Source organism: Dama dama, chromosome 2 (assembly GCF_033118175.1).
Source record: "Dama dama isolate Ldn47 chromosome 2, ASM3311817v1, whole genome shotgun sequence".
Lineage (NCBI taxonomy): Eukaryota > Metazoa > Chordata > Mammalia > Artiodactyla > Cervidae > Dama > Dama dama.
This window is the reverse complement of record NC_083682.1, coordinates 7,405,525-7,476,232: the sequence shown is the minus strand read 5'-3', so window position 1 is coordinate 7,476,232 and position 70,708 is coordinate 7,405,525. Positions and strand designations below refer to the sequence as shown.

The following is a 70,708-nucleotide window of genomic DNA, read 5'->3' as shown; positions in this document are numbered from 1 at the left end:
TCGCGGGATCACCAAAACCAGAAACATCCCATCTCTACCCTGAGCTGTGGACAAAGTCTGGACTCACATAAATGAAGGATGTAGACGGTGGCAAGTCCTGTCCATTCTACCTCCAAAATATATTTTGAATCTGTCCATGTCTCTCCACTTTCCTGGCCACCATCATCTTTTGTCTGGACAATCACAAAAACTTCAGATCCTCCCCTGCCCCTCTCCTCTTTCCTCTCTACACAGGCGCTGGTGTGAAGGACTTATCCTGTAAGTAGAATCACAGCATTTCTCTCCTCAGAACCCTTCCTTGGCTCTTTTTTGCATTGAGGATAAAAACTGAAACCTTACAAAACTCTCAGGACCTGGTTCCAGCCCACCCTCCCATGGTTGACCCCTGCCCACCACCAGGGGTCCCTAGGTGGAATGCTCTTCCTTTTGTTCTTAGCCCCTACTCATCCCACAGAACAGATGTAGGTCCAGGGATCCCAGGGGCTGGTAAGTATTTGTTAATGAGCCAGTCCGGAGTCTGTTCGCACGTGCTCTGAGATGTTGCCTGAGAGCCCCAGGTACTTGGAAGAGAAACTGGAGAGAAGTGTCCTTCCCTGGAGTTTCAGACATTTAGATGATAAGAATTCAGAACTTCTCAGCCCCTCTCATTTTTCTGTTTCTAATCTCATCAGATACTTATGAATGTCTGTCATAGGCCTAGGATGTTAAAGATTAAGATGAAAAGAAAATGCCTGTTTCTAAGGTTCAAGTTGCTCATCCTCAAGATCCTTCATTCATCACGAGACCAGATACTGTTTCTGAGAGTATCTGAATGCCTGGTGTGGTCCAGGGCTCAGCCCAAGCTGGGTCTATGCCCTAGTTTGTTGGAGCAACATAGCAAAGGAGCAGTTGACTAATCCTGTTCAAAAAAAAAAAAAAGGCCCTTTTATGTAAGAATAGAACATTCACAAAGAAGGAAATGCCAGTAGGAAGTAAACAGAGAAAAAATATCCACATCAGTCATAATCAGAGAAATGCAATTAAAACCATATGATGTCCTGTTTTAAAAATCCACTAAGGAAATATTTTCAATGCAGGAGATGTACAGGTAGCAAGGAGGAAACTCCTGCAACCTTTCTGGAAGGTTCTTTGGCATTACTACCATGAGTTGGAAAATTTTTCACAAGCTTCTAGGCAGCAATGACATTTCCAAGACTCTGCCCTAAAAAAATTAGCTGAAATGTGGACAAAGTTTATTTACAAGGCTATTCATCATCATGCTTAATGTATCAGAAAAAAATGTCAACTCTCCAAATATCCAGCAATTTAAATAAACTATGATACACTGTGCATTAGTTAAATGTTATGTTGATGAGGAGTTTTTAATGGCATGGGGAATGTTTACAATATGCTGTTAAACAGTGTGTTACAATTAGGGTATTTTCCTAGTTATGTCAAGAAATAGAGACTCGAAAGAGAAAAGAAAAGTATATTAAAATGGTGACAGTGGTTGTCTCAAAGTATAAGTGATATTTTATTTTTTTCCTGGCTGCTTTATATGTAGAATTTTTTTCTCCAAATTATCTGCATTGAGCAGGTTTTCTTTGGTAATCAAAAAGATGAGTCACACGATGAAAAAATTGTAAGAATTCAGTTAGGCCATTTCCCAGACACAGGGCAGTCCCTCTTGGGGCCTAGAAGTAAGCTGAAGCTCCCCTAAGCTTGTGAGGTGTCAGGAAAACTGGAAGAGAGGTAGCCTGGCCTGAGAAAGTGCCAAAGGTCCAACCAGTGACCTTCCATGGAGCTCTTCCCACTGGTGAGGGGCATGGAGAGGTGAGGGGTGGAGAGAAAGGTTCAGCCTTTCAGCAGAGGCCTGGTTTCCACCAAGGCCAAGGGCCAGGCTCTTGGTCAGCTAGGACCTCCTGCTGCCCTCCCACCCATGGTGAACACCAGCTGAATGGCTGACCCAAGCGTGGTTTTAATGCTTACCTTGAGAGCGTGGAGTCCTAATCACTGTGTGTGTGTATATATATTATATTTCAGATACTTATATATATATTTTATACTATATTGCAGATACTTAAAAAAAGAAAAAAAAAAAAAAAGAAGACCATGCATAATTCCCAGGTGGTCCAGTGGTTAGTACTCCACGCTTTCACTGTTGTGCTCTGGGTTCAATCCCTGGTCAGGGAACTAAGATTCTGCAAGCTGCCAGGCACAGCCAAAAAAAGAAGACTATGGATTACATGAAGAGGCTGCCTCTGGTCGTCTTTGCTCATTTTATGAGTTTAAAAAATAACACTGAGCAAGCCTACCCATTGCAGCAGTTGAATGTGGAGAATGTCTGCCTCTGGGTTTTTAGGAATCATCTTTGAAAGGGAAGAGGATGCTATTGGACAGAACTGGAGAGAACCACCGCTCAGTCCCCACCACAGGCACTTAGCAGACAAAACCAACAAGCTTCTGTCCCTCAATGACCCTAAGGGACAGAAGTCAGAAAAATGAGGCTTAAAGGGCAGAAAAGAGAGATGCAGAACAGTAAAACGAGAAGAAAAATGTTCCTTTGTGATTATGTTAGGACATGATCACACACACACATAAAGACTTACACCATTGAACTAAAAGATCAGAAATAGAATAGGTAAGGATTAAAAATAAAACACTGATGAAATGTTTTGAACGTGGAAGAAGTTCTAAAAATGGAACCAGCTAAAACTGGACAGGAGAATCTGGCAAGCTATGTGAGTGATTAAGACAAGAAGATAAGAAAAACTAAGTAGAAAAACAAACAGTTCTTAGTCTGTGCCAGAGGAGGATGAAATAAACACAAGGAGGTCAGAGCACAATCATATCAAAGACTAGAGGGTCAAATAGGAAACAGCAGAGCTGGATGTGGTCAGGGACAGGCAGCCCTGGGGGCAGCCCTCGGGCTACTGGAAGGCTATTGCAGTGACCTCCCTCCCCTCATCCTCCCCTGATTCCTCCCTCCCTGCCTCCTGAGTGACTGACCTCTACCTGGACCAGGGCCCAGTTCCGGGGTCTCACTGGCGCCCCTGGTCCACAGGCAAGCCCAGCCCAGCAGCAGAAAGTGGGCTGAGCCTGGCGCCCTGTTCACCAGCTGTGTGACCTGGGGTGTGCGTCTGGCCTCAGGGCCTCATCCCAAGACTCTTTGACTTTGCATCCTTTCCAAGTCTGGCTGATACCAGCCAGGCCAGCCCCTGGCAGCTGTGGACCTCAGGAGAGAGTGAGGGAGTGGACAGGACGGTGGGAGGGCACCCGCTGAGGTTCCTCACAGGGATGAGAGGACAGGTCACCTTCTTTGGGGACTTTGGGACAGCGGGGATAACACCTCCTGTACGTGGAACAAATATACCCTTGACCACAACGCTCACGACGCCTGCCCCTCATCACCTCCTTCTTATGTCCTTTGTCTTTTCTTTTCAACAGAGTCACAGAACGCCTGTCCAGGAAGGATGCAGAAGAGAAGGGTGAAGAAGTTTCTCTTCAGCAGCTGGGAGCCTCGCCCCTCAAGGAAACCATCTAAGCTGCCAGCAGCCTGGCACTTGCTGGCAGCGCCCCAGCCAGTGTCCAGTTTCCTCCCGTTTCTCCGGGCGCTGATGGGGGCAAGACTGGCTGAGGACAAAGGCGACTCTGCAGACCCATGAGAGAGCTGCCCTGACTGCAAGGCTGGGGCTGCTGGAGAAAACCGGTCAGCAGCAGCCCGGTGGCTTTGTGAATGTGGAGAAAAGAGAAACGGTGCCCAGGGATCAAAGAAGGCACGGTCTTCCTTTCCAGTCCCTGAATCTGCCCCTTAAAAACCTCTCTGTTCATCCTTGTCCCACGTGGAAATGCCATGTCTTTGTAGGTTAAGGTGATATTTCTGCCCCCCGGTTGTCCCTGGAGCAGCCCCTGCCTGCTGGGTTCCAGGAACTTCAGGACTCATTTGGCATTAACTCTTTGCCTTATATGATTAAAGTGCTTCCCCGGTGTGTGACTTGTATCTTCCCCTGGCAAATGTCCCCCTAGCAATGGGCCTCGGAGACAGTACAGTCTCAACACACAATTGATGAGTAAATGATGCAGCCAGACTCGGGCAATGGATAGAGACCTCCACCCATCACTGGCATTCCTAGCAACTCCACTTTGCAGAAATGGGATGTGATTTGGTTCCCCAGGAGTCAGGCAGAAGATCGAGTTCCTGGTATGACACAGCACCCCTCGGAGCTCAGATCCAATATTAAATATATTTTGAAAGATTAGAGACAAGTTGGAGAAGGCAATGTCAGCCCACTCCAGTGTTCTAGCCTGGAGAATCACGTGGACAGAGGAGCCTGGCAGGCTGCAGTCCATAGCGTCAGAAAGAGTTGGACATGACTGAAGTGACTTAGCAGCAGAAACAAGTACAACACAAATTCAAATGCCTTTCCTGATACATTGCATTATTTTTATTATCTTAGTAAAAAAAAAAGTAAATACTAAGACATTGTAATGTTTTCAAGGGGTATTTCCATGGAGTATTGCAACAAATATAGAGGTATAGAAATAACCTGTTTCTCTCTCTTCTTTTAAATGATTTTTGCCACTGTTTTTTGAAGTTATAGCAAACTTCAGTTATAGCAAACTGTAGGTGGTATTCTGGGGGGCTCTGAAGAGCTCTGGTCCTTTATGTCTCAGCACAGAAAGAATTCAGTGAGAGGCAAAGTGATAGATAAGAAGTGATTTGTTAGAACAGGATGATTTTGAGGTTTATGAGCAGGCGGGGGGTGGGGGTGCGGGAGGGGGAGGGTGCCGCCCTGAGAACTTAGAGGGCTACAGTTTTATAATCAAAAGAAGAGTGGGGAGGGGGAGAAGACCGTCTTTGTCTTTCTTGAGTAGACGTCATGCTTCCAACATCAGCTTCTCCTCCAGGTTGAGCAGGAGAGTTTTTTGTTGTTGTTTCTACATGGTCAAGTCAGGACTGTAGAAATTATTTCAGGTCTCTGTACAGTGAGTACTTTTCTGTAAATTATCATTCTTTATGTGTACAGAGAGTATGTCCTGGGGATCATTAACTTACTGAGTTCACTGGGCAGGACGTGGGTCTCACACTACCATTGTTTTAGTGTTTTGGAGTATATCTCTTGTTTCTGCTACATCGTTTTGTTGCTAAGAAAGCCTGCTTGGTTTTGTGGTTAAGCAAACTTGCTTTCTTGTGTAATCATTAACTAAGAGGGGCCTCCCATGTTTTTTTTTTAATTACAATCCCCTAGTGGGATTAACTATTTCATCACCTACCTTGTCCCTTACTCTCTCCTTAGGAATATGACAGTATGGCAAGTTTGAAAAACAGAGTGAAACAATCAACCGTGATCTCCACCCCACTCCACTCACCCTCATAATCAGTCATCTGTTGCTGCTTTGCAAATCGTCACAAAACCTGGTGGCTTAAACAAATGATAAATGTTTATTATTCCTGATGGTTTCTGTGGGTCAGGAATTCAAGAAGGATTCAGCTGGGTGGCTCTAACTCAGGAATTTCATGAGGTTTAGTTTAGTTCAGTTGCTCAGTCGTGTCTGACTCTTTGCAACCCCATGAATCGCAGCATGCCAGGCCTCCCTGTCCATCTCCAACTCCCGGAGTTTACTCAAACTCATGTCCATTGAGTCGGTGATGCCATCCAGCCATTTCATACTCTGTCGTCCCCTTCTCCTCCTGCCCCCAATCCCTCCCAGCATCAGGGTCTTTTCCAATGAGTCAACTCTTCACATCAGGTGGCCAAAGTACTGGAGTTTCAGCTTCAGCATCAGTCCTTCCAATGAACACCCAGGACTGATCTCCTTTAGGATGGACTGGTTGGATCTCCTTGCAGTCCAAGGGACTCTCAAGAGTCTTCTCCAACACCACAGTTCAAAAGCATCAATTCTTCGGTGCTCAGCTTTCTTCACAGTCCAACTCTCACATCCATACATGACCACTGGAAAAACCGTAGCCTTGACCAGATGGACCTTTGTTGGCAAAGTAATGTCCCTGCTTTTTAATATGCTATTTAGGTTGGTCATAACTTTCCTTCCAAGGAGTAAGCGTCTTTTAATTTCATGGCTGCAATCACCATCTGCAGTGATTTTGGAGCCCAAAAAAATAAAGTCTGACACTGTTTCACTGTTTCCCCATCTATTTGCCATGAAATGATGGGACCAGATGCCATGATCTTAGTTTTCTGAATGTTGAGCTTTACACCAACTTTTTCACTCTCCTCTTTCACTTTCATCAGGAGGCTTTTTAGTTCCTCTTCATTTTCTGCCATAAGGGTGGTGTTACCTGCATATCTGAGGTTATTGATATTTCTCCCGGCAATCTTGATTCCAGCCTGTGCTTCCTCCAGCCCAGCGTTTCTCATGATGTACTCTGCATGTGAGTTAAATAAGCAGGGTGACAATATAACTGGCATTGGAGGATCCATTTCCAAGGTCGTTCACCCACATAGCTGGCGAGTTGGAGCGGGCTGTTGGCGGGGGGCTTCAGTTCCTCTCCCTGAAGGCCGCCACTGGACTGTTGAAGTATTCCCATAATATGGCAACTGGCTTCCTCCATAAGAATTGATCCAGAGCTCAAGGTAGAATCCAGAATGAATGCCCTTTGTCACCTTAGCCTCAGAAAGCACACCCTTCTGCTACATTCTGCTAATCACTCAAGTAAGCCTTGACTCATGCCAAATGAATCTACTTGTGGCCTTGGATATCAGGAGGTGAAGATTTTTGGGAGGAGGTTTTGGAGGTTGGCTGCCACACTCTCCTCCAACACTCTGACTGTGGTTTTGGCAAGGTATTTCCTCCCCAGACTTCACCTACCAACTTAAAGCCTTCATACAGTGATAATAATATTATTCAGACATTTTTATCTTTTTATCTATGTGTATGAACTAAGTCGCTTCAGTCATGTCTGACTATTTACAACCCCATGGACTATAGCCCACCAGGCTCCTCTGTCCTTGGGATTCTCCAGGCAAGAATACTGGAGTGGGTTGCTGAGCCCTCCTCCAGGGGATCTTCCCCACCCAGGAATCAAATCCACATTTCTCAAGTCTCCTGCCTTGGCAATCAGGTTCTTTACTGCTAGTGCCACCTGGGGAGCAATTCACATGTTTATAAAAATTCAAACTTGAGAGGAAAGTGTCTGGAAAAAACATGAAATTTTCTTCCCTGTACTCTGTCGGTCCCCACGCTCTCTTCACAGTTAGAGGTAAATTCTTTCAGAATGTTTTTTTTCTTGTGATCTTGGGCAAGTCACTTGACTACTCTGATTCTCAGTTTCCTCAACTGTAAATTGAGGGGAAATAAGGCCTACCCAACAGAGCTGTCTTAAGGATTAAATGACATGATATACACAAATAACCTTACCTGGCACCTATCAAATGTTCAGTTAATACCTCTCCTGGCTAAAAGTCAAGGAGTCAGTAACTTGACTGACTGACTGACTGACTGGTGGCAGAACTGTAATTTGAACCCAGGTCTGCATTTCCATTATTTTGGTCATCTGATGTGAACAGCCGACTCTCTGGAAAAGTCCCTGATGCCGGGAAAGATTGAGGACAGAAGGAGAAGAGGGCATCAGAGAATGCTGGCTGGATGGCATCACCAATGCAATGGCCATGAACTTGGGCAAACTTCGGGAGATGGTGATGGACAGGGAGGACTGGTGTACTGTGGTCCACGGGTCTCAAAGATTCAGACACGATCGAGCAATGGAACAACAACTGCATTTCCTTAAAACCATTCATTTCCCATTATTTCAAGTACCTATCTGTCCCAGTGCTATCAGTTACTAAGTGTGTAAACTTGAGCAAGGCATTTAACATCTTAAAGCTTAGCTTCCTTCATCTGTAAGATGGGGACAATATTCTGTATAAAGGGAAACTGGTTTAGTGAGCAAATAACTCAGCTCTGCAGATGTATGACAGGTGTGCACAGGTATGACCAGGGCTAGAAGCACTTATCTACTAAGATTCTTCTAGTCTTTAGCAACAGAAACTGACTGTGGCTAAACTGAATCCTGGGGGAGGTTTTTCTGGACAGCTGTTGGGTGAGTTGACAGACCGGAAGAAAAAGTGAAAGGATCCAAACAGCCCCATGGCTGCTCAACAAGAGTGCCCCAGCCTTAGTAGACAACCAGGGCCCTGGGGGTGATGGTGCAGCTCTGAGCACCTTCTGTCTCTGATTCCTCACTTACATTTTCAAATCTTTGGACGGCATCTGACTTGCTTTGCTTGGTTCTGGTGCATCCTGTACACAAGGATCAGAAAGCTTCAACCAGAATAGGGTATAGGCCACTCAGAGCCATAGGAGAACTGTGGGTCTGACAGCCTGCTGAGTTATAAACTATTTCCTGCGGGAAATGAATGAGAGACCTGAATCTTGATGGAGAAGTTGGCATTGGCCTGGTGGGGAGTGGCGGGGGTGGGGGATGGTGGAAGGGAGTGGGGAAGAGTCCCAGGAAGAAGGACATAAGCAGAGACAAAGAAGTAAAGATAGTATGAGGCATATTGGAAGATGCAAGGTGGAATCCTGTGGCTAGATGAGCTCAGAGCAAAGGTAACAAAGCCCCCCACTTTCAGGTGGGAAAAACCAGTCCTTGCAGTTCAAAAGAGGCTGGCTCGGTGGCCAGCCTGACCAATCAGAACATGCCATTTCCTTAGCACCAAGGTTTGGTGCAGGGAGGCCATGTGACCCAAGGAGGGCCAATAAGATTCACTTTATGAAATCCCGACTAGGGTTTGGAGGAAGATATCCGCTGGATCCTGACCCAGGGGGTCTTCAACAAGAGATCCATGTCCCGGGTGGCAGGCTCTGGAGGCAATCTGTCTGGTTCCAGCTCCCTTACTAACTGTGAAACGTTGGGGGAGCTGCCTAGCCTCTCTCGTCTTGGTTTTCTTCTCTATGAAATGAGAGAAATAAGCATTGCCTACCCAATAGGACAGTCAAATAGAAAATAGACACGGAACAGGTAGGGCAGTGCTCCCCAGCCCATGACAATTGCACACAAAAAAAGTCAGGGTGAGAATGAAACCAACCAGAACAAAGCAAAGCCAAGAGCATAAATTATTTTGAGCCATGATTCTGTCATTTCTCATTCATAGGTCCTGACTGAAATACTGGGGCATCAGCTGGGATTGAAAAGAAAAATGGGAGAGGTGAGGGAAGGTCGCATTTGCTAAACAACTGGCTGCTTCTCCAGATGGCAGCAGAAAGTCAGAGAAGAGTGTGAAGAAAAATATAATCTCCTAAGGAAGTATCAAGGGAAAATATCAAGGAAATGACCTCTGTTGACATTTTAAAAGCAGAAGTTGTACATGTAGAAAATATAAACACAGAAAAGCACAAAATGAAAAAAAAAAAATTTCCTCTGTCTCTCTCCCCAAAGGTAAGTATCGTTCATAGTTCTTTATGGTTTTTTTCAGTCAAGGGTTTCAAGTAAGTGACGAGCACAAATGTGAATTTTAGGAAAACCTCTCTGGCAGCAGTGGGGAGGGTCAGATGTGTCAGGGTTGGAAGAAAGGGCAGCAAGAGAAGGGGATGAACTGACGGCTGGCCCTCCTTTCTCCCCCGCCTCTACCCTGGCTAATGCCTTCTCACGTGGCAGGTCCCGGGTGGATATCATTCCCTCAGGAAGCACCCCCACCCTTTGCCAGGATCCCCTCCAAACTGGACCGCATGCTCTTAGAATAGAACCATAGCCCCTTGCACATTTTATCATCTCATTTGTCCTTCTTGTTTAGTGTGAACTCTGTGAGGGCAAGCCCCATGACTGCCTTCCCCTAACACCTGGCGATCACTAATCTGCTTTCCTTTTATTAAATTTATTTATTTTTAATTGAAGGATAATTGTGTTACAGTATTGTGTTGATTTCTTCCTAACACCAACATGAATCAGCCACAGGTTTACCCATGTCCCCTCCCACTGGAACATGCCTCCCACCTCCCTCCCATCCCACCCTTCTAGGTACTGATCTACTTTTCTATCTCTATAGATTTGCCTTAAGTACCAATCATAAGGAACCATGAATGGTACTTACCTTTTGAGAGAGAGACGGACAAGGGAATCATATAAAACCTGTCACTGTGTCTGATTTCTTTCACTTAGTATAATGCTTCCAAGGGTTATCCCTATAGTAGCATGTATCCGTGCATCATTCCTCTTTATGATCAAATAATATACCATTGCATGGATAAACCATACTTTGTTTTGCCATTCATCAACTAATGGTCATTTGAGTTGTTTCCACTTTGGCAATACTGTGAATAGTGTTGCTTCAGATATTCATATATAAGTATTTGTTTGAATACCTGTGTTCAATTCATTTGGTTAAATACCCAGGAGAGGAATTTGTGGGTAATCAGGTAATTTTTTGAGGACCTGCACAGTGGCTGTGCCGTTTTCCATTTGCCCCAAAAAGCAGAGCATTCCAGTTTCTTCACACCCTTGCCAGTACTTCTTTTCCATGTTTTATTACAGTTATCCTAGTAGGTGTCAAGTGGTATCTCAGTGCAGTTTTGATTTGCATTTTCTTAATGACTGATCTGTTGAGCATCTGTTGCAAGCCTTTGACTAATTAATTTTCAGAGTTCTGAAAAAGTTGATTTCAACATCTTTTGCCAGTGTTCACATGTTTTTATGGGGGAGAAGACTTCGGAGGTACTTGCTCCACTGGAAGGACCACTGTCCTTGCTGACTCTTGGTGGATGACATTGACAAAACATAACCATCATCATCATGTTGCATGGTTGTTTCTACAACAGGGTCTACCAGCACAATTGGAAAAGGACTTTAAAAAGCTTTAGATCTCATCAGCTCACAAATTCTGCAATTCTTACATCTTAGTCAATGTTCCATATCTGTCTCCTTGTCAATACAAGGCTCTTCTATCTGGTTCCCCATTCTGTGCTTTGTCTGCCTAAAACTTTAATAGAACCACTTTTTGACATTATTTGAGTCTTTGCAAATATTTTAAAGTTGTTTGGGGTTACATTGTTCTGAATCCAGACTCCAGATTTAGTCTGCATTGTCCAATGCAGTTGCTATTGGGTCCCTGTGGCTACTGAGATTGAAATTGATTAAAATTAAATAAAATTTAAATGTAGTTCCTGGGTTTCACTAGCCACATTCCAAGTGTTCAGTAGCCACATGTGGCTAGTGGCTACTGTACCAGGAGGCACAGATCTAGAAATTTTTCACCATGGCTCTGCTCTAGATACTTCCTCTCCAGCTGTCTCAGGATCATCACTGTTGGGATATTGAAGGGGTGCTGGGCATAGAGGCTCCTTCATTTACAAGAAGCCAGCTCTTTTAATGAGTCCTGATTACCTTTAATGATAAGGTGATGGATACACATGACTTTCCTGGGTGATTTCCGACTATTTCTAAACAAGTTTCCAGAGTAGTTCTGTGCAAGACAGGATGACTGTGCAAAACACCAAAAAAACACCCAAACTTAAATAATGCTACCATTGTTATCTCTTTCAGGCAGCTTTTCATCAGCTCCCAGGTGCCAAGACCACTTCTCGCTTTAGCAAACACTCACCCAAGGGCAACCCAAGGTCAGCTGTCATATAAGCCTAGCCCCAACCCAGCCCTTTCTGGAGAGAGAACCCAGCCAGGTCTCCTGGTTCCTTGGCCATGTCTGCTCCCAGGACAACCCTCCCCTCTCACAGAGCAGCTTCAGGTCTCAGAAGGACTTAATTAAGATTATAAAATAGACCCATCAGGCAGAGGGGAAGCAGCTGAAGAACCCAAGTCAGGAGAAGGGCAGCCAGCCCACGGGGGCCTAGTCCAGTGCTGGCTTCAAGCAAAGGAAGGCTCTGGCATTAGCAAGGACTGTGAACATGGCCGACTTAATGGGTGTGCAACCTTGCAGTTGCTCGGAGCGCCACACTCAGAAGGGTCCCACGTTTGGGTATAAAGCTTGGCTTCAACTATCTTGAAATGCTCAGTCATTTCTGAACAAGGAGCCCCGCATTCTCACTTTGCACTAGGTCTCACAAATTACGTAGCTGGTCTTGCCTGAGCTTTTCCATGGAAGGCGTTAATCTATGAGCAAGTGGGGAGCCTGGCAAGGAGATGGGGGTAGTGAAGAGCTGGGCAGCAGCCATGGAGCACCCAGTGGGGGGTCAGCGAGCCACAGAGCCACCCCAGGGGCCCCTGGGGTCCAGACACTCGAGGGGTAAATGCTTGCTTGCTGCAGAAACATAACTATTCACAGAAATTCTGATGACACATAGCAAGGGTTTACATATTGTAAATTGGTTTTACCATGATGCTCACAGTTTATTCTCTTCCCACACTTTTGCCTGATTTCATGTTAACGGGTAAAAGCTAAGAAGTATTTGAAAGTAAATTCAACCAACAAACTTGTAATGATACTTTTTCATTCAAGGGACTTCCCTGGTGGTCCAGTGGTTAAGAATTCACCTTGCAATGCAGGGCATGCAGGTTTGACCCCTGGCCAGGGAGCTAAGATCCCACCTGCTGTGGAGCAACTAAGCCCATTGGCCACAACTAGAGAACTGTGGACCAGCTCTGCCAAAAATAAAACATCAGTTCATTCAACATGCCAAACAAGACATTGTTATTTATCAGAAAGCCACACTACATGCAATACAGTTTTGAAGGTTTAAAAAACAGCAATGTGACTTTAGAACATAAAAGATTACTTAAATATTACACGTAGGGGTATGTGTGTGTGTGACTGCTCTCAGTCGGGTCTGTTTGAGACCCCATGGACCGCTGCCCGCCAGGCTCCTCTGTCCATGGAATTTTCCAGGCAAGAATAGTGGAGTAGATTGTCTTTCCTTACTCCACGGAATCTTCCCGACCCAGGGATCGAACCCACGTCTCTTGAATATACTACATTAGCAGGTGGATTCTTTACCACTACGCCTCTTGGGAAGCCCCATATATTACACAAAGAATAAGAAATAACTAAATGTCCTCTTGTATCTGAAAAAGACTCATAATGTTCTAGATTTGTTTTTTGGCCTGATTAGGAAAGAAAAAATAATAAACTATGAAAATACATTAGTTAAAAGAAAACAAGATAAAGAAACAGAAAATAAATCAACTATACTTCACTTAAAAAAAAAAAAGATAAAACTTTTTTATGCCTACAAAAAAAGAGAAAGAACAGAACAGAATGTCAGAATCAGCCTGATCATCTTGAGGAAGAAGCTCATTGTACCTACTAACACGAATTGAAAGTCTGCTATTTACTAAAGTAGGAGAATGTGTAACAACTGTAGGTTTAATTCTGTGTAAATGGAGCTTAAAATGCACTTCAGCTTTGTGGCCACTTGCTAGCTACCTCACGTATTCCAGGTATTTATTTTGCTTTGTTCATTAATAATAATAATAATAAAATTAGCTAATTAAAAAAAAAAACAAAAAACTTGCCTTCTTGATAGCTCCATCTTCCAGGCCTAGCTCACACACACCTCCTTGTCTTCCGGAACACTTGCACTGTGCCCACAACCAGTCAGAAAGACATCTGGACTCATTAAACTTGCCCTTTCCTCCAGCCCAAGAACCTGGAGCAGTTGGGACAGCGGCTCCAGGCTGACTGGACCTCAGCGTGAAACACTCAGAAGGGAAATGGCACCCCTCTTTAGCTGCTTTCTCCACCCCTCCCCAGCCCTGGGGGAGAGGGGTCGGGGAGGAACAGCTTTTTTTTTTGGCCATGCCCAATCCCTTGTGGCTCAGCTGGTAAAGAATCCGCCTGCAATGCAGGAGACCTGGGTTTGATCCCTGGGTTGGGAAGATCCCCTGGAGAAGGGAAAGGCCACCCACTCCAGTATTCTGGTGTAGAGAATTCCATGGACTATACAATCACAAAGAGTTGGACACGACTGAGCGACTTTCACTTTCACTAATGGCATGTGGGTTCTTAGTTTTCCCACCACGGATCAAATCCATGTTCCCTGCGGTGGAAGCGTGGGGTGTTAACCACTGGACCACCAGGGAAGTCCCAGAACAGCCTTTATTTGATAAATGGGGGTGGGGGTGGGGGAGGCCGGGTGACCGCAGTGGCAAGGAGTCGCCTGGGTTGGCCCTCAGGGAGTGTTTACTAAAGGGAGAAGCAGAGCTTGTCTTGTACCCTGGCGTGATCCTTGGGAGCACAACTCATCTCCCACAGTGTCACCTTTAAGGACAAGGTAAACAGCCCATACTGGGGTCCAGTCAGTCCAACCTGGTTCCAGTTCACATCATGTGCTAAAGAAGAAGGTCTAGATGCCAAGCATCCTGTAGCTAGAGGGCACAGCTGGGAAAGTGAGGGGAAGAAAGACAGATATCATTGCCATATTCTCCCATTTATACACAGCACTCCCGGGACAGAGGAGGCTGGGAGGCTACAGTCCATAGGGTCACAAAGAGTCAGACACAGCTGAAGTGACCTAGCACGCAGCAGGCACCCCAAATAAACAGGTTGTCTTTTCATCATAATTTCTTACAATAGAATGCTTGATTCAATTAAAACATACTATTGGGCTGACCATAAATGCAGGGCCACCTAGCCCATACACCACCCATGGGTGAATTTAGAAAAGATACCCTCTCCAGGCAGATGCAGCATGTTCAGCACCCAACTTGGTGAGTGGGTGGTGCCCACTCCACCCCCAGGGAGATCTGCAGCTTGGCTAGCAAAACATGAGCTCGATATCAACAGCCTGCTCCCACCCATCTGGCCAGGCCTCCTTGCTCAGTGAACAGCCTGCACAATTGCACTCAGAGGTTCTGCTTACTCAGTAAACATTAAGCTGTTCTACCGTAGGAGGAGGGCAGTTTGCCTGGCCTAATTCCTATCGTGTACAGTTTACTGATAATTCTCAAAACCTCACAGCAGGGCTTCTCTGGTGGCTGAGTGGTAAAGAATCCGCCTGCAAATGCAGGAGACACGGGTTGGATCCCTGATCCGGGAAGATCCCACACGCTGTGGGGCAACAAAGCCCATACATCACAACTATTGAGCCTGAGCTCTAGTTGAGCACACGTGCCACAGCCACCAAAGCCTGAGCACCCGAGAGCCTGTGCTCAGCAACAAGAGAAGCCACCATAATGAGAAGCTCTCACACTGCAAGTGGAGAGTAGCCCCCGCTCCCTGCAACTTAGAGAAAAGCCGTACAGTAACAAAGACCCAGCACAGCCAAAAATAAATAAATAAAAATAAAATAATTTTTAAAAAACCTCACAGCAATAGCTACTTTCTTTCTTGTTAAATTTTTATTTTATTGTATTGATTTCTTTATTTTTTGTTGCACTGGGTTTCTGATACTGTGCACGGGCTTTCTGTAGTTGCGGCGAGCAGGCTTCATTGCGGTGGCTTCTCCTGTTTCGGGGCACAGGCTGTCGGCACCCAGGCTTCAGTAGTTGCAGCACGCGGGCTCGGTAGTTATGGCTCTTGGGCGCTAGAGTATGGGTTCTGCAGTTTCAGTACACAGGCTTAGTTGCTTGGTATTATGTGAAAGCTTCCTGGGTCAGGGATGGAACCTATGTCCTTTGTATTGGCAGGCAAGCTCCAATCCACTGCACCACTGGGAACGTTCTTTTTTTGTTTTTTAAAGAGGAGGCTGCTGGGACTTCACTGGTGGTCCAGTGGCTAAGGCCCTGCAGCTCTCAATGCAGGGGGCCTGGGTTCAATCCCTGGTCAGGGAACTTGATCCCACAAGCCCCAATTAAGAGTTCACATGCCGCCTGGAGGGGGGTAACTGGGGCCAGTCTGGGCAGAGGCTTAAGGCTTCAACAGGATGTGGTTCTTCATCTTATAAACAAAGGGAAATGAAGGATTGGTCTTACGTAAGACGGGGCAAGACGCAAGAGGTGACAGGTGTGACAGGATTACATTGCTTTTTGAAAAGAATGCTCTGGCTATGGAGTATTAATAGAAAATAGATTGGAAGGGAGCCAGAGTGGTGTGGGGACCAATCCAGCCATCCTGGTGAGACAGGATGGTAGAAAGATAATGCAGGTCACATGTGCAATTTAAAATTTTCTAGTGGCCACATTTAAAAAAGTAAAAAGAGGGACTTCCCTGGTGGTCCAGTGGTTAAGAATCCATCTTGCAATGCAGGGGACACAGATTCAATTCCTGGTCCTGGGAGATTCCACATGCAGAGGAGCAGCTAAGCCTGTGTGCCACGGCTGCTGAGGCCAAGCCACTGCAAGGAGAAGCATGTGAGCCGCAACTGGAGAATAGCCCCCACTCACCGCAACTAGAGAAAGCCCACACGCAGCAACAAAGACCCAGCACGGCCAGAAAAAGTAAAAAGAAATTAATTTATAATATACATTACAATAAAATATGACATTTTACTTGACTCAATATATTCAAAATATTATCATTTCAACCTGCAATCAATATAAAGCAGTATTAACGAGATATTTTACATTCTTTCATTGGTCTCTAGCCAGCACTCCAATGCCTATATCTTTCCTCCACATGTGTCAACTCATTTCGTTTCATAGCCATCCTGGAGTCCCACAGTCCTTCCACCTGGTTTTATACCCATTTGACAAATGAGGAAACTGAAGTGCAGAGGTCAGCTCACCAGCTCGCAGTCACAAAGGGCTCAACTTGAGTGGACAGAGCGGAAACCTGCTCCCAATCTCGGCTGGCACCTCCACGGCTGCAGGAGCCTAAGCAAGGCCCTCCAACCGCCAGCTTCTTTCCTTTGTTTAGTCAGTAAGCACCTCCTGAGAGCCTCTACCTGCCAAGGGTCAGCACCGAGATGTCAGCGCAGACATGTGATCTGCCTTAGGGAGCTTGCAGGAGAATGAGCTGGAGAGATATGAATCCAAGACAAATAAATGACAAATGTGAAAATAAAGCTGTGATAAGGGTCATGAAGGAGAGATTCTGGAGGTCAAGGAAGAGGCCTTGAGAAAGAGGAGTTGGAGTCAATCCGTGAAGAGGGGACGCAAAAACATCCCAGGTGCAGAGCAGAGCGGGAACAAAAGCTCTGCGGAGGATGGACCAGTGTGGCCTGAGAAAGGAGAACAAAAGCCGGGCCTGGGGGTGGGGGTCCAGAGATAAGAGGAATCCACTGAAAGGGCTCTACCCAAGGGGGAGGGCTGACGTGACTACATTTGAATTTCACAGATCACAGAGGCCAAAATAAGGAAGCGACTAACTGACTGGGTAGACTTCGCTGGTGGCTCAGACCCTAAAGAACCTGCCTGCAGTGCAGGAGACCAGGGTTCGATCCCTGGGTCGGGAAGATCCCCTGGAGAAGGGAATGGCAACCCACTCCAGTATTCTTGCCTGGAGAAGCCCATAGACAGAGGAGCCTGGCTACAGTCCATGGACTCACAAAGAGTCAGACACATTTGAGCAACTAACACACACACACACACACACACACACACACACACACACGGGGGGGAGTAGAGGCTGGTTGCAGTAACACCACACAGGTTGCCTTAGGAGTAAGGAAAACTCAGGACAGGCACCCAGCAGAGTGAGTGCAAAGTAGATACCCACTGCGGTTATTATGACCCCAGCCTTCAGCCCACCCAGGATGTATCGTCTTTGTAACAATCCCTCCCCCCACCCCCATCTCTGCACCTCAGACTTGATAGTAACTCAATAAACTGTAGTTAATTAGCTCAAGGTTCATAGCTTTCTTTTTTAAAATCTTGCCTCCTTCTATTCAGAATGTTTTAGTTCCCCATAGCAACAGCCTGGGGAGTCTGGGAAGGACAGAGAGAACAGTCTTGCAGTTCTATCCCTGGGACCGTGCCTCACTGCCGCCTCCTGGTGGCAACATGTCTACACTGCAGGGCCATACCTCCAGGCAATACTAGTGTCAGAAGGTAATATTAATGAAGCATACAAATAAAAGTGGTTAAGATGGTAAATTTTAGGGTTATGTTTTTACCACAATAAAAATAAATGAAATAATAAAAATTAGAAGTGTGAAATAAATCCTTTCTCACTTGATTTAGAATATAGCATTGCCTAATATGGGGATTATGCTGTAGTCTCAAGATTTACTTATTATTACAAACTGTATTATTACATGACAGTTCTGTCCTATCTCTACATTTCCCTCAAGCCCTTTATATTTCTGTTGGGCATCCTTGGGGGTGTATATCAGTTCAGTTCAGTTCAGTCACTCAGTCGTGTCCGACTCTTTGCGACCCCATGAATCGCTGCACGCCAGGCCTCCCTGTCCATCACCAACTCCCGGAGTTTACTCAAACTAGTGTCCATCGAGTCGGTGATGCCATCCAGCCATCTCATCCTCTGTCATCCCCTTCTCCTCCTGCCCCCAATCCCCCCCAGCATTAAGGTCTTTTCCAATGAGTCAACTCTTCGCATGAGGTGGCCAAAGTATTGGAGTTTCAGCTTCAGCATCAGTCCTTCCAATAACACCCAGAACTGATCTCCTTTAGGACGGACTGGTTGTATCCCCTTGCAGTCCAAGGGACTCTCAAGAGGGGGTGTATATAATTATATACTATTAAACATGTATCATGAGTTTGAGCAAACTCCAGGAGATAGTGAAGGACAGGGAAGCCTGGCATGCTGCAATCCATGGGGTTGGGAAGAGTCGGACATGACCAAGCGATTGAACGGCAATAATATATTATATGCTATGTTTATATATACCGCTGCTCTTTGGCTCAAAAGCCACCCTTTATGAAGTTTGCAAGCATAAACTCTCAGCATCATGTTCCATCTGATTTCCACTGCATCAGCTCCTTCTGCGGTACAGAATACTTATGACCTAGCCATGGCATGAGCCAACAGCAGTGTGCCATTGGCCCTGACCTTAACTCCTTAAATCATTTCTAACAAATGTGAGGTACAGGAGGTCCTGATTTGCAATCAAAGTCCAGGATCTCTGACAGGAACTGGTTTTAAATCTCACCTCATTGTTCCCTGGGAGTTCCCCACACTAGTTTCTCTACACTTACTCACAGCTGCAGTATGAAAGAACTGGTCCACAGTTTAGCTTGTTCCTTACCAGCAATGTGACCCACCCAGCAAATTATCTAAACTCTCCAAGTTTATAGAATCCCTATCAGTAAAATGGGGTTAACAACCAATGTGCCAAAAATCAAATGACAAAGTATAGTAAAAGCATTATAAGCTGGAAAGCACTATGAAAGTATTGTATTCCTATATTGAGATGGGATTCCCTGTTTTTCTTTTCTTTTTTTTTTTTTCATCTTGGGGAGTTTTGTTTGTTAAGGGCTGCATCTGAAGCATGAACTTGAGGTTGAGATCTGGGCTGGACTGGATCTGCCTCTGCCCAGAGAGAACTCTCTCCAGGCCTTTCACTTCCCTCTCTGAATTTCCTTATTTGCATGTGGGAAATAGAGGTAACAATACCGATGACTCAGGGATTGCATCATCCTTGCATGACAAAGCGAAGGTCAAAGAGCTATCTGAGAGCAGGTTCACAATATCTGGTGGCCAAGGTCTCTGTTAGAAAACACAGGCTGGTCTGGGAACCTCCCCAGAGAGTGGTTGTTCCCTGAATGGCCACTTGGACCAGGAGCTGCTCCTGCCTCCGCCATAGATAGCCTGGGCTTTCCACCCACAGGCAGACTTTATATGGGGAGGACAGCATTTCACAGCATGGGATATCGCATGTAATTTATTCCCTGACCAAACTGTTCCTTTGAGATGACAAGTCATTCAAAATAATAATGATGATGATGATAAACCCTCTCTGCCCCAGCCTTTCATGATATTAAGGGTTTTTCACAGCCTAACAGTGATAGGGACAGAGTAAAGGGACAAAATAGGTTCTTAAATACTTAATCCCACTAGGTAATTGTAAGTAGAAAAAAAATGGGAGACCCCTGTTAATATTTACTCAAGAAAGCAGGTTTGCTTAGCAACAGAAGCATGAAACATGCCCCCAAACAACGAAACAATGGTGGGGGCTTCCCTGGTGGTTCAGTGGTTAAGAATCTACCTGCCAATGCAAGAGACATGGGTTCAATCCCTGATCCAGGAAGATCCCACATGTTGTGGAGCAACTAGGCCCTTGGGTTACAACCACTGAGCCCAGGCTCTGGAGCCCAGGAGCTGGAAGTACTGAAGCCCATACGCCCTAGAGCCTGTGCTCCACAAAGAGAGAAGCCGCGGCCACAAGAAGCCCATGCACCGCAGCTAGAGAGTAGCCCCTGCTCAGCATAAGTAGAGAAAAAAGACCCAGCGCAACCAAAAAAACAACAATGGGCGGCATGAGACCCATATCCTGCCCAGTGAACTCAGCAAGTTAGGACACGCTCTCTGCACACATAAAAAATTACAGCAATTTGTAGACCTAGCTTGACCATGTAGGGACAAGAAAACTCCCTGCCCAACTTGGAGGAGAAGCTGATGATTTCTTCCTTTGATTGTAAAAATGTAACCCACTAAGTTCTCAGGCAGCATCTTCTAGCCTGCCTGCTTATAAGTCTCACAACGTCCTATTCTAATAAATCACTTATCTATCACTTTGTTTCTTGATGAATTCCTTCGAGCTAGGACATAAAGGGCCAGAGCTCTTCGGAGCCCCCCAAAACACCACCTAACGGTTTCAACAGAAATTGTTTTTCTTTAATGTGAGATACTACATAATGAGCATTTACATTGGTCGATATTATTACAAAACACAGCCACATGACCATTTTTAAAAGCTTTATTGAGATACTTCACCTTTTCAAAGTGTACAATTTGATGTTCAGAGAAGGAAATGGCAAACCACTCAAATATTCTTGCCTAGAGAATCCCGTGGACAGAGGAGCCTGGTGGGCTGCTGTCCATAGGGTCACACAGTCGGATACAACTGAAGCCACTTAGCATGCATGCATGCATTGGAGAAGGAAATGGCAACCCACTCCAGTATTCTTGCCTGGAGAATCCCAGGGACAGAGGAGCCTGGCGGGCTGCCATCTGTGGGGTCGCACAGAGTCGGACACAACTGAAGCGACTTAGCAGCGGCAGCAGCAGTACATTCACAATGCTGTATACCCACACTGTTGTGTAACCATCACCACTATCAGATGCTAGTACATTTTCATCACCCCAAAAAAGAAAGCCTTTACCAATTAGCAGTCACTCCCCACTCTCCCTCCCTAGCCCCTGAAACCACAAATCTATTCTTTGTCTCTATAGATGTATCTATTCTGAACATCTCATATATATTTTTTGTTTCTTTTTTGTTTTTTTTGTTTCTTTTATTTCTGTCTTCTCTCACTTAACATAATGCTTTCAAGATTCATCCATGTTGTAGCATGAATTAGTAACTTTATTCCCTTTTATTCACTGACTAATATCCCATTGTATGGATATGTCATATTTTATTATCCACTCATCTGTCGATGGACATTTGGGTTGTTTCCATTCTTTGGGTATTATAAATAGTGCCATTATGAATATTCTTGCAGAAGTATTTGTATAAGCATATACCTTCAATTCTCTTGGGTATATACCTAGGCGTGGAATTGCTGGATCATATGGTAATTCCCAGGGCCTTCCCAAGTTCACTGAGTTCTTTCTGCACTGAGACATAAAGAACTAGAGCCTCTTGGACCACCCCAAAATGCGACCTAATGATTTCTCTAGGTGTGTGATGTACAACATGATAAATATAACTAACACTGCTGTACACTATATATGCAAGTTGTTAAAGAGTAAACCCTTGGAGTTCTCATCATGAGGAAAAAATTTTTTGTCCTATTTCTTTAATGTTGTATCTCTAGGAAATGATGGATGTTCACTAAGCTTATTGTGGTCATCATTTCATGATGTAAGTCAGTCAAATCATTGTGCCATACACCTTAAACTTATACAGTGCTGTATGTCAATTATATCTCAATACACCTGGAAGAAAATAAGATAAAAATACCTTTGCTAAAAAAAAAAAAAAAAAGCTGGAAAAAATATACATGCAACACATTTGATGGACAGTGACTATTGTCTATGGCAAGCATCTGCAAACATTTTCTGTAAAGAGCCAAACAGTAAATATTTGAGGCTTCAGGGCCTCAATCATAACCCTTCAAGTTTTTCCCTGTAGCACGAATGCAACCATAAACCATTCATAAACAAATAAGCATGGCTGTGTTCTAAAAAAGCTATATGGATACTGAAGTTTGCATTTCATATAATTTCCACAAATCATTTTTTTTCAATCGTTTAAAAAATGTAAAAACTGAGGGACTTCTTTGGTGGTCTAATGGTTAGGAATCCACCTGCCAATGCTAGGACACAGTTTTGACCCCTGGTCCCAGAAGATTCAACACACCTCAGAGCAACTAAGCCCACACACCACAAGTACTGAAGCCCACACACTCTAGAGACTGTGCTCCACAATGAGAAGCCACTGCAAAGAGAAGTCTGCTCACCACAGCGAAGACTGGCCCCCACGAGCCTCAACTAGAGAAAGCCTGTGCCCAGCAACAAAGACCCAGGGCAGCCAAAAAAACTAATAAATAAAATTATTTTTTAAATTATGACATCATAATAAAATTGATAATCATTGTTGATAATAATGCAAAGTAAAGAAATATCCCTTTAAAAAAATAAAAATGCAAAAATTGGGAATTCCCTGACAGTCCAGTGGTTAGGACTCCACACTTTCATTGCTGTGAACCCAGGTTCGATCTCTGGTCAGGGAACTAAGATCCTACAAGTCATGCTGCTGCTGCTGCTAAGTCGCTTTAGTTGTGACTGACTCTGTGCGACCCCATGGACTGAAGCCTACCAGGCTTCTCCGTCCATGGAATTTTCCAGGCAAGACTACTAGAGTGGGTTGCCATTGCCTTCTCCGACAAGTCATGCAGCATGGTCAAAATAAATAAATTAAATAAATAAACAAATAATTTTAAATATAAAAACCATTCTTGACTTGCAAGCCTCATAAAAAAGATAACTGGTCAAATTTGGCCTAAGGGCCATAGTTTTTGACCCCTGTCTTAGATGTACCAAAAGTTCCTGTTGCTTGGTAAGGAAAAGCAAAGGATAACGGATGTAAACCTGCAGGAAAAAAAACAATCCAAACGGTCACTAAGCATTTGTTACAGGATGTAGAATGAGATTTTTTCCCTTTCATCTGAATACAATATATGATGAATAATCCCACATTTTAAAGAGAAAGTCTTGACATGCTCTCGAAAACTTTCTAGAAGAGACCAGAACCAGTCCTTTGACTATCAACCCTCATCACTCATCTCCAGATAAAAATAGCTAATAAAAAAAACTGAGGGACTTCCCTGGTGGCTCAAATGGTAAAGAATTGGCCTGTAATCCAGGAGACACTGGTTCGATCTCTGGGTCAGAAAGATCCCCTGGAGAAGGGAATGGATACTCACCCCAGTGTTCTTGCCAGGAGAATCCCATGGACAGAGGAGCCTGGCAGGCTACAGTCCATGGGGTCACAAAGAGCTGGACACGACTGAGCAAATAAGCATGATAATTCAGAAAAGGAAAGAGAGGAGGGATCAAAGTCATTCTTAGCCTATTTAACACTCAGAACAGATGATGTTTTAACTCTCTCACCATTATACGACACTATTTTGGTAATTACCATGTAATGAAACCATATCCAATATTGAAGGCATTATATATTTCAAAATAGATCATGTCATTTTCTAACAACTTCTGCTTTTTTTCTTTGTTGTGCTCTACTGGGTCAATATTAAAAAAAAAACAGAGACATTACTTTGCCGACAAAGGTCCATCTAGTTAAGGCAATGGTTTTTCCAGTAGTCACGTATGGATGTGAGAGTTGGACTATAAAGAAAGCTGAGTGCCAAAGAATTGATGCTTTTGAACTGTGGTGTTGGAGAAGACTCTTGAGAGTCTGTTGGACTCCAAGGAGATCCAACCAGTTCATCCTAAAGGAGATCAGTCCTGAGTGAACATCAGTGAAGGACTGACGTTGAAGCTGAAACTCCAATACTTTGGCCACCTGATGCGAAGAGCTGACTCATTTGAAAAGACCCTGATGCCAAGAAAGATTGAAGGCAAGAGAAGAAGGGAATGAAAGAGGATGAGATGGTTGGATGGCATCACCGACTCGATGGACATGAGTTTGGGTAAACTCTGGGAGTTAGTGATGGACAGGGAGGCACAGTGTGCTACAGTCCATGGGGTCGCAAAGAATTGGACACAACTGAGCAACTGAACTGAACTGATTGGGTCAATGTCTTTTCCTGTTGGAGCAATACCCTCCTCACACTGCTATCAAGGGATTTGCAGATGTAATTATGTCCCCAAATCAGTTGACCTTAAGAAAGTGACATTATCTAGGTGGTCCTAACCAAATAACATGAGCCAACTAAAAGCACTGTCCCTAGCTGGTGGTAGAAACTTTTAGAAAGGAATGTAACTTAGCCAACACTTTAATTTCTACCTTACTGAGAACCCAGACATGTTGTGCCCAGACTTCTGACCTACTGATCTGTGGGTTAATAGATGAATGCTGTTTTATGCCACTAAATTGGTGATAAATTATTACTGCTTGTACCCAGGTGGACTGATCCCACCCTCGTCCTTGGCACCCACCAGTAAGAAGTCTTAGGGGGATGTAAGGTGGTTTTCCCTCTCCAACGCTCTCCCAGCTGCAGTTAATATGCAGAGTACACCCTGTTTCACAGGGCTGGACTGCAGCCAAGACATGGGCTCTGCCTGGCCCTTCCTCCCGCATGTCCTCAGGTGCCCCCTAAAAGTCTTTGACCCCTTTAGTGCAGTCTCTTTTTAATGCTGTTGTTTTGCTTCTATTTTTTGGCTGTGCTCCAAGGCATACTGATGTTTATTCCCCAGGCAGAGATCAAACCCAGACCCCGTGCCCCTGCAGTGGAAGTGCAGTGTCTTCACCACTGCACCACTTGGAAAGTCTCTCTAGTACAGTCTTGAGAATCACTGCTCTAGTGATACTCTATAATTTCTTACCTCTGGACACTCAGTTTCCATTTTTTAATTGCATTTCCTTTTTCACAAACAACAACAACAAAAAATGAAGAGCATCTTTGTGTATAAAACTTTGAACTTTGGCTGGTTTTCTTAGGATAAGAAATGCTGAGTCAAGAAGGATGAATATTTTTAAGGCTCCTGATATATAACAACAAGTTTTTCTAGAGACTCCACCTACCTACCATCCCATTACCGAAGTATGATGTCTAAGGCTGAGCCAATGGAGACTTTTGGCTCAATGAATTAGGAGATATTTGGGGGGAAGTCCCTCTTCTCATCCTACCTTTGAACTCTCTCCCACTTACTGACTCATCTTCACTCCCAAGCTTCCAGTAACTCACTGGGAACCTCTACCTGAAAATTCCAATCAGGTTGTCTCCAAAACTAAATCACTTGTCTCCTTTCCATTTCTTCTCCACTGAAATGCTCCAGATCCAGAGAACAGATCTATTATTGTGACTGGGGCCATGGTAGTAATCATGACAATAACCATGGCAACCAGATTCCCTAAAGAAATCATACTTAGGGCAGAGATGACCCAGGAGACTGAGTGGGACTACAGACCTTCTTCTCCCACGTTGGGCACAGAATGGGACACTTAACGGCATGTACTGGAAGCACCTGCGCACCAAAGAACAAGAAGAAAGAGTGACAAACACACCTCAATGAGTAACATGGAGCAGGCAGTGCCCGGAAAGCAAGGTACAAAACCGGGATTTTGGTGCTGGCAGTTACAGCTTTGGGCTTCCCTGGTAGCTCAGCTGGTAAAGAATTTGCCTGCAATGCAGGAAACCCCAGTTTGATTCCTGGATAGGGAAGATCCCCTGGAGAAGGGATAGGTTACCCACTCCAGTATTCATGGGCTTCCCTGGTGGCTCAGATGGTAAACAATCCTCCTGCAATGTGGAAGACCTGTATGCGATCCCTGGGTTGGGAAGATCCCCTGGAGGAGGGCATGGCAACCCACTCCTGTATTCTTGCCTGGAGAATCCCATGGACAGAGGAGCCTGGCGGGCTAAGAGTCTGATACAATTGAGCGACTAACCACAGCACAGTTACAGCTTTTGCACGCAGAAGGCTAGCTTTCATGCCAGGCAAGTCACCCTGCTTATTTAACTTACATGCAGAGTACATCATGCGAAAATGCGGGGCTGGATGAAGCACAAGCTGGAATCAAGATTGCCGGGAGAAATATCAATAACCTCAGATACACAGATGACACCACCATTATGGCAGAAAGCGAAGCAGAACTAAAGAGCCTCTTGATGAAAGTGAAAGAGGAGAGTGAAAAAGCTGGCTTAAAATTCAACATTAAAAAAACTGAGATCATGGCATCCAGTCCCATCACTTCATGGCAAATAGATGGGGAAACAATGGAAACAGTACAGTTTATTTTCTTGGGCTCCAAAATCACTGCAGATGGTGACTGAAGCCATGAAATTGAAAGACGCTTGCTCCTTGGAAGAAAAGCTATGATCAACCTAGACAGCATTTTAAAAAGCAGAGACATTACTTTGCCAACAAAGGTTCGTCCAGTCAAAGCTATGGTTTTTCCAGTAGTCATGTATGGTTGTGAGAATTGGACCATAAAGAAAGTCGAGTGCCAAAGAACTGATGCTTTTGAACTGTGGTGTTGGAGAAGACTCTTTGAAGTCCCTTGGACTGCAAGGAGATCAAACCAGTCCATCCTAAAGGAAATCAGTCCTGAATATTCAATGGAAGGACTGATGCTGAAGCTTCAATACTTTGGCCACCTGATGCAAAGAACTGACTCCTTGGAAAAGACCCTGATGCTGGGAAAGATTGAAGGCAGGAGCAGAAGGGAACGACAGAGCATAAGATGGTTGGATGGCATCACCGACTCGATGGACATGAGTTTGAGCAAGCTCCGGGAGCTGGTGATGGACAGGGAAGCCTGGTGTGCTGCAGTCCCTGGGGTTGCAGAGTCGGACACGACTGAGCGACTGAACTGAACTGAAGGAATCTCTTTCCAGGTGGTGCTAGTGGTAAAGGACCCGCCTGCCAATCCAGGACATGTGAGAGATTCAGGTTGGATCCCTGGGTTGGGAAGATCCCCTGGAGTAGGAAATGGCAACCCACTCCAGTATTCTGCCGGGAGAAGCCCATGAACAGAGGAGTCTGCCGGGCTATGGTCCATGGGATCGCAAAGAGTCAGACCCGACTGATAGCACCAGGGCTAACTGCGCAGCCGCCGGTAGAGCCGGCAGGCAGCGAGGCACCGGCGCGCGAGCCGGCGCTCAGGCGTTTGTGCTCAAGCTCCCTCGGCCGCGCGTGCGCGCGCATAGTCAGGGACCTGACAGCCGGAAGCAGGGGGAAGGGGTGGGGTTGAACCCGGGTCTCGCGCATGCGTGCGCCGTACAAAGCATTTGGCGGGTTTTTCCGGGCTAATCTATTTTGCTTCCATCAGTGAGAAGCTCTGCGGTAGCTTTTAGGAAGCAGGATGTTCTCCCCAGGATAACGAACTTCTCAAGATTTCTGTTTTCTTCCTCTAGGCGTTTGAGGGCTTCCAAAAAAAGAGAGAAAGAAAAAGTGTTTCTACGTGACTGACGACTGGGGCCTTCTGACTGCCTGATCTTGGTCCATTTGGTCACTCTCCGCCTCAGGCCCTCGGCGGGTGAAAGGATCAGAGGAACCTCGTTCTGCTCATCGATCTCCACGCTTGTGGGTTTCTTGGCGTCAAGTCGGAGCTGGGGTGGGCCCGGCCCCGATTCCCCTCCTGGGTCCTCATGGCTGTGTCCGCCCAGCTCTTGGTGGAGGAGTTACAGATCTTCGGCCTAGAATGCGAGGAGGCTGTGATTGAGAAATGTGAGTTCCTTGCCCCTTCGCTGGACCCCAGCCCAGGTCCACCCCCCCCCACCCCCCCGCCCCGCTCCCTGCTCGATTCCGTGGTTCACCTCCCTAGATGGGGCTTGTCGGTTTTTGTGAGATGAGTGAAACTGAGTTTGAGACTTTGAAATGCTCACAGGGTACTGCTTGGATCCCAACTGAAAAAGAATGTGAAAAATGGTTTTCAGTCAGCGCAGTTGCACAGAATTTAAAGCTCAACAGCAAAGCAAGAGATGTTGGGATTTTGAAATGTAGCTTTTTCTTCCTGGCTCCTCCCTTTCCAGCCTACACCTAAACTTCTGCTGATCCATCACTTCTCATCAAAACTGTTGGTCTGTGCAAATATGAGTCCCTGACGTGGGTTCCTAAAATTGAATTTTAGCTTTGCAAGGAACTTTAAGGAGCTTGTCATCTGTTGCTGACAAAGCTTACAGGTGGAGAAACCTATTGTTGTTGTTTAGAGGCTAAGCGTGTCCAACTCTTTTACGACCCCATGGACTGTAGCCTGCTAGGCTCCTGTGTCCATGAGATTTTCCAGGCAAGGTACTGGAGTGGGTTGCCATTTACTTTTCCAGGGGATCTTCCCGACCCAGGGATCGAACCCATGTCTGCTGCATTGCAGGCAGATTCTTTACCACTGAGCCACGGAGAAACAGATAAGGAGAGTTAATTGCCTGAGCTGGTCAGTGGACCAGATATGCGCCTGCGTCCAGTGCTTCGTTGTATTGGTGAGGCTCTAGGGCAGTGTCAGGAAGCAAACTGTTAGGAGGTGTGGAGTTCCTGGTTTTAGAATCAGGGTGTTCATGCATCTACCTTTACCCTTCATCAGCACAGTGAACTTCTTTTTTAATATATAAAACCAGAATGCAAACATTAATTTATGAGAGACTGGAATACTCTAAATTTTTATCTCCAGGGCGTTCTCTTCCTAACAGGAGACTTGAATGAGAAAACCAATCATAGTCAGAAATTTATTTGGTGAGCCTAGAGTCAAAACAAGGAGAAATTAGTTTTGTGAACTAAGTTTTTAAAGGCTTCAATCCAAGATGCCTGCTGGTTCCATTTCACATAGAACTACGTTGGCAGTGATGTTGGAATTCTAGACTCGTACTTCATAATTGCTAACCTCATCTGGACCTTAATATTGCCTGACATATCATACCATATTTCCCTTATCACTCTGAGTCTCCTGTGGGAGACATTCGTCACCTGCTCCTCCTTTGACAATCTTCTGTCCCACGCTAACTCTCAGCTGATGAACTTACTTTTTGTTTCACTGAGAAAAATAGAAGGACCTGTGTCTATGCTATATTCCTTGCCTCCTCCCATTACAGTGAATAAATTCTCCATATTTCCAGCAAAAGCCACACATTCCACTTGAGTCCTGAATCCCATCCCTTCTGTCCTCCTTAGGGACATGACTCCAGTAATTCTTCCCTTTCTTATTTTCTATTTTCTCTCCATAAGATATTTTTTCCTAGTAGCCTAGGAATGTGACTCTTACCCCAACCTTTAAATACTCCATTGTTGCCCCGTCCCACTCCAGTTATCTTCTCCCAGTTACAACAAATCTTCTCAGAAGGATGGCCTCTTCAGATTTTTCCTCCCTAAGCCCATTTCAGTCAGCTTTTTCATCCCCACCACTTCACTGAAACTGCTCCTCCCAAGGTCACCAACGACCTTCACCTGGCCAAAGCCACAGATGCATTTTTCAGTCCCCCTCTGAATGAGCAGCAGCATTTGATGCCATTCATCAGGTCCTCTTCTAAGGGTCCTCTCCTAAAATGCATTTTCCTCTTAGCTGCTTGGACACTCCTCCTGGGTGTTCTAATGTGCGTGTCACCACCTTTCAGCCTCTGCAGATTCCTCTGTATCCTGAGCCCCAAGATACACGCAACTGTTTGGTGATCTCACCTGGTCTCATGTGTTTGCTGGTGGTCCCCAAATTTATAACTCAGCCCAGGCCTTTTGCCTGATCTGTGGGCCAGTCTACCTCCCACACATCTCCAGCTGAAAGTCTGATTGGCATCTCAGCCTCAGGTGTCTGAAGCTAAGCTCCTGCTCCCTCTCCTCAGAGTCCCTCCTGCTGCCTCCCCACCTCAGTTAATAGTAAGTGCCCCCTTCTAGATGCTCAGGCTAAACTCACAGCATCATCCCCCATGGCTTTCTCTCTTCACACCCCACATCCGGTCAACAAATCCCAGTGGCTCTACTTTCCGGATATTTCCAGCCTAGAGTCCAACCACTTCTCCCCTCCTCTACTGACACCGCCTCAACCCAGGCAACCGTCATGTCTCACCATGGATTTGGCCATGGTTCTCTTCACTGGTCCCCCTGATTCTGCCCTCATCCCCTTCAGTCTGTTAACGCAGCAGTCAGGGGGACCCTGTTCAGTGGAAGTCAGGTTGTGTTACTGTTCTATTCAAACCATCTAGTGATTTCTCAACTTTCTCAAAATAATTACAGGCACCCCCTTTACCCTTTCAGCTTGTCTCTGTCTCCTCCTTCCTCTCTGCATTCCAGCCGTGGAGGTCTTGCTGCTCTTGCTTCTCCCTCAGGATCCTTGCCTGAAAGCCCTTCCCCCTCAACACTGCCTGCCACACTGCTTTACTTCTTCCAGGTCAAATGTCATGCCCTCAATGAAGCCTTCCCTAATCACTGTGTTTAAAATTGCCAGCCCCTCCCTCCAGCCCCCTGATCTCTCTCCAGGCTTTATTTTTTCTACAAAACACATTTAACCAGCTAACGTACCTTTTTTACCTATTTGGTTGTTTTCTGTCTCCCCTCCATAGTGAGCTGCATGAGAACAAGAGTTTGTCTCTTTGTCATTCACTGCTATTAATATATTCTTGTGTCTAGAACAGTGCCTGTCCTTAGTAGGTGCTGAATAAATGACTATTGAATAAATAAAGGATTATTTTCACTTTTCAAGGTGAAAGCCACAAGAAATGAACTCACTTCTTATGTGTCCAATTTCCCCCTACAGTGGTAGAACTGTGCATTCTGTATGGACAGAATGAAGAGGGAATGGCCAGCGAGCTTATAGCCTTCTGCACCAGCACACGTAAAGACTGCCCTACCTTGGAGACCCTGAACTCTTTTGAGCACGAGGTAAGAAGAAACTGTAGGCAAACTAATAATGTAAATTTCCGTGTCTGCTCTATCGGAAGGCGGAGCACTGTATTGAGGAGTGTGTACCTTAGAATCAGACCTGGATTCCAATCCCAGCATGAGCCTGGACCAGCTCCTTAATGACTCCTAACCTCAGTTTCCACTTCAGTCAGTGGTTCCCATGATCCGTATTTTTTATGGTTATTGAATGAATTGAGAATGGTTGTGAATCCCTCCTAAAACTATGCTCAGCAGGTGGTAGTTCTTCAGCAAATAATTGGTGTTAATATTAGAATTGTTATGTGTTGGAGAGAAACAGTGACAGGTTAAGTCTTTAGTCTATCATGTACATCTTTATTCTTCCTTTGAGGAATTTTATACCTTCGATTATATTTCAAATGCACATTATTATTTCATGACTATGGGAAACGCGTCCTCTATAACTTGACTATGGAATAATATATTCATTATCTTTTCTTCCTCAGTTTCTGAGCAAAAGATTATCCAAAACCCGGCATGGTGCCTTCAGGGACAAAGTGCACGGCCACGCAGGAGCCAGAGACATTGTTTCCATACAAGAGCTGTATCCTTTTCTGCTCTAGGCCCTTGTATCAAACTACATATGGTATTTTATCATTTGTCTGTAGTTGCATGTGTAAGTTAAGAACAAGTAATAAGGGATTACCCTGGTGGTCCAGTGGTTAAGACTCCCGAGTTCCCAATGCAGGGGACATGGATTCCATCTGTGGTCAGGAAACTAAAATCTGGCATGCCACATGACATGGCCTAAAAAGAAATTTTTAAAAAATAAATAATTTTTTTGAAAACCACAAAAAACATGAGAACAAACTCAAATTTTAAAAAAAAACAAGTAATATACCTAGTATTCAGATTTCTTATTTGATCAATCCTTGCCTTAGATTTTGGGTGGAAGTTTATTGTTTCTCTTAACCAAGGTTTTTAGAATTGAAGAGGAAGAGGAAGAGGAGACCCTCTTGAACTCTTACACCACACCGTCTAAGGTGCGTGCACCCTATTTGGAAATTGCATTCTACACGTAGCATTTTTTTTTCTTTATTCTAAAAATAACAGCACAGCATCTGAAGTTTTGAAGGAGAAAATTAGCCACTCATATAGTTCCTACTCTATTTCCACATATGCATCTTCCTTTCCGATCATGTGCGTAGATGATTTTACATGATGGCAGTTCTTGTGGACACATAGTTATCCTGCTTTCTTCAGTTAGCATATCATAAAATTTTTATCAATGTAATTTCTCCATAATTGCTCTTTTCCAATGGGTGTCTAGTTTTGTATCAAGTAGAGGCACTATAACTATTGCTTATCCAGTTTAGGTGTTGGACCCAAGGGTAAGAGGTGGAGTAGGGCAGTGGAAAGGCACTGTCCTCAAAGCCTGAGTCAAAGAGCTAAGTGACCTTGAGTGAGTTGCTTTTATCTCTAAGCTGCCATTTCCTCTCCTACATAGTCAGGGTTCATTCATTCACTTACTAAGCAACTACTGTGTGCCAGACACTGGGTGAACTGGTGAATGAAACAGGCAAGGTTGTGCTCTGCCCTCAAGAAGCCAATAGCCAGCAGATAATACCCTGTGATATTATCTTGAATAATATCTTGAAGGGCTTGAAAACTAAATGAACATGTAAAGTGCCAAACCCAAAGCAATGTATTCGGTAATCATAGTTAGTCTTTCTAGAAAATGAATTTGTGGCAATCCTCAAACGAGGAGCAAGCCATAATCTGTCAAAGTAAATTACTCTGTAAGGAAAAAGATGATGAGGGAATTCCCTGGCAAGAACTCGGTGCTCTCACTGCCAGGGCCCTGGGTTCAGTCTCTGATCTGGGAACTAAGATCCCACAAGCCACACTGCATGGCCCCCCACCCAAAAAAAAGAAGGAAGGAAAGGTGAGTCATTTAAATGTGCCTTTGGAGAATAAGAAAGCTAAAATGTTCGCAGCATCAGAGTTGTTCATATTTGAGAGGACTGACTCGTGGTAACTCAGGTCTCAGTAGACTGACGCATAAATCAGATGCAAATTTACTTAATTTACTGTTGAAGTACACACCTTTCTGATGGCTGAAATACCATATTGAGGACACCCCATTCCTGCTACAAAAGTACTCAGGAGGCTCAATCACAGATCAAAGTTTGGCCATGAAATCATAGCTAAGAGATGAGCTGAAATGAATGAACAATTTGAAATATGCATCTGAAGCTCAGAGGAGAGGCAGACTGGATCTGGGATAGAAACAGGAAAAAGGCTTAGACAGTGCCCAGCACGTGGGAGCTCGGGCATCAGCGCAGCACGATGACAGGGTCAGAGCCCAGGGCTGGCCTTTCCCACCCAGACCGGTGCCAGGGGCAAAAGAGCCCATGTTGCAGAGGTGAGTATGTCAGTGGTCTTAGCTTGTCACCATTAAATATTTAACTTGTACAATGACAACTACTCTTTTTTTATTTTTAAATATTTTTTTATTTCTTTGACTGCCAGTTCTTAGTTGCAGCATGTAGGATCTAGTTCCCTGACCAGGGATTGAACCCAGGCTCCCCTCCATTGGGAGTGCAGAGTCTTAGCCACTGGACCACCAGGGAAGTCCCACCAGCTACTCTTTTGCCCCTATGCTCACCATAAACATTCTGGTTGTAGTCCGGCTCTCCACATGTCCTGCCTGACAGGGAGAGATGTGTCAGTCTGGGGATTTGAAGTTCCCATGCTGCTGGCATCACGTTTCTAATAAGTGAATAATCTGGCTGTAATTTGGGTTCCTGTGTGCTGTGAGGATGTGTTCCCCCCAGGGTATGAGACTAGTCCCTCTGTATTTCTCATTATGGGTGGATAAACCGGCCCGTAGTGTTAGCAGTGAGTCTCCTGAACTTGCTTCGAGTGAGCACACCCCAGGAACGTCTCGAGCTGGTTTACTGACACAGTCAGGTTTCACCATGTGGCTAAGGGCTGAGCTCTTTGCTTCATCCTGGGAGATGAACCTGGAGCTCTGTAGCCCCCTATATATTAGAAGGGTCTTCAGGAAAAATAGTTGGAGAAAAACCTATTAAAATCATAAAATTTTTGCCATCATTTGGCCCAGTAATCTCTCCTACTAAGAATCTCTCATAAGAAATCATCCAAATTCCAGGAAAAGGTACGTGTGTGATAGTGAGCACCTCAGTATTTGTTGTCTCCGGAAACATACACCCAACAATAGAGAAGTAGTTACGTAAACTATTATATATCAATTCCATCAACACAGCTACCAGAAAGGATGAAGACTGACAATGTGGGAGAAATGCTCAGAATTAACATAGAGCAAAAAACTCAGTATTTACAATACTTCAGTGAAGGATCATATTCAAACTAAGATTATAACTATTAGAATTTTTTCAATTGGGAAAATATTGAAATACTAGAAAGGAGTATTTTTAAATGACTATTGTATAAGTGTAGTACATAAGGAAGGGTCCTTTTAAAATCTAGTTTCCATTCCAGCCACTTAAGGGTGGTTTCGAATCCTGCTTTCTCTCTCCTTGCCTGTCCGTAATCACCCCTGTAGGCAGCTTTGGTGGCATAACCTAAACCCGCAGCCAGGAGGAGCTCAAGGGCAGGGGAACGCCAGCCAACTAGCTGGCTGCCTGGTTTCCCTCCAGCCGAGGATTTTGTCTTTGCTCAGCCATAGTCTGTTGTCCCAGACTCTGGGAAGCAAGGGATCTCGGGATTTGCCGGCTTCACCCTCCACTCCAGGCATCTCTTTGAATTCTTGTTGATGAGCAAAACCACCCAGAAAACAAAACTGACCATCAGCGAGGCGTGTGCTAAATACTCTCCAAGTATGAGCTCACCCGTGTTATCTGCCTGGAGTCACTCCCTTCTTTAATTCTGAAAATGTGTGGTAGACTTTGCCAGAATAAATAGTAACATGGTCCCATCCCCTGACAGGAAAATGTGTCCGTGCAGGTTAAAACTGTGTGTGTAGCCAAACTCCCAGCTGCGGTAAAGCAGAGAGGTAGAGAAGGAAAGTGAACACGCGAGCAATTTGACAGGACAGATCGCCTACTTGGCAGTCCTTTCGGGGGATGTCGTTGGCATTTTTTTCATAGTTGCCTCCAAAATGGAGACAGTGTACTGATGAGGACTGTATTACAATTGCTGAAGTCTGAGATTCTGCTTGAAAGATGGGGCCTTCAGAAGAAAACCAGCTCTATGCGGTCTGTGCCCTTCATTCGGGCACATCCTCCCTTTCTTCCTAAGGATCTGCACACTTCACTAGCAACCCCTGGGTCTAGAGTGACTGGGCCCTTCTGTTTTGCTTCTAGGGTTCTCAGAAGCGAACTGTCACCACCCCGGAAACCCCCCTCACAAAAAGGACTGTGTCTGCTCGGAGCCCCCATCAGCTCCTCTCACCATCGAGTTTCTCTCCAAGGTATGGATCCTGCTGACTCAGCTGCCAGGCAGCAGGTCTGCCTTCCCCTCTCTGGTTACCTGGTGGAGGCCGACACTACAACCTGACTTAAGGAATAGGGGTGGACGTTTCCCTCTGCAATCAACTGGCTGCAAGGCCGACTGCTCCCTACCTTCCCCACCCTCATCCTGTGTGGAAAATTACTGTTTAACAGTAGTTAAGGAAACTCACTTTCCACCCTCTTTTCTGGGGCTCATTTCCTAGATCAGGAACTGATATCTCCTACTGAAAACAACCTGTCTATTCAGAAGTCTGGGAGGCCTGCGAGTCTCTTGCCAGTAGGAGGCAAATAGGTTTCCACCTGCTTCTGTTAGTTCATGTGTTGTTGGGTTTTTTTCTTTCTTCTTTTTTTTAGGTATTTATTTTTTAAAAAGAAAAGCCCATATCTTTGTTCATAATGTTGCGTAACCTGTTCTTTGTTCCTCACTCAGGTTACAACTAGTTGCTGAGAGTTTTCTTGTCCCTGAACCTACCCCAACTTCATTGGTATTTTATCCCTGCTGCCACTTCTGCACATAAATCCACAGGGATCACGTGTGACTTTTGGAAATCCATAAATGACATGTGTTCTGTGAGAGAATTCTGTAGTGAGAGCTCTGCTGAGGAGAAGAAAGGGCTTTAGGTGCAGCCGCATCGAGGTGGGGCAAAGGAACAGTGATGTTCACCAGTTAGGGCAACACTGGCTGCTGGGAGTCACTTCTAGACCAAGCAGAACTTAAGACTTGCCAGCCTAAGGCTTTCTGTCACATCAGAAAGGAGGTGATAGGGACATCCCTGGGAGTCCAGTGGTTAGAACTTGGCACTTTCACTGCCATAGTCCCAGGTTTGATCCCTGTCAGGGAACTAAGATCCCACAAGCCAGTTGGCAGGGCCAGAAAACACAAAAGAAAAAAAAGAAAGGGAGCGATAACATTGTTCAAGATCAGAGGGGGTCAGATTCTTCTTTTTTTCCTTAATTTTTAAAAAAATTTATTTGGCTCTGCCTAGTCTTAGTTGTGGCACGTGGAATCTTTAGTTGTGGCATGTGGGCTCTTGGTTGCAGCCTACAGGATCTAGTTCCCTGACCAGAGGTTGAACTCTGGGCCCCCCGCGTTGGGAGCACGGTCTTAGGCCCTGGACCACCAGGGAAGTCCCCGAAAGGTAGTTGGATCCCGAGGGCGGATTTGACTTTAGTGTGGCCCACTCCTGCTTTCAGGAGTTTTCACCCTGGCTTCCGAATAGAACTTTCTAGATTTAGAAGGGCATCTTTGGATGCACAGAGATGGCTGGTTACAGAGTGGTTCTCGTAGGTGCCAGCACCATGGCAGCAGTTCTATTCTCTCAACAAGCAAGACTTTGAAACTTGTAGATCTGTTTGCAACGGACCCCATGTGAGCATCTCCCTGGGTTAAAGGGCCGGCTGTAATGTGCGCCTCACAGAACTTCGCAGGGAGGAGCTTGGCGAGTCGAGATGCGCTGCCTAGTCATTCTTTAATGCACCCTAGTAAAGCTGACATCAGAAACTGGGTTTGTAATTTATGAAAGTAACTTCTAAATTATTCAGGTGGAGGCAGCACTGGAGACAGAGGTAATTAGTCAAGCTCGTTTTTTGTAGCCTCTCTGGCAGCACCCACTGTAACTGCCCATGGAGAGCTGATTCCTGCAGGGTTTCAAGGCGTTAAATGAAGCCTGTGGTAACCAGGCCTCTTGGTGCACTGTGTTCACAACCAAAGGCTTAGAAGACCTCGCTGTCCTCTAAGCAGATCAGCCACACTCGTGTGTCCCTGGAGGTGGAATTTATCAGTGAGTGAGGAGAAATACGAGAACTTGCTGGTTGAGACTTGGAGAATGGGAGTGTTTGTTCACTAGCTGACAGAATTCATTACCTGTCCACCTCCAGAAACACTGGGGAAAGCTGATTCCCTTTCATTTAACTTCATTTTGTTACTGTTTCTACCTTGAACTATATCATGAGGTGTTATGTGTACACAGAGCAACTTTTGGCTTATCCAAAGTTCCAGGCTCTGATGATATTCTAACAAATGCTAAAAATCCATAAGAAAGAAAACGGTACTCGAAACTGGCTCTTTAATCAATTCAGAGTTTGGATTTTGTTTCACTTTGTTAGTTTTAATCCAGGAGAAGACCTTTTAAACTGCGTCTCTGTGTCTAAGCTTTTCTAAACACGTTTGGTATTCCTCAACCCCCCCTCATTCCTGAAATTCCTTAAAGGTCCAGAATGTCCAACCCCATTAAGCTGATTAGATTTATAAAATGTGAGGCCAGGCTGGCATGCCTTCAATCCCAAATTTTCAAGAGGTAACCTCATCTTAGACTCCTCTCTCTTTTTAGATATGAACGTGGTAATGTTGATGTCTTTTGCTTCCAATCAGTGCTACTCCCCCTCAGAAATACAGCTCGAGAAGTAACCGGGGAGAAGTGGTCACCTCCTTTGGCTCGGCGCAGGGGGTGTCTTGGTCCGGGAGAGGCGGAACTAGTCACCTCAGCCTGAAGGTCTTGGGACATCCAGAGCCGCTCACCGGGAGCTACAAATGCATGTTTCAGAAGCTCCCAGACATTCGAGAAGGTATTTGTTTTTCCCTTTGACATTCTGGAGGGTATAAAACCACCTGGAAGGATTTGAATCAGTAACAAAGCGTCAGCTAGGCTGGTAGAACAAGTTCAAGGTTGCCTTTGATTGATAGATGTTGTCTGGGCACCCCTATTAGGAAACGGATATGAGATGACCACTCTCAATAATTCTCCCAAATCACAATCACTTTGCTAAGAAAAAGCACATAACCATTTCCCAGTAACAACCACTTGAACTGTATAAAGGAAGCCAATTACAGTGTTAAAGGAAGCGGAGACATTTATGGCTTCTTCCTTGGAAAGACTAGAAGGCTCTTCAGGTTGTTCTTGGCTTCCCTGAAACCCCCCTGACCACCTGAGTAAGGGGGAGGCTGGGGAGGGAGCCAGGCCAACTTTGGGACTGTGATCTCATCCGTGACCCCTTCCCTCCCCCTGCCATGGCCAAATGGAAGGCCGGGTTCTGCAACCAAATATTGGGCAATTGGCTCGGGCTTGAGAAAGTTACCAACTGGCCGGTGTCCTCGGCACCCTACCTGCTTCTATAAAATGACTGACTAATGTTTTACAAGGTGCTGTGTTTTCTCTGCTTGGCAAGTAAAATGTCTTAAACATGCTTTTCCCCTCTGGGTTTTCAGTTCTGACCTGTAAGATAGAAGAACTTGGCAGTGAACTCAAGGAACATTATAAGATTGAGGCTTTTGCTCCCATTCTAGTCCCAGCACAGGTAAGAGTTGTTCTAATAGTCTTTCCTGATTGATATTGTTTTTTTAAATCGATGATGAAAAGTCAGCCTCCTGCTTCCCTTTCACTAACTGTCTACCTTCTAGTTAGAAAATCTATCTTGGATGAACTTGGTAACATGGGTTATAAGTGCTTTCTGGCTTTGTGACCAGATTAAGTCGTTTTCTTTGCACTTGGGTTAGAGTCTTGCATGTAAACAAGATTGAGGGCCTTAAGCATTCAAGTGTCAGGATATGAGAACAACAGCAAGGTGAAGATTTCCAGAAACGGTGACTCATGGTCTCTCCCCTTCTTTGGTCTCCGTCATCAGGGATCAAGTGCTGTGAATAGTGTCCACGTCAATAGTTTAATCTGGCATGTGTATATTGCTTTCTCTCTAGAACGTACTTTAAGGGGAGATGTGTTCTCAGAGTTTCTTTGCGGTGCCTCTGTCACATATTTGCATTCAGAGGAGAATGGCCGGCTGGGGAAGATATGCAAAGCCATGTCATATAAGGAAGATTCGGGGGAGTTGGGAGGAAGTAGTGGAGGGGAGACTGGGTTGTACGATCTCATGGGGAAAGATTAGACTTCCTCGGTTTGCCCCCGGGAGTGAGAATAGGATAGAGGAAGCCACCGAGAGAGGAATTTCAGCTCAGTTTAATGAAGAACTTCCTGTTACAAGGCGGTATGGTGAGTGGTTAAAGGATATGGCCCTGGAGCCAAACATCTGGCCTTCAAACCCACACTTTGCCCACTGTTTGACCTTGGTTAAATTATCTAACCTTTCTGCTGCTGGTTTTTCTCATCTCTAACATGGATGCAATAATAATATCCACCTCACGGTTTTTGTGAGAATTAAGTGAGTTGATACACGTAAGCCTTTAGAACAGTGCCTGGTGTTTAGTGAGCCCAGTAAACCAGAGCTGTCGTTAACAGTTATTCAGGAGATGTGTGAAGAAGGAAATGGCAACCCACTCCAGTATTCTTGCCTGGAAAAGCCCATGGATGGAGGAGCCTGGTGGGCTGCAGTCCATGGGTTTATATGACTGAGCACGCATGCATGAGGAAGGTGGAGGGAGATGGATGGGTTGGTAGCAATAAACTGGTAGAACTTAAAAAGAGAGAGAGAGAGATGTGGTAAGTGGGCTGGTGGCGAGGGGGTGGGCTCGGGGGCAAGTTCCCCTTCACTGGAGATGCTGTGGCTCAGACAGCCACTTAGAGGGGCTGAGACATTAGATGGTGGGCAGGCTAGATGCCCTTTAAGGGTCCTTTCACCCCTGGGAGCCAGTGATGATACACCCCTAGGAGCCGAGTGGTCACCTCGGGCTCAAAGTGATGCCCCACCAAAGACACGTGTGCTGTTGTTGGAGGTCTGTTTTGCTCTCCATCGCGCGGACCAAATTTTAAGCTCCTGTGTCCCAAAGGCTGTTGTTCTCCTGTGTATCTCGGTAGGAGCCTGTCACCCTGCTGGGCCAGATCGGCTGTGACAGCAACGGGAAGCTGAACCACAAGTCGGTGATTCTGGAGGGAGATCTGGAACATTCCTCAGGCGCTCAGATTCCAGTGGATCTATCTGAGCTCAAAGAATATTCTCTATTTCCTGGACAGGTGAGATCAGGGGTGTGACTTGCCTCTGGGTGCGGCTATGCTATCTGCTCCTGGTGTGTGTAGTGGACTGTGGCCAACTGCCCTGCGCTTTTGACCTCCGATGCCAAGAGGTGTAACTGGAGCTCAGGCACCAGAGCAGATGCCAGTACGGGGGTTCCGATCCCCTGTGTGCTCCGACCTTGGCTCTGGGATCTGCGGCTAGGTTTCAACCCCAGCTCCACCCTGCAGGGCGGATGAGTATGACGATGTTACTTAACCTCCCAAACCCGGAGTGTCCTGATCTGTGAAATGGGAATGATAATTCTCACCTTATAGGAATGTTGTAAAAATGAGATTACCGTGTAAAGCATAATTATTATTACACTAATATAACCCCCTTCCTTTGTTTTCTAGAAAAACACCCCCAAGTTTACAATTACAGGATGAGAGTAGCTGGACAGTACTTGTAACTCTATCACAGTAACTTACTCCAGACCTCCTGTTGATCAAGTCTGTCTGCTGCCTGCCTTTCAGGTGGTGGTCATGGAAGGAATCAACACCACGGGTAGAAAACTTGTTGCCACCAGACTCTACGAGGTACAGTGTGTGGGCTTCTGTCCATCCTGAAACTCGTCCTCTGTAAGGGCCTGTTGATTTGCTTCTCAATTCTCTGTAGAGTACGACCTACCTCTAGGTCAGGGCTTAGCAAACTGCTCCCCTAAAGGGCCAGACAATACATATTTCAGACTCCAAAGACCTGGTCTTCATACAATGTCGACTCTGCCATCGTAGCACAAAAGCAGCCACGATCAGCCCATTATCCAAAGAGCGTGGCCGTGTGCCAGTGAAAGTTTACTCACAGCAACAGGCGGTAGCCGGATTCACCTGTAGCTTAGCAGCCCCTGCTCCTGCAGTAATCCTCTGCAGGCTTCAGGGGACGCGGAAGAAGTAGCAGCACCTGTCCTCCTAGGCAGGACACCGATCCTGCAGTCGCCCGTTTTGCTCCTGCTCTTTCCTGGATGTTTTTTTGAGTTTAGTCATGACCTCATGCTACCAGGTGTCTTGCCCACTCTGAGCAGTAAAGAAAAAGGGAAGGGTCATCAATGCTGTGGTCTTACCTGGTAGCTCAGCTGGTAAAGAGTCCACTTGCAATGCAGGAGACCCCGGTTCGATGCCTGGGTCGGGAAGATCCGCTGGAGAAGGGATAGGCTACCCATTCCAGTATTCTTGGACTTGACTGGTGGCTCAGCTGATAAAGAATCCACCTGCAGTGCTGGATACCTGGGTTCCATCCCTAGGTTGGGATGATCCCCTAGAGAAGGGAAAGGCTACCCACTCCAGTATTCAGGCCTGGAGAATTCCGTAGACTTTGTAGTCCATGGGGTCTCAAAGAGTCAGACACGACTGAGCAACTTTCACTTTCATCAACTGTGGGCTTTTAGCTCCAAGGAGCAAGACACCCACAAACATGCCCCCATTTAGTGCCCACCCCGTTCCTGACCAGAGGCGGTGCCTGGGGCAAGACCTCACCACAGTTTTCTCTCCTGTTTGAAGGGTGTGCCACTTCCGTTCCATCAGCCCGATGAAGAGGATGGAGGTGAGCTAGACTTCCAAGGGTATTTTGCCAACAGTACGGGTGGAGAGGAGTGGGCCAGGGTCTGGAACACAGTTCCTCTGGCCCTGGGAAAGCTTCAGAAGCTGTGAGAGCACTGTTCTGGAGCTCCAAGGGCGACCACAGATTCATGGGTTCACCGGCCCTTTGTGGAAGGCCAGGGGTCTGAGCATATGTGGCTTGGTCAGCCTTACTTCCTGTGCTCTGATTCCACAAGAACTGTCATTTCAAAACTAATGTTTAACAGGTGTTTGAAGGTTGCTTTGAAAAAGAAAAAAAAACAGTGGAATTCCCTGGCCATCCAGTGGTTAGGACCCCAAGCTCCCAGTGCAGGGGCACAGGTTCCATTCCTGGTTGGGAAAGATCTTGCATGCTGTGTGGCCAAAAAAAGAAAGGGAAGGAGGAAGAAAAGGAAAAAAAAGAAAAGGGTAAAGAGCACCAATTTAAAAAAAAATTTCCTTTAAATGCCATGTGATATCCTGGACAAGGAAAGGGGACATTAGTGGAAAAACCAGTGACATTTAAATAAAGTCATGAGCTAACAGTAACATACCAGTATTAATTCCTTCGTTTTGATGAATGTACCCTAGTTATGTAAGATGTTAGCATTAGCGGTTGCTGGGTGAAAGGTGTACACACCAGAACTCTGGACTCTGTTTGGGACATTTCTACGATTCTTAAGTTATTCCAAAAAAAAAAAACCTGTATTTAAAAATTAGACACATTTCTCAGGAAGCCTAGAGTTACTTGGTAGCTAACCGAGATGAGAAAAGATGAACATTTCAGTAAACTTGGCTTCAGAACAATTCCAAGCATTTCTGTAAGCAGAGCAGTAGACTGTTGAGGATTAGCAGGGAGATAGCTGATGCTAGCTGTATTGTCAGCATCCCCTCCACGTTAATATTGTGTGAGGTCATTCTTAGAGGCGGCCTGGAATTGGGAGCAAAATTTAGGAGTTTATGACATTGCACATTCTCTCAGGAAGTAAGTGTTTATGGAAGCTAGAGTGCTGGTATTGAATCAAGTTCAGGTAACAAAGGGAACAGACAGGGCTGAACTGCCCGGAGCCGGAGCTGTGCCAGGGGAATCTTTGGAAGCAATTGAATAAGTTGGTTTTATTTTGTTAATAGTTATTTTTATTTATTTATTTGGCTCCATTGGGTCTGCATTGTGGCATGCAGACTCTAGTTCCCTGATCAGGGATCGAACCTGGACTTCCTGCACTGGGAGTGCAGAATCTTAACTGCTGGAAGTCCCTGAAAAAGTTGTTAATAGACATTTTGTGAGCAAGGTGTTGGGCTCAACACCTGGGTGTGGAGACACAGAACACAACATGGACCTGGCCCCCAGGCACTCGCCGTTTACCTGGGGCCGGCGTCTCCTGGGCTCCTCGGAACTGAATGTAGCTTTGTCCCCTCCTCTCTTCACAGCACCGGTATTACTCTCCTTGAATTCTCTATCTCAGTTCAGTTACTGCCACGCTCGGCGAACAGTGGCCCTCATTCCTGGAATATATTCCTGAACATATTACTTTATATGGCAAAAGTGACTTTGCAGGTGTGACTAAGTTAAGGCTCTGGAGATGAGGATTGTCTAGGTGGGCTCGGTGTAATCACAAGGGTCCTTATAAGGAAGGGCAGGAGGGGGCGGGTCACAGAGATCAGACTTGTCAGGTTCTGGCTTTGAAGGTGGAGGAGGGGCCCTGGGCCGAGGATGCCGGCGGCCTCTGGAAGCTGGAAGGGGCCGGGAAATGATTCTTCCTAGAGCCTCCAGAAGGAATGCTGCCCTGCCCACACCTTGATTTTAGGACCTCCGACCTCTTGGACTGTAAGATAATAAGTACGTATTGTTTTAAGCCACCAAGTTTGTGATAGTTTGTTATCGAAACCATAGGAAGCTAATAAAGCTGCCTGTTAAGAAGTCAAGGATCGTTGCATTTGTTGTTGTAAGCTACAGAACCTGGTTCAAACTAACTTAAGAGAAATTTGTTAGGGGAAATTCAGGTAGCACACAGACTGGACAAGTGGCTGGAAAAGGCTTATAGCCCGTATCACGCACGGCTCAGTAACGCCAGGTGTCCAGGTAGCAAAGAGTCCTGGACTGTATTGACCAGGCACCTCAGCTGGATGGGTCAGCGCCAGTCTTTTTCTGTCCTTGGATAGTTCACCTTGAGATTCTGGAATCCAGAGGAGAGAGTGAATGGCTTAAGCCGGTCCGTGCCTGCTCTTTGGCTGGGGAGGAGGGTGCACCTAATTTACATCTCCATAGGGCAGAGGGGGAGGGGACCTTATGGACGCCAAGGCTGATTCTCCAAAAGGGAAGCAGATGCTTTGAGGAAAACAGCACCCCAATACAGGCCTTGCACCCCAAAACATGAAAGTCTCCCGTCCCAAGCCTTGCTCCCTAGCCTGTCTTCCTGGACCCCTAGATCTACCAAATTCTCCAGCTGCTCTCACCACTGATGATCCCTCCCACCGAGCTCTCAAACCTCAGTGCTGTCGGGGACCCCGCCTTGCCCTGGCTCCTGAAAAACTCTACCCTCAAGTGTAAGCAAAGTCACAAAAAGACAAATACCATATGATTCTCCTTAGATGAGGTTCCTAGAAGCATCAGAATCATAGAGGTGGTTGCCAGGGACTGCAGGAGGGGGAGCAGGGAGTTAGTGTTTAACGGGTACGGAGTTTCAGTTTTATGAGATGGAAAGAGTTGTGGAGATGGAAGGTGATGACAACTGCACAACATTATGGATTTATCTAATACCACTGAAATGTTGATTTAAACATGGTTATGATCAGGAGGAATTTCCCTGGTGGTCCAATGGTTAGACTCCAAGTTTTCACTGCTGAGGGCACAGGTTCAATCCCTGGTCAGGAAACTAAGATCCCTAAAACCACACAGCACTGCCCAGCTCCCTCCCCGCCCCGAAAAAAAAAAGTTGAGTTTTGTATTTTACCACCGAAAAAAAAAGTTAAGAGGAAAACCATGTAAGCAAATGCCACTTTGATCAGTTCTCTCGTGACTCCCACTTTCCTCCCATCGTCCACGCACTGCTGGTAAATGTCTCTGGAGTTCTGGTTGCTTGCACACTTGCCTGTCTGTGCAGCTCATGGAGGGCTCTTTGAGGCCAGGTCTTTCGATTCCCAGGGTTGCACATGTGAGACTCTTAACTGAGTCCCAAGGCATCTTGCCCTCATTTTCCTTTCTCCCACCATCCCAGCAGCTTCTCATCAACACCTTAACAATCCTTTCTGGCTTAGATTCTGAGCAGTTCATGGTCCTGGTGGCCTGTGGGCCGTACACCACATCTGACAGCATCACCTTTGACCCCCTGCTCGACCTGATCACCATCATCAACCGTGACCGACCGGACGTCTGCATCCTGGTAGGGCCCCTCCGGGGACAGTTCACCTAGGGAGGCACCAAAGGGAGAATGGGGTGGGGGTGGGGGGTAATCTTGGAAAAAGGTCTGATGAGGTTCTAATCAAACTCTCCTCCTTCTTAAAAGTATTTTTGAGTTCTTGGTCTCCATCTTTGGTGAGGTGTGTGTGTGGTTTTTGTTTGTTTTAATATTATTTATTTGGCTGCATCAGGTCTTAGTTGTGGTGCATGGGGTCTTTGATCTTTGTTGCAGCATGCAAGATCTTTAGCTGTGGCATGTGAGACCTGGTTCTCTGACAGGGATAGAACTCGGGCCCCCTGCATTGGGAGCAGTCTTAGCCACTGGCCCACCAGGGAGGTCCCTTTGTGTGCGTGGTCTTAATAAAAAAACCCAAGGTGTTTTGCCACCTGCATTGATTTTTCAGTATTTCACCTCTTGTCTAATTACTCCCATTTGTGAACTCATCTCTTTTGAGAGCTCAGAGTACTGCTTCATAGAGGTAGATTGCCCTTGCTGGGTTGAAGGGGTAACAAAAGCCCAGTATTATAGGAGGCAAAGCAGCTAGTGACGGGCCCAGTAGGCCTCTCCATCCAGGAGGTTGTGTCCTTCTGCCTGTGATATTGGCTGGGCACCATCCCACCCCCACCCACCTGCCACCTGTCCCCAGCTGTACAGGCAGCCTTGGAGGGAGAAATGGACCCTGGGCAGAGAACTGCTAGGATCGGGTATGTGAGGGTACTCAGAGGCATGTGCAATTCTGATGTGTTCTTTTGGTACCTTCGTTTCTCCGCTTCGGGCTGATCTGCAGTTTGGACCTTTCCTGGATGCTAAGCATGAACAGGTTGAGGTAAGTGGCTGGGACTGGAGTCAGGGAGAAACTTGTACTCACATTCAGTCAAGGCCTGTTACTTTCATCTCTTGGAGTTTATCCTGCTTCTATAACAGCCTAAATGAATCCCTGTGGCTGATCAGAAAAACATTATTGCAGGGCAAGTTTAATAAAGGTACGGAATGGGAGGGCTTCATTTCACCAGAATACAGAGCCATCTGGAAGCTGGGGCGGGTGAGTGAGGGGATCCAAATATCTGAGTCCTGGTCCCCCTGGTGTGATGTGTGGCTCTGGGGCAGGAGGGTGGGGGAGGTGCCCATGGTCCCGGAGCTGTGCCTGTGAAAGCCCCTTCCCGGCTGCGACAGCTAGGGACCCTGAGTGTCACTGTCCTTTGAACTTAAAACACAAATGGCCCTTCTGGAGACAGCGCCTCCTTTTGTCTCAGGAGGGGTTTCTTTGTTTTGTTTTTTTAATTTTCAACTGCTGGGTCTTCGTTGCAGTGCGAGCTTTTCTCTAGTTGGGGCACACAGGGGCTACTCTTCAGTTTCGGTGTGCAGGCGTCTCGTTGCCGTGGCTTCTCTCGTTGTGGAGCATGGGCCCTGGGCCTGCAGGCTTCAGTGGTTGCAGCACATGGGCTCGGTCTTAGCAGCTCCTAGGCTCTAGAAGCACAGGCTCAGTTGTTGTGGCACACGGGCTCAGCTGCTCCTCGGCATGTGGGATCTTCCCAGACCTGGGATTTAACCCGTGTCTCCTGCACTGGCAGATGAATTATTTACCGCTGAGCCAGCAGGGAAGCCCTCTCAGGAGGTTTACCAGCCACAGCAAAGGCTTCAAAGCTCTTTTCTTCCTACTTCTCTCCTCGGCTCACTTTCAGGACTGATTCTTCCCCGACCTCCTTGCCTGCTCCCAACTAGACTCAGCTCTCAAAAGGACAGAGACCCTTGTCTTGGGTATCTTTGCATCTCCTTCAGCTCTTCACCCAGCATCTGCCCCCAGGGTCATCTAACCAGCATCATAAACAAGTGAACAGACACCAAACATTCACCCTGTAAATCTCCTTTCTTTTCTTGCAGAGCTGTCTGCTGACGAGCTCATTTGAAGATGTTTTCAAGCAATGTCTCCGAACAATTATTGAAGGAACACGAAGGTCAGCGTTCAAAATACTGGGCAGAACCTTACATTTCCTGAGTTTCTCCAGGATTCCCCGTTAAGAAACTGAAACTGTTCAAAAGTCGTGGTAGTTCCCACCCTTATATCCTTTTGAACTGCAGAGATCAGCTAGAACCCTTGACCTTCAGGCGCGCAGACCCTGAGTGAAGAGGCCTCTTTGTAAAACACAAAGATAAACGCACTTGAAAGGACAAGGCTGCCCAAACTTTCTCTCTTCCCTGGCTTTCTGTACTTCCTTCCTTTTCTCACTCCCTTTTGTAGAAATTCCTGTTCCCTGGGAATCTTCCCAGGGTGGGGCTGGGGAGTGTTTGATGGCTTACAGCACAGAGTGCCGGGTGCCTGACATCTCCTGTGAGTGAGAGTTGGTGGGGAGGCCAAGTCCTTCCCCGAGTCAGTGCTTCCCTGGTTTCACGGGCACCCCGCGACGGCTCGCATGTGGGTGGGGATTTTGAATCCTTGCCACAGACTGGAGGGATGGGACTGGGAAAGGTCACAGCGGTGATGAGGGCTGGGCAGTTCTAATTTGAGAGAAAAGCCGCTATTCCAGGAAGAGCCTCAGCCAGAAGTAGAAAGTTTTTCTGGAAGCCGACACCCCCATTTCCTGTCGCTTCCCTCCAGTGCCCGGGTTCGAGAGAAGCTGCTCTTGGTGGTGGATCTCCTCCTCCGGGGATCTGCCTGCCAGGAGCTGAGCTCATCGAAAACAAACATTCCTGAGGCTAAGTGTAAAATATGTCTGGAACAAGGGTGGTTTTTGAAGCAAGATGTATGTCTTCCGCCCTTGGCGGTGAGAACTGATCCCAGCAACGATTAGCTGTCATTCTACCTTCTCATCCCAGCAGGATAGGCCTCTCGGACTGGGGGAAAACCCCTACCGACGCCAGAGTCGGGGGGCTCGGATCGTGCGGTGTGACAGCCTGCAGCTGGGCCTGCCGTTCCTTTCTCCCTACCCCACTCCAAGTGATGCGACAGGTGTCTTCCCTCTGCTCCCCCAGGGTTGTTGGGACCCTGAATGAGTTTGTCAGACCTGGAGGCTCCTCGGGAGATAAATCCCTGAAAACCAGGGGCAGGCCTGGCGTCCCTGTTTGGTCAGCCCTCGGGTCCCCTCCGGGATAGGCGGGGACCGCCCTCACGCCAGCCGGGTGCTTTCCATTTGAGATGGGGTTCTGTTTTTGGTTCCTCACCCCATGTGGTATTGACAGCAATACCACAAACAAAGAACAGACCGGGCATTGTTGCCCTGGGGGTGAGCTCCCAGCACCACCAGGCACTTTCATCTGCAGCCAGAGTGCGCCTCGGGGAGAGGGGCTGCCCACCCTCCCCAAACAGTATAAAAATGGCCCTCTTTGGGGGGGATTTATTTTTACTCTGAGAGGTCAGCAGCGCAGAGCATTGAGCCCATTTATCAGTGAAAACCAGAGCCCATGAGGAAGCGCCGCCTCCCTCCCGGGAGCCCAGCAGAGCCCCGGAGCTTGAGGGAGCGGCTGCGAGGCCCGGCCCACCATGATGTGTGAAGTTGTGCAACGCTCAGCATAGTTGGAATTTTCTCTCGGATCCCTCCCCCTACAACCCGTGTATAACCCAGAGCAGGAGGCCCGTTTCCTCCTTAACTGTTGCTCTGCCAGCTCCCGCGAGGAAACAGAGCAAGGCCACGTCTTAGCCGCGGCCGGCTGCACCATCACAGACGGAGCCCCGAGGGTCTGGAACACACACTCCCCTCCAGGCCACCCCCCGGCCCATTTGCCAGGCTTCAGTGCCCAAATTGGTAGTCTTGGATAATCACAGGGAACTTTTCAGTGGCAAAGGAACAGTAACTAATTTGCAGAGTACCTTTAGTCTCAAGGTTCAGATATTCCACTGCAGAAGTGTCGGCTCACGCTTTGAGCAGGCACGATAAACAAGTGGCATGTGTACGAACATCACCAGCACCTTTATCCTGCATGAGAGGCAGCCATGTCCCTATACCTGCACAGGTGGGTACCTGCCTGTACCCACCTTTGGGAAGCCATCTCGTCTTAAGCAAGAGAGGGCGCTAGAAGTGAGAGCTCGTGGTGGATGTTGTTTGTTGTTTAGTGGCTAAGTTGTTAATGACTCTTGTGATCCCATGGACTGTAGCCTGCCGGGCTCCTCTGTCCATGGGATTCCCCAGGCAAGAATACTGGAGACGCAAGAGAAACAGGTTCAGTCCCTGGGTGGGGAAGATCCCCTGGAATAGGAAATGGCAACCCGCTCTAGTATTCTTGCCTGGGAAATCCCATAGACAGAGGAAACTGGCGGGCTACAGTCCATGGGGGTACAAAGAGTCAGACACGACTGAGCAACTGAGCATGCACAGGGATCGGACCCGAATCTCCTGCTTGGCAAGTGGATTATTTTACCACTGAGCACCAGAGAAGCCCAGTGGATGTTAGACATGCCTCCAAAATAACACCTTCCACCATAGGCCCCTCTGCCAAGGACAGCGAGGGAATCAAGGAGATGGCTTTTTTCCCTTTTCTTCTCTTGTGTGGCTAGAGGGGATAAAGCGACGGCCCCTAGAGTTACAGGGTTTTTCCTCACTTCTGTGTTATAGCCCTCCACCAGAGGAAAGATCTGTCATCTCTGCTTTTACTGTTGCTGTCAGAGATTTCTTTCACGTTTGTCAGACAGTCGGCTGTGGAATAAAAACCAGCACTGATTCCCTGTGTGAGGCGGAGGGGCTGGGGCAGGGGAGGGGCGTGGGCTCTGGGAGAACCCACCGTGTCTCCCCCTCCAGATCCACTCTGCCTGCCTGGTCCCTCCCGAGGGAAGAGCCCCCAGTCAGGGAGGCAACAGGACACCTAAAAGCCACATCTGTTCACCCAGTGTGAAGAGTCAGAACTTCGGCTTCAGCTCTGGCTCTGAGGAAAGTGAAGGTGTATTGTCTCTCAGCCGTGTCCAACTCGGCAAACCCATGGACTTCAGCCCCTCAGGCTCCTCTGTCCATGGAATTCTCCAGACAAGAATGCTGGAGTGGGTTGCCATTCCCTTCTCCAAGAGATCTTCCCATCCCAGGGATCGAACCCATGTCTCCTGCATCACAGGCAGATTCTTTACTACTGCGCCATCTAGGCTCTGAGGATTTCTAGTCACATCCTTGTCTTTCCTGATTTTCTAGAGCTCTGTCTCATTTTCCCTTTCTCTGCTGGTCATCCTCTTCCTCTCTCAGTAGAACATGACACGGAGCCGGGAGCAAGCATGTCCTGAGCCCTCGAGGTGGTCATGTGATAGAACAGACCATCTCTCACACCCAGTGTCCCGTGGGGAACAGCACCCCCTCCTCGTGGAAGAGCTCCGTTCTGAGCATTCCCCTCAGAAGCCGGCTCTTGTCTGAGGCCCTGACACTTGGAATCTGTCACCCGGCTACGAGCTGTGTTCATTTTCCTTACTCTTCTGACATGTTTTTTTTTTTTTTGCAAACCAGCTCCGGCTCCCACCTCATCTTCGTTCCATCACTGAGAGACGTGCACCACGAGCCCGTGTACCCACAGCCTCCCTTCAGCTGCTCCGACCTGCTTCGAGACGACAAAAAGGTACACACTTCCCCTCCTTAACAGCAGGCAGCCAAATGCAACGTGTCGGCGGCGACCACCCAGCTCCATCTGGAAGTGCAGGGTGGGGAGATGAAGGGCCTGATTCTCAGCTTCTCTTTATCACAAGCACATGTGTTATGTACTGTGTGTTGAACTTTCAGTGGTCTCCCCAGCCGTTGTGGACCCTCTACTTTCCCAGAGGAGAAGTTTCTAACTTCAGCGTGCTAACGCCTGCCCCACCCTTCTCGTTCCAGCGAGTGCAGCTCGTGTCCGAGCCCTGCACCCTCTCCATAAACGGAGTGATCTTTGGCTTGACGTCCACCGACCTGCTGTTCCACATGGGGGCCGAGGAGATCAGTAGGTGAGAAGGGGGTTCCAGTCCCACGGGCAGTTTCCGGCCCTCTGGACCCTGGTCCTGTCCTTGGCCAAAGGCCTGCTGGGCAGAGTCTTGAACGGGCAGTCCCTAGAGCAGCACTTTCTGCCAAACCCTTTGGCCACTGAGTTTCTCTGCACCCAAAGGGGTGGCAGGACACACATGTGTCTGTTACCACTGTCAACAGTGTTTGAGGCCCTGCAGGGCCCCTTCCATCCTATCTTTGCCCTTAATTTCTAGTCATAGACATTCATCTACTTTGCTTCCTTTGCCATATGTGTGACCTAAACAAGCTGTCCCTGCGCCTGGGGTGACTGTATTTACTCTGGAGGGTATTCCCCCTCCCAGAACAGGATGCTACTCTGCAGGGGATCAGACGCTACCGGGTCTGTTGAACCGAGGCTCGGTGGTTCAGTTCTCCCATCACGGGAAGGAGCATGGAGCCATTTGTGTGTTAGGCGAGATGGGTGTGTGCAGGTTGGCTCTGGTTGGAGGTGCAAGGGTCACCTGGCTACAGCTGGCCCCTCGAGGAGCAGACCCCACGTGCTCTCACATGGTGTGGAGCTGATGACGGCCCTCCTGGGCCCTGATCACAAGGGGTTCCTGCTTCTCCCCTTCTCAACCCAGTGTCCTGCTCAGCAGACCAAGCTGATTACAGACACGTCTTTAAACTTCCCCAGAGGCAACTTCCTGTCACACACCTTGGCCACATCGCTTCTCTCTAGTTTAAGAAATCCTCCCCGAAGAGAAACAGGCGCCGAGAAACAAGTTTCCACATTCCATTTCTTGCTTTTCTTCCTTCTGCAGTTCTTCTGGAACTTCAGACCGGTTCAGCCGAATCCTTAAGCACATCCTGACCCAGCGGAGGTGAGCCCGCCCTGTGGGGCGTCTGCCTGTGCTGGGAGTGCTTTGAAGTCACAGAGCTCGGACAGATTTGACTTCGAGAACCTTCCCCAGTGGAAGTGAAAGTTGCTCAGTCATGTCCAACTCTTTGCAACCTCATGGACGGCAAGGAGATCAAACTAGTCAATCCTAGAGGAAATCAACCTTGAATATTAATTGGAAAGACTAATACTGAAGCTGAAGCTCCAATCCTTTGGCCACCTGATGCAAAGAGACAACACACTGAAAAAGACCCTGATGCTGGGAAAGACTGAGGGCAGAAGGAGAAGGGGCGATAGAGAATAAGAGGGTTGGATGGCATCACCAACCCAGTTGACATGAGTTTGACCAAACTCCTGGAGATGGTTAAGGACAGGGAAGCCTGGCCTGCTGCAGTCTGTGGGGTCACAAAGAGTCAGATACGACTTAGTGACTAAACAACAACAGCCTTCCCCAGGCCACTACCAGGGAGCTCCCTCCTGGCATGACAGGCCTGTTCTGTCCCCCAAACACAGAGGGAAGGGAGAGGCAGTGTGTGACAGCATAGAAACCAGCAGTGGCGGAGGAGTCCGTCGGGAGGGCTCCCGAGGCCGCTGCTGCTGACTCTCTCTTCTCTGCAGTTACTACCCGCTGTACCCACCCCAGGAGGACGTGGCCATCGACTACGAGAACTTCCACCTCTATGCTCAGCTGCCCATCACCCCTGACGTCTTCATAGCCCCATCAGAGCTGAGATACTTTGTGAAGGTGGGTTTGAATTCCGCTGTTCCCCAGAAACGCCAGAACCAGCTCCTTTCTGGACCCCCGGCACTTACTCTTCTCAGGTCTGCTGGTGGGGACAGTGGCCTTGTTCTTTTGGGGGAGGGGGCAGGAGTAGAAAACAAATCTGTTAGTATAATGCTTAAGTAAGTTATGTGCCCTTGCTGCCTACCACCACCACCCCATCCTACCCCCAGCATGGTACTCAGGCAGCCCAGCCTGGGAGCCCAAGAGGCAGCTAGGAAGGCCCTCGAACCACAGTTCTCACCCATGGCCACCTCAGGTGACCTGGGCTTGCCTGTCCCCTCCCCAAACTCTGAGATGAGCTCCCAGCAGCTCTTGGGCACGTTCAGATTCGGGCCCTCGCAGGGAATCTACCCCGTCAACCTCCTCTTGCCAAACCAGAGCCAGTGCAACCTCCAGAGGTAAACCTTTCACGCTGTGAAACAAATAGAGCAAGTTTGTTTCCACGTTTGGGAATTGGCTGAGTCACCTTCTTTATTTTGTTTTGGAGACACAAGAGAGACTCAGAGTTTTCTAGTAATAAATTAACATATTGGACCGAAGATGGTTTTCATTTGCCTTTGTTTCCAGTTTCTATAACATCCTCTGGGGCTGAACCCTGAGATGAGTCCAGCTTCTTCACATCCGTGCCCACGGATTTCAGCCTTTCAGCCTTCAACCTGGAAGGTTTCAGCCTTTCCAGACCCATAGTCGCTCTTTCCTCCCCCCCAGGACATCCTCGGCTGCGTCTGTGTGAACCCGGGGCGCCTCACCAAAGGGCAGGTGGGGGGCACCTTCGGCCGTCTCTATCTCAGGAGGCAGACCGCCGGCAGCGAGGGGAGGCGGAGCCCGTGTGCTGCTGCCCAGGTGGTCAGGATCTGAGCCGTTGTCCTTCGTCACCCCTGTCGCGCGGGCCTCACAGACGTCGGGACTGGGAGCAGCCCTCTGATGAGATCCCACCCGTGGAAGCGGGGGAGCAAGCTGAGGGCAGGTTGCCCTGCGGGAAGGCCTCGAGCAGCTGGTCCCCAGCCCTGAGTCCAGCTTCTCTGGAAGAAAGCAGTTGTTTCTTCCTGGACACTCGGAGTCCAGAGAGAACTGGCCGTGGGTGCAGCATGCTCAGGAAGGTCAAGGCTTTACGATTTCTTATATGAGTCAGACAGAAAAACAACTTTGGGAGAAATAAAATAAATTCTGTAACTTCTGCGTTGAATCTGTCTTCCGCTCCTTCTTTTTCCTGGTAGTGAACAAAGAATGTTGCCTCCTTGACCTCTGTCCAGAGAAGCAGAGCATCTGTCACGCTGGGTTTCCACCCAGCCCCAGCTCTGACCCTCTGAGGCCCCCGTGGCCTCTGTGCTGAGGAGGCGCTGGGCTCAGCTGAGGAGCGTGCAGCTGGCTGCATGCCGGGCCCGCCAGGCGCGGTCCTCTCAGTCCCGGCCCGACCCCTGCATCTGGAGGGGGGCCTCCCGGAGCTGCGCCAGAGCCAGATCCCCTTGCGCTGGCTCGGCCGAGTTGCACCGCCGCCTGGGTCTCGCCTCCAGCCCAGAATGCTCAGACAAGGCCAGGCCCTCCAGGGCCCCCGCCATGTCCCCACCCCTGGGGGTCCTGGCACCTGGCAAGAGGCTGTCGCTGCTAAATGAGGAGTGGGTTTCTATTCTCAGCTGGTGGCCGTCCTGCCTCAGACTCCAGAGCCACGGCTGGAAACCCTCAGCTGCCAGGCCAAGGGCCAATGCCTCGAGTCAGAGGTAAATAGGTAACCTAACTGTGTCCAACTTTTGCCTCCCCCATCTGACGGTGAAGTGGAATCAACAGATCTGACCAGGCTTGGGCAGAACCGGTCTCCCTTTGAAAACAAGCAGCTGCTGTTCCAGTGCATCCGTTTTACAGGCACCTCCTCTGAAGACCGGAATTAGAGACCAGCCCCACCTGGGTGAGGGTGGGGGTGGGGCAGGTTTTCCCTCCTCCCCAGGGCCCCCCACACATGAAGCACCCAACCATGTTCCAGAAGGCCACTGTGACTTATCAGCCTCCGGACCTGGCATTCTTGGAGCCTGGGCCCCTCTTCCACAATCCCATAGAATTGCCACAGTTCAAGAATGTCATTTGCATTTCTACCAAGCCAAATGTCAGCTAAAAACCCACCCTGCCCCCGCTTGGAAAACCCTTGCCTGCGGAGATGACAAGCCTTTGGCCACAATAAACAAAACGACCCTCATCGTGAGCCACGTGTGGCTCCCAGGGTGTGTTATGGCACACCCTGGCAATTATTTTCACATTGCTGCTGGAGAAGCTGTGTGGGGAATGGTAATGTCTTGGTGCCCATTTGGCAAGGATGGGCCAGAGATCCCAGTGGGATGGGGATGGTTAGCAGAGGGGAAATAATACCTGTATCCTGGTGGGGGTGGGGACAGGGCGGGGGGAGGGGAGGGAAGCCTGTGCCGGGCAGGTGGGGGGAGAGAGCTGGAGCTGGCATGAATGGGAACAAGAGCCCGTTGCCTGGATACAAGTCGTGTGACTGTGGACAGCGCTCTGGGAGGGCCTAGGCAGGCATTGAAAACAAACAGAAAAAGCAGGATGAGAACCCCAGATTCAGACAGGTCCGGCAGACACGCGCCCCCCACACCAGAAACTTCCCTTGCTTTCGGCAGGAAGTCAGTGCCCAACGACTGCCAGCCGACTGCTCCTCGGCCCCCTCTAGCTGGCTCAGCAGTTTCCTTAAGCCTCGTTCCTCTCATTTGTCTGGGGCTCACAACTCTAAAAGAAGGCTCTGGGGGTGGGGGGGCCTTGGCGACGGGGTTGGGAGGAGCAGAGGAGCCCAACTGGGCCTGGACTCCTGGGACCCACCTGCCCCAGAACCCGCTTTGGCGGCATCTTCCCTGGTCCGGGTCGTGCCCGGAGCCCTTGAGACACAAGCCCATGGGTGAAGCAGGTGGTTCTGCAGAAGCGAAGTCCTGCACTCTGACCAAGTTTGCCTTCCACACCTCGATGCCCCAGCCCTGCCCTTGGCAGGGTCCCCAGCCCTCTCTCACCCACTGGCCCTGGGGGCCTGCCCTGTCTCCTTTAGCCCCTGCTCAGCCACCCTTCAGGCTCAGGCTCTGTCTCAAGAAGGGTCAGGGGAGAGCTGCAGAGGGAACAAAAGCCCCCTCGTAGCTCTGTGTCTGGGAACCCAAGTGTATACCAACCAGGAAGCTGGGGGTTCTTGCGGGGGAGGTCCTGGGGGGTGAAGACCTGGGCAGGGCCATAACTTCTCCTCTGCCATCCATCCTTCCTGCCTCCTGCGGCCATTTCAGCCTCAGTGTTTCCTTTCCCTTGGCTTGGGGTCACCCAGGCCGGCTCAGCCCAGCCTCGCCGCTTCCCCTGGTGCTGGGAATAGCCATTTGGGCTGATTTTTCACTTCTCTGTTTGATACACACTTCCTTTCCCCTGACCCTGGGGCTCCTGGCTAAGCCACCTGAAAGCCAGTCCCGGCGGGACACACGTGGCCTCTCCCTTAAATAACCCTGTAAGTAGACAAGAAAGACCTTGACTGGTAGGGGGTAGAGGAGGGTAGTTTTGTGTTTTGTTTTTTTTTTTAATTAAAAAAAAAAAGTGTTACTGAGATATTGGTTGGCCAAAAAGTTCATCCAGATTGTCAGTACAGAAGACTCAAATAATTTATAATTGTAACAGAGACCCCCCCTCCTTTTTTTTTTTTTTTTGCCGTGTGGCTTGTAGAATCTTAGCTCTAATCAATCAGGGATGGAACCAGGGGCCCCAGCCCAGAAGTGGATGCACCAAGTCCTAACCATTGGACAGCCAGGGAATTCCCAAACTTCACCACTTTAATGCATATAATTTAGTGGGTTTTAGTACATTCACAAGGTTGTACAAACATCATTACTACTTCTAGAATATTTTCATCACCCAAAATAAACCCCATACCCACTAGCAGTTACTCACCATCTCCACCCCACTCCCATCCCCTGGCAAACGCTAATCTACTCTCTGTCTCTACAAGTTTACCTCTTCTGGGCATATCGAATAATTGGCATCATACCAGTGTGTTCTTTTGTGTCTGATTTCTTTCACGTAGCATAATGTTCTCGATGTTCACCCAAGTCATAGCATTATCAGAGCTTTGTTTCTTTTTATGGCTGAATACTATTCCATTGCATGTGCATGTGTGCTAAGTCGCCTCAGTTGTGCCCAACTCTTTGCGATCCTGTGGGCTGTAGCCCACCAGGATCCTCTGTCCATGGGATTCTCCAGGCAAGAATACTGGAGTGGGTTGCCATCCCCTCCTCCAGTGGATCGTCCTGACCCAGAGGTCAAACCCAAGTCTCTCAGGTCTCCTGCATTGGCAGGTGGGTTCTTTACCACTAGCTCCAGCAGGGAAGCCCCATCCCATTGTACAGATGGACTGTATTTTGTTTATCCATTCATCAGTTGATGGACATTAGAATTGTTTCCACTTTGGGGCTATTGTGAGTGGTGTTGCTATAAACACTCCTGTACAAGTTTTTGTGTGAACGCGTTCTCAATGCTCTTGTGTATACACCCAGGTTCTAAATTTACGAAGGAAGGGAATACAAGGGAAGGGAGGGAGAAGGGAAAAAAGAAAAAAGACCTGAGTGACCTGAGCCGTGTTTTAGAGCCAGATGACTCAAGCAGTCTAGACTTGTGAAGGAGTTTGGACAGATTCTGTGTGTCTCAGGGGATCTTTGAAGGCTTTTCTACAGCAGACAGACAACATCCAACTTGTAACTCAGGAAAGGGCTGGCAGTGCCGCACAGAGCGAAGTGAAGCCGAGAGAGATGGAGACACTTGAACGGCTGTCAGAGGACAGGACTTCCTTGGTGGTCCAGTGGTTATGAATCCACCTGCAGAGGACATGGATTCGATCCCCGATCCAGGAGGATTCCAGTTGCAGAGAGGAACCTGAGACCGTGCATGGTAACTACTGAGACCGCATGCTGCAACTACTGAAGCCCACATAGCAACAAACATGGCCGCATAGCAACAAACACAGCCGCATAGCAACAAACATGGCCGCATAGCAACAAACACAGCCGCATAGCAACAAACATGGCCGCATAGCAACAAACACGGCCAAAAAAAAAAAAAAAATCAGGACAGAGCCTCCCCAGCACCCTCTGTCTGTTCCTACAGAAACAGTACCCCACTTTCCGTGGTGGGCGGAACCTCCCCCTTCCTCCCTTGCCTAAACCGAACCACACACTGCATTTCCCTGGCCTCAGTAGTTGCCAGGAATAGGCACAACCCAAGACACGGTAAACACAATGGCTCCAAGGCTTCTGCTGGAGATAGGAGAAAAGACACAGCCACGAGAATGGAGCTGCTGCAGCCATCTTGCTTCCATGAGGGGAAACGCCTTCTGAGTATGGATCAAACCAAAGGACAGAGAACCAGAAGCTGGGGAGAGAGGGGTCAGCACCAGGCCACATTGTCTGGCCATAAAGTCCGGAGGTTGAAGGGATGGGACTTAATCACTTGCACGCAGGCATTTGGACCCCTCTGGCTCCCTGACATCATCATTCTAGATCTTCTATCCCTGAGCAGCCAGGCCTATCTCTGCTCCCTCTGGGTCTTCCTGGAAATGCCAGGGCCTTAGGGGAGTCAGGGCTGGCCTGCTCTTGGGCCCACCAGGCCCATGGCCAGCTCCAGACTCCCCCACCCAGACCCACACTCCTCCTTCTGTCAGCCCAGAGCCTGCCTGACAGCTGAGCACCATGCAGCTGCCCAGGGCCCCTCAGAAGTCTCGGGACAGCTGCCGGCTGTCACCCCACTGACCCCTGTCCTGTACACTGCTCCTTGAGAGCCCAGGCATCTGCCCCGAGCCTGGTGGGGCCCTGAAGAGCCCCATCTCTCCTGCCAGCTCCATTGCTCCCAGATCTTCCCAGGGTCTGAAGCATTTCTCACTGAGAAACAGAACTGGAGGCCTGGAGGGCGAAGTCAGTGGGCCCCAAAGAGTGAGATGCGGGAGAGCCAGGCCAGCGGAGGCAGCCCCGCAGCAGCCTCTCTGGCTTCTCTGCTCCCAGGAGCTGGAGGAGCCGTCAACCAGAATCTGGAAGGCTTGCCTTGACTGAGCCCTGGGGTCCACCTTCCCCTGAGATCTGGAGTCCTCCTCAAATGTTCTGCCCCCAACTTAACTTCTAAAATACACACACACACACACACACACACACACATATACAGGCTTCCTAGGTGGCGCTGGTGGTAAAGAAACCTGCCTGCCAATGCAAGAGACTTAAGAGACTCAGGTTCGATCCCTGGGCCGGGAAGATCCCCTGGAGGAGGGCATGGTAACCCACTCCAGTATTCTTGCCTGGAGAATTCCATGGACAGAGGAGCCTGGTGGGCTATAGTCCATGGGGTCACAAAGAGTCAGACATACACTTTCACACATATATAAACAGCTCATACACTCAATAACAAAACAAAACAATCCAATCGAGAAATGGGGGAAAAAAAAAGAAATGGGCAGAAGACCTAAATACTCATTTCTCCACAGAAGACATACAGACAGCCAATAGGCACATGAAAAGATGCTCAGTATCACTAATTATATGCTGTTGTTTAGTCACTAAGTCAAGTCCAACTCTTTGCAACCCCTTGGACTGTAACCCGCCACACTCTATTAGAGAAATGCAAATCAACACTGCAATGACGTACCACCTCTCAGGAGTGGTCAGAAATTAAAAAGTCAGTGTTCATCATTAAAAAGTTTACCAAAAAAGTCTACAAGTAACAAATGATGGAGAAGGTGTGGAGAAAAGGAAAACCTTCTACACCATTGGTGGGAATGTAAATTGGTGCACCCACTATGGAGAATAGTATGGAGAGTCCTCAAAAAGCTAAAAACAGGATCATCATATGATCCAGCAATCCAACTGCTGGGCATATATATGGACAAAACTATAACTCAAAAAGATGCATGCATGCAAATTAAAAAAAAAAAAACACAAAAATACACAGGCACCCCTGTGTTCATAGCAGCACTATTTACAATAGCCAAGACATGGAAGCAATCTAAATGTCCGTCGATAGATGAATGGATAAAGAAAATATGGTAGTGATTTTCCTGGTGGTTCAGTGGTTAAGACTCCCGACTTTTGAAGCAGGGGGCAAGAGTCCAATCCCTGGTCAGGAAACTAAGATCTCACATGCTGCCAAATATTAAAAAAAAAAAAAAAATGTAGTGTATATATATATATATACACATCATTTGCAACAACTTAAAGATTTTCATACTAAGAGAAGTAAGAAAGAGAAAGACAAATACCATATGATATCACTTATACATGGAATCTAAAATATGACACAAATGGGGAATTCCCCGGAGATCCTGCGGTTAGGATTCTGGGCTTCCACTGCAGGGGGGCACACGTTCAATCCTTTAGTCCAGGAACTAAGATCCTGCATGCTGAGGCATGCCAAAAAAAATAATAGTAAAATGAAATATGACGCAAATGAACTCATCTGCAAATTAGAAATATACTCACAGACATAGAGAACAGACTTGCGACTGCCGAGTAGGGGTGGGTGGAGGAGGGATGGTTGGGAGTTTGAGATTAGCAGATGCAGATTACTATACATGTATAACTGAACCACTGTGTGATACACCATAAGCTAACACAACATTATAAATCAACTGTATTTCAATAAATTAAATTAAAAGCAAAACAAAAAAATCTCAAATGTTCTGCTCTTAGACTATCTCGGGGACTTCCCTGGTGGTCTGGTGATTAAGACTTTGGCTTCCACTGCAAGGGGGTGCAGGTTCAATCCCTGATAGGGGAGCTAAGATGCCACATGGTGCACACCCCAAAAAAACAAAACGTAAAACAGAAACAATCCTGTAACAGACTCAGTGAAGATTGTTCAAATGATCCACATTCCAAAAAAAAAAAAAAAAAAAAGTCTTTAAAACAACAAGAAAAGAATATTTCCAATCACAGTGGTTTTCCTCTGGGGCTGGGGGTTGAAGAAGCAGGGTCAGGAGCAGGAGGTCTCAAGAGAATTAGTCATGTCCATTCTCACATCCTGTTTAAAGTCTTTTGCCATAGGCATGAATTTTTTTTTTAAAGAAAGAAAATAATGTATATATATGTGCATGCATGCTAAGTCACCTCAGTAGCGTCTGGCTGTGCAACCCTATGAACCGTAGCCTGCCAGGCTCCTCTGTCCATGGGATTCTCCAGGCAAGAACCCTGGAGTGGGTTGCTATGCCCCACTCCAGGGGATCTTCCTGACCCAGAGATCGAACCTGAGTCTCATAAGTCTCCTGCATTGGCAGGCGGGTTCTTTACCACTAGCACCACATAGGAAGCCCCATATAGATAAACATACATCTCTCTCGCCCTTCAGCTCTGTAAACCTGTCCCCTGAGGGCAAAGACTTTGTCCTGTCCCTGTAGAGTGCCTGGCACACAGTAGATCCATAAGAGATACCCACCGAAGGAATGCATGGTCATAACATGTTCTCGTCTCCATCCACAGAAACAGATTCTTAGAGAGAAGGAAGGAGCAGTGTGCTGCCCTGGGCCTCAGCCCACCAGTTCCCACACCCACTCCTGTTCAGACGCCTACCAGGCTACCAGCTCCTGTTGGGATCTCATCTCAGCATCGAGATGCAGACCTCAACCAAAGTGAATCCCTGCTCTACCTGGAGTTTCCACTCCAAGGTAGAAACTGCAAGCCAGCAAGCACTAGCACAAACGCTAAGCAGAAAACCCAAGCAAGCCAGATGAGAGGGGGCGCCAGGGAGGGGCCGAGCCCCTCACATGGAGGTGGCCGGCTCCAGGTCCTTTGGCTTCCTAAACCCTCATCTCCTGTTTGCCCCCTGTTTGCTCCCTCCCGTGCCCTGCCCTTCATTCATTCATTCATTCATTCACATTCATGGGCATCCACTCTGGGGAGACAGCCGTGGTTACAGTCCGGTGTGGGGGTGGGGGGATGGACATGAATCAGATGATGATGGGACAGAGAGAACTGTGGTCCAGAGTTTCTCCGAGGTAACGTAACATCGACTGGGGTTGACCCCATGGCTGAGAGCTGCAGAACAACGGGAGATGGCCCAGAGAAAGGAGAAGCCATGCAAGGTGCCTGTGCCTGGAGCCCGGGTGTGTGCAGGCCGGGTCCAGAGCAGAGGGAGCCAAGAAGTGGCTTAGGGTTGGAGGCGAGCAGAGACACTGCTCAGGGTCTGTGGCCACCGAAGCATGTGAGCCCGAGCGTGCGGCCATCAGCTCGGTGTTTTGCATCAGTCACGATGTGGGATGGAGAGTGGGCAGGGACTCGCTGGGATCCTCCACCACCCTTGATGACTCGCCTGTCCTCCCCTTCCTACCCTGCCCCCTCATATCAACCAAGTCATCACCCTGGACTGGCCTGACCCCTCCTTCTCCTTCCTCCCTGGCCCCCGTAGCCCATCTGTCACCAAATTCCAATCTTTCGACCTCACTATCTCCAACGCCGGCTTTTACACCACAGCTCAGAGCCAAGTCGTCTGAATCAACTGTCTCCAAAGTGGCCCCTGCCTCCAATCAGGCCTCTTGCCACACCCTCGTCTCTGAATCAACCCTCCGAAGCATACTTCTCAGTCAGTTCATGGAAAAGGAAAGAGAGCTGGCCCTGAAGACTACGAAAAATGGCCAACCTCATTTATCATAAGAGAAATGTAGGTTAAAACCACACCAAGGCTTCCCTGGTGTCTCAAATGGTAAAGAATCTGCCTGCTAAGCAGGAGATCCAGGTTCGCTTCCTGGGTTGGGAAGATTCCCCTGGAGAAGGAAATGGCAACCCATTCCAGTATTCTGCCAGGAGAATTCCATAAACAGAGGAGCCTGGCATGGAGAAATCCCCATGGACAGAGGAGCCTGGTGGGCTACAGTCCATGGGGTCGCAAAGAGTTGGACACAACTGAGCGACAAACACTTTTGCTTTGATTTTTCAAGCTTCCCTTGTCTTTAGTTAGTGTTTATCAATCACGGTGACAACAATAAAAAAGATTGGGACTTCCCTGGTAGTCCCACGGCTAAGACTCTGTGCTCCCAAAGCAGGGGGCCTGGATTCGATTCCTGGTCAGGGAATTAGATCCCACAGGCCACAACTAAAGGTCCCGAATGCTTCAACTAAGACCTGGCAAAGCCAAATAAATAAATAAAATTTTTAAAAATAATCAAAAAAGCTGAGAAGCTGGTACCAATGAAGCTTGAGGAGAAACAGGCCCTGTGGTCCATGTGGGGACCCTGGACCTGGTACATCCCCTGAGAAGGACAAGTGGACAGAGCTGATCAAATGACAACTGCGAGTGTCCTGTGACATTCACGTGCCTGCATGCCAAGTTGCTTCAGTCATGTCCGACTCTTTGTGACCCCATGGACTGTAGCCCACCAGGCTCCTCTGTCCATGGGGATTTCTCCAGCCAAGAATACTGGAGTGGGTTGCCATTTCCTCCTCCAGGGGATCTTCCAGACCCAGGAATCAAACCCACGTCTCTTATGTCTCTTGCATTAGCAGGTGAATTCTTTACCACTAGCACCACCTGGGAAGCATATGACTCCTGAGTTCACGCGAACTTATTCTGCAGCTGTGTTCACGTGTGTGTAAAACAGCATCTATACAAGACGATACCCTGCAGCACTGCTTGTCATGGAAAGGCCTGGGGACAAGCTAAACACCTATCAGCTGAGACCATTATGGGTTGATAGGCCCATGTCTGCAGCAGAGGGAGCAGAGAAGTGTCTTGAGACTGGAGAGGCCATAATTTAGGTAAATTATGGGGCACCCCATATGGAATCCTATGCAGCTATGAGGAAATTACACTGAGGACATACTCTATGAACAGATATGAAGTGGTCATAAGTACAGTGTTAACTGAAAAAAGGAAGGTGCATGACAATATGAATAGTAGAGGTGCAACAAAATGCAGCTTCCCATGGCCCCTGCAAATTTTCCCCCACCACCCCCAGCAATGCGGCCTCTCCTCTCCCCACTCCCACCATGGCCTGCTGTACTTTGGGGCTCTCCTTGTCTAAATATTGCCATTTGTGTAAAAAAGGGCTTCCCTTGTGGCTCAGCTGGTAAAGAATCTGCCTGCAAGTCAGGAGACCCTGATTTGATTCCTGGGTTGGGAAGATCCCCTGGAGAAGGGATCGGCTACCCCACTCCAGTATTCTTAGGCTTCCTTTGTGGTTTAGCTGGTAAAGAATCTGCCTGCAATGCTGGAGACCTGGGTTCAATCCCTGGGTTGGGAAGATCCCCTGGAGAAGGGAAAGGCTACCCACTCTAGTATTCTGGCTTGGAGAGTTCCATGGGCTATATATCCCATGGGGTCGCAAAGAGTCGGACACAACTGAGCGACTTTCACTTGTGTAAAAAAAAGATGGGCGAGGTCTTGCTTGTGCAAAGAGTATCTCTAGAAGTGTTTATGAGAAACAGTACTGGTTGTCCATGGGGAGGAGAACTGGTGCCTGGAAAACAAGGGTGAGAGGGAGACATTTTGCCTCTTGTGATTTCTAAATTGTGAACTGAATGAAAGCGCTACCATGTCAAAAAAAAGTAATTTCAATGAAAAAATGCAATTCTGGTCATATCACACTTACACAGATCCTTGCTTCCTCCCCATTCGGCAGCTAGCACGAGCTATTGTCTGTTTTTAATTATTCTTCTTTTTGGCTGTGCTAGGTCTTCGTTGCTATGAGTGGATTTTCTCTAGTTGCAGCAAGCATGGGCCACTCTTGGTTGCAGGGCTTCTCACCATGGTGGCTTCTCTTGTTGCCGAGCATGGGCTCCAGGGTTCAGTCGTGCAGCACACGGGCTTAGTTGCTCTGCAGCATGTGGAATCTTCCCAGACCAGGGATCGAACCCGTGTCCATGGCCTTGGCAGGCAGATCTTATCCACTGTGCCACCAGGGAAGTCCTGCTTTTAATTATTCTTTAATAGGTAAGATTCTCAGTGGCAAGTGACAGAAACCCAATTCCAACTGGACTAAACAAAAGTCGTTAAGTTATTGATTCATATAATGGATGTCTGCTTCAGGCAAGACTGGATACAGGAGCACAAGCCGTGTCATTGAAAGTCATTCTCTAGACTCTGTTTTTCTCTGTGCTGGCTTTATTCTTGGACAGGCTCTTCCCTCAGAGTGGCAGAGCTGGCCGCTGGGAGCCCTGAGTTGACGTCTTGCCATTTGTCGCCTTATCAATCACAGGCTGAAGCTCATTGCTGATATATGGTTGTGAAAGTCGCTCAGTAGTGTCTGACTCTTTGGACCCCATGGACTATACAGTCCATGGAATTCTCCAGGCCAGAATACTGGAGTGGGTTGCCATGCCCTCCTCCAAGGGATCTTCCCAGCCCAGGGATGGAACCCAGGTCTCCCGCATTGCCAGCAGATTCTTTACCAACTGAGCCACCAGGGAAGCCCTTGCTGATATATACCTATCCCTAAACAATCCCCATCACTCAGATTGGGTAGACCAGGGTCTCAGATCCACTTTTAGAGCTTGGCGGTGGGGTCAATCATACTGGAGACTCTGGAAATTTGAGGGGTGGTCACCAGAATAAGAAGGATGGGAGCTGGGCAAGGCAAACGGTGCCCTCTGCCCTCTTGGTCTTCCCCCCTCTTCTATGCCATGGTCTGCTAGACATCTCTTATTTCCTGATCACACGATACATCTACTCACACTCCTTCTGGCCTCTGCTTTTGCCCCTGCCTGCTCCCCCTGAAATATCTTTTCCATTCTCCAACTGGCAAATTCCTACTTACCCATTGATATCCTGCTCAAATATCACCTTTTCCTTGAAGCCTTCCTAACTCTTCCACCTGCTTCCCCACCACTAGCAGAACAAACTGGTTTTACTGCTGTTCTTTTTAGTTCTTCCCTCAATCCATTTCCCAGGTGGCGCTAGTGGTAAATCGCCTGCCTGCCAACGCAAGAGACTTAAGAGATGTGAGTTCAATCCCTGGGTCAGGAAGATCCCCTGGAGGAGGGTATGGCAACCTACCCCAGTATTCTTGCCTGGAAAACCCCATGAATAGAGGAGACTGGACGGCTGAGTCCATAGGGTTGCAAAGAGTCAGACGTGACTGAAGCGACTTAATAGTATGCATGCAATCCATTGTCGCTGACTGGGCCTCATCCATGCCGCCTGGGAAGGAAAGAGATAAATCAGAGCTGGCCTCTGCTTTCAAGGATCTCCATCATGGCACAGAAGTGGTCATTTGTTTTACCCAGGGTATTTATTTTCTGAGGGCTGGAACCCAGCCTTGGCCATCTGTGTCTTCTCCAGTTGGCACAGCCCTGGGCACAAGGTAGATGCCAATGAGTTTTCAAAATGAATAATGACAAAGTGTCTCAAAAGGGTGGGAAGTGTTGAACACAACCTCTGCTAATTCTGCATTGCCCAGACCAAAAGATGGCCATGTGGCTTGGAGGCGCCCAAGGAAGTGCCTGGACTGGTCCCTTCTAGGACAGGGCTGTCACAACTCTGGAAACCCCCTTGGCCCTGGGCCTGGGACCAAAAATCCAGACCCACAGGGAAGTCCCCCAGTCAGGCCCTGCCACCCAGTTCCCACGGAGGGGACCAAGGCAGAGGCAGGAGCTGGGGGCGCTCTGGGGGAGCTCTCATCTGGAGTCCCAGCCTCCGTCGGGTCAGAGCTCCCTAAAGGCGGGTGAGAAGCGAGGAGGGCAGGGCTGGAGTTGGCAGGAGCCCAGGGGAGGAAGGAAACAAGAAACAATCAAGGAAAAATCCATCCCAGGCCAGGGGTTGGCTCAGGCCACAGGGCCCTGCAGGCTGGCCTCAGGCCGCCACGGAGGAGGCTTCCTAGGGGCGGATGCAGCCTGTCCCACTCCATGCCTCCCATGGCAAGGGATGGGGGTGGGGGGAGCTGAGACCCTTTCGGAGACCTTGTCTCCTCTCTCTGCCCCCTTGATGTCCCTTCCCTTGTGATGCCTTGCCCCCAGACCTGTCCCCAGACTCCTGGTCCCCCACGTCTCACCTGCCTCCCTAGGTCCCCAGTGGGAGGGGCCGAGGAGAGCTGGCTCCAGCCTGGGAGTCTTACCCTCCGGCTCAGTTCCTCCATCATTCTCCCCAAATGACCTTGGAGAAGGGGGCCTCCAACTCTATCCCCCAGGGCCCTCAGAGGCTGGGGCTGCTGACGCAGGCGATTTCCAGGAAGAAGAGGCCGGGAGGGGAAGGAAGGACTGAGTCAGTCCCTGTGTGGCGATTACAGGTCCTTGGGTGGGGGAAGCAGCTGTGGGGTTGGGGGGCAGCGGGCCGGCGCCTGGGCCTAGCTCAGGATCAAGGCGAGGCTCCAGGCTGCGGGGAAGGGACTTGAATGACCCATTGGGGCATTTCTCCCTCCAGGCTTCCTCACCTCTGAGCTCCCCTAAACGTCCCTCAGGGTCCTACCCCTTAGACACTAGGCTGTCTGAGACCCCTTCCAGCAAGATCAGTCCAGGCCCTGGTGGAGATGGCAGTCCCTGGACACGGGGTCAGGCTGAACAGGAAGCACTTGGCCTGAGCGTCCACTGGGTCAGAAACACAGGACACCTCGATGTTCCCGTGGCTCAGGATCCCAGCCTCATCACCTGTACTCAGGCCTTTACACACGGCCTGAGACATTGCATAAAAAAAAACAATTCTAGTCAATGAAATCCTGTATTATAAACGCTCATTAACTGCAGGGCTACCATGGCAACACAGGGCGTGTCTGCAAGGATCCTGTCCATTCAGCAGAGCTGAGAGCAGCCAGCAGCAGGCTCCCCAGGGACTCCGCAGGCCCCGGCCAAGCCACACAGCTGCTTCTGTGAATGGTGAGAATGGACCGCCTACCTGAGTGCTTGCAAAGCACAGAACCCAGTGCCAGGCACAGAGCAGGCCTTGGATGTGGGCTTTGCGGGGGCCAGAACTCCGGTTGATAGCCGGGGAGTAGGAACTGTCCAGGGAGCCAGTGCTGGGTGGAACACATCCAGGTGGGCTGAGAACAGCCCCAAAGCGCAGGTGGCACTTCCTGTGGCTTTGGGCCCTGCTTGGGAGCCCTGACCACACAGCCAGGCTGAGCAGATCACTGACTGCTGAGGGAGGGGCCCAGGATTGGGTCAGGCTTGGGGGACAAATCATCGCCCAAGTGCTCTGTCATCCCCAGTGCTTGTCAGTTGCCCTCCCCCATACACCAGAACTTCTCCAAAGAGCTCCGGAGCTGCTTCCTGGCTTTGAGTGGCCTTGGATAAGAGTCTTTGCCTCTCCAAGCTTTCGTCCCTGTAATTTTGTTTTGTCACCAGCCCTGAATGGGGCTCCTGACCTTTCCCAAGTCCCTTCCCCCAAAGCACTGATGGGCAGAGAGTGGGGGCCGTGTCTCAAGCCTTATTCCCACAGGCTCGGAGGAGTCATTAACAGAGTCAGCTCTTCATCATTAGACTCATTCCAAGTCAGGTGGCAAGGCCATCCGCCATCCCCCAAAGCTCCAGTTATAATGTTTCCACGAAACTCCTGCCTGCAGGGACTTTGTGTTCCCATCAACAAAATAAGCCCAAGTCCCTTATCTTGTTTGGGACTCATGGAACTCCACTTTTACAGGCAAGGAGGCTCAGAAAGGGATTGTCCTTTCTTTGTGGCCACAGAGTAAGTTGGCAGCACAGCCAGCTCAGAACCTGGGTCTGTGGCTCAGAGACAGTGCTCAGGGCTGGGCATCGAGCTGGCCCCCCAACCTGGTTGCTTTGTAGCAATGAGGGGAGGGCAGGGGTGACAATGGCTGGGTGGGAAGCCTGAACGGGGAGGAGGATCCAGAGCCAGCAGGTCTTGCCCTTTCAGGCTAAGTAGATCACTGTCAGTGCCCCGAGTTTCAGTGTTCACTCCTATAAAGGGGGATAGTGTAGCTGGCTCTGTCCATCTCACTGGCTGTCAGAGGATTTGAGGAGTTCAAGGGCAAAAGGCACTGGGCAAGGGGCATAGGCTGGCCTGGGTGGGTTGTTGGCTGACAAAGCCTGGGTGGTAGGAAGGGGGAAGATACAACACTTACCCACCCACATCACAACTTGGCCTAGGGCCCCCTTCCTGCACTGTCCAGGTCTCAGCTTTCCTCTGAGCCACTAGGCCAGTCCTGGCAGAATCCACCTAACTGATGCTCCTTGGGGAGTTGAAGGAGCGGCCAGGAAGGCTCAAGATTAAAAGTTGAAACTTCCCTGCATTTTTTTTCTATTGCTGCTGTAGCAAATCACCACCAACGTGGGGGCTTTGTTGTTCAGTTGCTCAGTCCTGTCCGACTTTTTGGGACTCCATGGACTGCAGCATGCCGGCCTCCCTATCCTTCACCAACTCCCAGAGCTTGCTCAAACTCGTATCCATTGAACTCCTGACGCCATCCAACCATTTCACCCTCTGTCATCCCCTTCTCCTCCTGCCTTCAATCTCCCCCAGCATCAGGGTCTTTTTCAATGAGTTGGCTCTTGGCATCAGGTGGCCAAAGTATTGGAGCTTCAGCTTCAGCATTAGTCCTTCCAAAGAATATGCAGTACTGATTTCCTTTAGGATTGACTGGTTTGATCTCCTTGCAGTCCAAGGGACTCTCAAGAGTCTTGTCCAGCACCACAGTTCGAAGTCATCAATTCTTTGGTGCTCAGCCTTTTTTTATTGTCCAGCCCTCACATCCATAACTTGGGGGCTTAAAACAAGACAAATTTATAAACTTCCAGTCCCATTGGTGAGAAGTTCCAACATGGGTCTAAAATCAAGCTCAGTGGGATGTGTTTATTCTGGATGCTCTAGGGGACGACCCTTTTCCTTGTTTTTTCCAGCTTCTAGGGGCTGCCTGCTTATGGCCCCTTCCTCCATCTTCCTAAGCAGCAACACAGCATTTCTGCATCATCACATCTCTTTTTCTGACACTCCAGTCTCCCTCTTCCACTTTAAGGACCAGCAATAATTATTGTGCTGGACCCACCCAGATAATTCGGATGATCTCTCTGATTTTTTGTTTTGTTTTTTAAAAGCACAACACAATTTTTAAAAATGTATTTATTTGTTTGTGTTGGGTCTTACTTGCCTCACATGGGATATTTTTGTTGCAGCACAAGGGCTCTCTAGTTGAGGGTGCATGGGCTTAGTTTCTCCGCTGCACATGGGATCTTAGTTCCCCACCCAGGGTGTAGAACCCATGTCCCCTGCATTGTAGGGTGGCTTCTTAACACTGGACCACCAGGGAAGTCCCAATCTCTGTTTTAAAGTCAGTTGATTAGTAACTCTAATTCCATTGGCAAACTTAATTGTTCTTTGCGATGTAAGAAAATACATTCACAGGTTCCCCCTCTTTAGGGGGAGCCATTACTCTGCCTACTGGATTCTGCTTCTCCCCATCCTTCCCTCCCTCCTGGCTTAGCTGACCTTCACCTCCACCCTCAGCATCCTTCCTTCCTTCAGGATGCCTTCCTGACCCCTCTCCTTGAGTCCCTCCCACATCTACAGTATGGAAGCTTCTGTCATCTTGGTCACATTGTACTGTCACAGATGTCAGGTCTCCTTACCTCATTACCATCCACCCTTTGCAGGGTCTGCCTTTCAGTAAATGTTTCTTCTACTAAATGAATGAATGAACCCACTAACCAACCAATCAATAACCCCCCTGGTCACCGTCATCCGCGAGCCCCAGGACCTCACCCTGCCGCCGCTCAGGCCCCACCCAACGTTGTAAAGAGTCTGAGTACCAGTCCCACCCCCACCCCGGAAGCCACCTAGCCTGAAGATAAATACGGTAAATACGGGCGTGGCCGGGCCACTCATCCCGCGCACACCCCCAAAGCCCTATTTTCTAGGGGACGGCAAACTCCTGAAAGCTCTCGGAAGTCTGTAATATATTGACGTAAGCGCCTCCGAGGCCTCATTCATTTCCTCAGCAGTTACTCAATACTTTTATGGCGGTGCCCTCCAG

General features: G+C 48.1%; 3 protein-coding genes across 4 annotated transcripts in view; all 3 read left to right on the top strand.

Annotated features, from left to right (window-relative positions):
• Positions 1–4,488, top strand: part of LOC133066002 (solute carrier family 22 member 20-like) — a 20,473-nt gene extending 15,985 nt beyond the window's left edge. Inside the window, exon 10 of the mRNA XM_061156596.1 lies at positions 3,427–4,488. Coding sequence (XP_061012579.1) covers positions 3,427–3,523 — 97 coding nt within the window. The 3' untranslated portion in view covers positions 3,524–4,488. The remainder of the gene's footprint in view (positions 1–3,426) is intronic.
• Positions 4,489–27,296: 22,808 nt separating this feature from the next.
• Positions 27,297–53,995, top strand: POLA2 (DNA polymerase alpha 2, accessory subunit). Of its 2 annotated transcripts, XM_061163947.1 has the most exons (18): positions 27,297–27,743; positions 30,751–30,875; positions 31,361–31,458; positions 31,840–31,897; positions 35,204–35,310; positions 37,722–37,915; positions 38,556–38,644; positions 40,096–40,251; positions 40,765–40,827; positions 41,785–41,827; positions 45,100–45,224; positions 46,030–46,068; positions 47,124–47,197; positions 50,660–50,768; positions 51,023–51,129; positions 51,949–52,008; positions 52,644–52,770; positions 53,518–53,995. In XM_061163947.1, the coding sequence occupies exons 1-18, from the start codon at positions 27,665–27,667 to the stop codon at positions 53,665–53,667; spliced, it is 1,803 nt and encodes a 600-aa protein (XP_061019930.1). In that variant the 5' UTR covers positions 27,297–27,664; the 3' UTR covers positions 53,668–53,995. The 2 variants fall into 2 exon arrangements, with proteins under 2 accessions (XP_061019930.1, XP_061019935.1); XM_061163952.1 differs by lacking the exon at positions 46,030–46,068.
• Positions 53,996–70,702: 16,707 nt separating this feature from the next.
• CDC42EP2 (CDC42 effector protein 2) overlaps positions 70,703–70,708 on the top strand; it is a 6,243-nt gene continuing 6,237 nt past the window's right edge. Inside the window, exon 1 of the mRNA XM_061156584.1 lies at positions 70,703–70,708. This exon is cut by the window's right edge and continues 436 nt beyond it. The gene's annotated coding sequence lies outside the window, so the exon portion shown is untranslated.

Coding starts and splice junctions, on each gene's coding strand:
- POLA2 (XM_061163947.1), top strand. CDS start 27,665: ATGGCTGTGTCCGCCCAGCTCTTGGTGGAGGAGTTACAGATCTTCGGC. Junction 47,198..50,659: donor ATTATTGAAGGAACACGAAG/GTCAGCGTTCAA, acceptor TTTGCAAACCAG/CTCCGGCTCCCACCTCATCT. Junction 52,009..52,643: donor CACATCCTGACCCAGCGGAG/GTGAGCCCGCCC, acceptor TCTTCTCTGCAG/TTACTACCCGCTGTACCCAC.